The sequence below is a fragment of the Carassius carassius genome, chromosome 39, assembly GCF_963082965.1.
Source record: "Carassius carassius chromosome 39, fCarCar2.1, whole genome shotgun sequence".
NCBI lineage: Eukaryota > Metazoa > Chordata > Actinopteri > Cypriniformes > Cyprinidae > Carassius > Carassius carassius.
This window is the reverse complement of record NC_081793.1, coordinates 26473479-26545567: the sequence shown is the minus strand read 5'-3', so window position 1 is coordinate 26545567 and position 72089 is coordinate 26473479. Positions and strand designations below refer to the sequence as shown.

The 72089-nt window shown below is 36.1% G+C and overlaps 2 long non-coding RNA genes across 3 annotated transcripts; one reads left to right on the top strand and one right to left on the bottom strand.

The window, feature by feature from the left end:
* Positions 1-14039: 14039 nt before the first annotated feature.
* On the bottom strand, positions 14040-41948 carry LOC132121107 (uncharacterized). Of its 2 annotated transcripts, none has more exons than XR_009426237.1 (3): positions 41883-41948; positions 19997-20204; positions 14040-14425 (listed from the first exon to the last, which is right to left on the bottom strand). It is a non-coding gene; the product is annotated as an uncharacterized LOC132121107 (long non-coding RNA). The 2 variants fall into 2 exon arrangements; XR_009426238.1 differs by lacking the exon at positions 41883-41948 and adding an exon at positions 20308-20339.
* Positions 41949-54466: 12518 nt separating this feature from the next.
* Positions 54467-64176, top strand: LOC132121108 (uncharacterized). The gene is made up of 4 exons (XR_009426239.1): positions 54467-54815; positions 57049-57204; positions 60608-60667; positions 63666-64176. It is a non-coding gene; the product is annotated as an uncharacterized LOC132121108 (long non-coding RNA).
* Positions 64177-72089: the final 7913 nt, after the last annotated feature.

Below are 72089 nucleotides of genomic sequence, written 5' to 3'. Positions count from 1 at the left end.
AACGGCCGTCTATTTATTAAATCGCCCTCAAAGGAGTTTGCACTTTCCTGCTGGATTTTCCTTATGTGCAGAACAGTGGAGTGCAACTCTGCAGTATATGCACACACACACACACACATACACACACACACATACACACACACACACACACACACACACACACACACACACACACACGTGCGTTCACACTTGCAGGGGGTCCCTGTGCTGCTCTTTGGACCCGGGCTTATTAGAATAGATTCTGCCAACTTCAATGGCGGATCATTGGGAGTGCCGTCCGCTGCCAAGCGTTAATCAATGTGTTTTGTGACTCTGTTAAGGCACAGAGATATCGTGCCCCTAGGGTTAATACAGTCAAGCGCAGGAAATAAAACACTCCGGCCATGTCCACAACATGAGGCTCGGCATTATCTTTAAATGAGCTGGGTAGAGACCGCATACATATGGATTTCCACTTGCATAAATTGGGATTGATGTTGTCAGAAAAATAGGGCTTGCTTTCTTTTCTTTTCTTTTTTGCCGTCCAACAGTCAGTATTTCTTTCTATCTATTTTTTTGTGAATTGTTGTAAATTATGCAGACTGACAGGCACAGTGAGGAAGGGATTATTTCTGAATAAGTTCAAACACTTGACTGTTTTTTCCTTTCTTTTTGGTGTAAAGAGAGACGAAAGAAACTGCTGCTCAAAGACCGAGAAGCAGGTAATGAACTTGAATGAATGACCTTATTATTATCAGGAATGCTTTTGTTAAAGTATTATTAAAATAATTATTTAATACATTTAATCTAATATAAAACACACACATGCAGTATAATTATGTTTATACATTTCATATATTATTATTATTACTGTCATTTAAATTATATTATAATTAATTATAATGAAATCAAATATAAATATTAGAAAGCACGCTTCCTTGGCAAAAAAAAACCAAACAAACAAAAAAACAACTGAAGTAAAATAAGTTTAAGTTCAAGTACAAAAAACTGAACTTTAGAAAACAAATACTCATGCACAAAAAAATTACTACAACACTATATATTTAACAACACAACATGTAAATATACATATACATTTAAATATAAACAATGAACACACACACACACACACACACACACACATACACACACACACACACACACACACACACACACACACATACATATATATATAATATATACTTACTTATATATAAGTATGTGCTACTTCATTTATAACTAACATGAATGCTTAAGGCCAATCTTTTAAAAAGGTTGAAAAAAGATTTTCGCACATTCAGGAAACACTTTTGGCAGCGGGAATTTCCTGAGAGTGCATTAAGAGGAAGGCTGCGGCATACGCCGGCCCAGAATGCACCACAGGAAGTGTCTGCAAGACTCCAGAAGCAGAGGTCAAGGCCAGGGGTCAACGGGTGGCACGGCAGAGATTTACACAGAGAGAAAACCCAGCCTGTTCCCAGCCTTCATCCATTTCCTGGGGAAATTAGCCATAAAGTCGCCATTTTCATCTTTCAAGGTTTAGTCATAAACCGTCATCTTTCCCCATCTTTGATTTGAACGAAAAAAAAGGCACTAAAAGATAAAAAGAACAACAATAGACTAGAACAGATCCTACTGTATTCTTTTCATTTCAAGTTAACCTCTTGTTTTATCGTCCGTTGTTTCCGACAAGGACCACCCTATTGTTTAAAGATGCCTGTGTGGAAAAAAACAAAAAGAGTTTCACATTTTCTGAAATGTGCAGGGATGCTCTCTGAGGTCCATTTCATTTTAACCAAATGGGGGGGAAGCTTGTCTTTACTGCGGTGAGCAGATGGAACTATAAATCAAGGCAGCCGTTGCCGCCCTGTAGAGGGCCGACCACAGCTGCCACTCTCTGCGTTTCACTGAAAATCTTTTCAGGTCCATCGTCGAGCAATCTGGGCTTCTTTTTGTATATATATTCACCACACCTCCCCTCTCTGTACAGTCGTATCCATCAAAACGACACGTGGCCATCAACCTGCTGCCGCGATCGATTGGCACACTTATTTCCGTGCATAGCCAATGCCCCGCTCTGGAGGTAAACCCCACGACAGGCCCCTCATTTTGGCTCTTTAGCCCCCAGCAACCACTGTGACTCTGGCAGCAGCAGGCCAGGCCTCCTCCATTAAACTTGCATTATGATGGATATCAAGGCATCCAAGCCCTGAGTGTTTTAAACGATAGGTGACAGGAAACGCAACACAGGCTATTGTTTTTCACTCCATCCTTAACAGCCTCCCACCACTCCTGAATATCCTTCGGTGATTTTAACACACTGGCTGTTTTGCTAAGTAAACAGACTCAATAATCTGTGCAGGACCTAGAAGAAAAGGTTGGCGTGGTCGCAGTGCCGCTGCTGGCCAGATGGTGGCGCTCTAATGCCACAGATAGCATCAGCACTACTGAGTGGAGAGCTCCAGACAAAGACTAAGAAGAGAAATGTTCAAATGGAGCAACTACAATCAGTTATTCACATAAAATCACATACTTTTTACTGTTTCAGCAATGATTTCCCTCAAACACACATCAGTGTCGTGACAGCAGTTTAACTCAAAGTAAACACTCTCAAATTAGGTTCTGAGGTTAATCGCTGATAGCACATTATCTGGTTAAGAGATATCTAATCATTGGACTTGTTTTAATTAGGTTTATTATTCAAGACCGAGCTGATCTCTGAAGATCTGTCCAGATTTATTTTTGAGTTGCATGTCATTTTTAAGCTCTTTTTATTTTTTATTTTTTTATTGACACTTTATTTCAGCCCTAATATTTTATATATTATTTTATTTGATCATATAAACTTCAAGAGATTTGCTATATGACAATGGCCAGTCATTATCATCAGTAAACAATCAATCAATCAATCAATCAGTATTTTAATACTTTAATATGCATATGTCTTAAACATTCATTCAAATTCTGCTCTTAAACTTAGTTATGCCTTGGATGATTTAGATTTTTAAAATAAGATAGATTGCATTTTTGCATTCTTGCATTTTTGCAAGGTCTCTACTTCAGAAAAAAAAACTAAAAAATTATAATAAAATAAAATCAATAATTGGGAAAAGTCTTGCATAATCACATTACCTCTGTTTCTCCCTTGCAAAAATTCAAAAATCATACTAAAAAACATGTCAAAATTAATGTGCAATTAAAACATCAGCAGTCAAATGACACCGTAAAAGAAAATTAATATTAGCTAAAATGACTTTTCTAAAATCAAGTTTTCCTTCTAGAGCTGGGAAAAGCTCGGGATGATGGAACATGATTTGTGCATGAGATGGGACACCGCTGGTCATTCATTATCCGAAGAGAGAAAGAAAAAAGGGAAAGAAATGAAAGTGAAAATGACAAAGACAGACAGAGCTGGATGTCATCTTCGTTACATGTTTCAAAGGATGTTAGATTCAGCCATTTAAAAGAGGCGCACATGCTTAAAATGTAAATTATTTCTATTTAAAATAGTCTTCTAATAGATGCTCGTGTTTGAATTGTGCTATGGCTGAACAAATCTCTGTTGTGAAGTGATTCTGTGAACTTGGATATAAATCCACCACTAGAGATGGACTAGTCAAACATTGCTGCTCTACAGTGCTCTTTCTCTTTAAAGAAGTTTAATTTCCTTTACGCTTCGTCATTGTCAATGAAACTAGATACATGTTTTAAAACACCAGATATTCAGAGTTTTCCTTTGACATCTTTAAATTGTATAACCGTTTATCATTTCTGAATCAGTTCAATTTATATAAGGACATTTCCAAACCTAACGTTTTAAAATTGTACTGGTGTTAAAAACACAAATAATAAATTACATAAAGAACAAGAAATACAATTGTAAATAAAAGATAAATGTAAATGTAAAAAGTCGAATACTAATAATAATTACATTAATGTGAATTAAATTAAATAAATAATAATAATAAAAAAAACACTGTACATTATATTACACTATGGAGGAGTCAATAACATGATCACCAGTAGTAATGCAACAAAAATCCTCAGAAAGGGAAAATATCCCAGCATTCTTTGAGGCAGAGATGAGACTCCATGAGTTATTGCTTAAATTGGTGAGAAACAGTTTAACGCTCCGGTAAGCAGCTCTTCACCTGTACGACGCCAGAGCTTGTAAATGCACATAAAACCTGAGCGGAGGAAAACAGAGCTATGACTGTCGGCCTCTCCGGACTCCTGCACCTCTCGCCATCAAAGTTTCCAGGCTCTGGTGAATGGCAGAGAGACTCTGAACAAAAAACTAAACTTGTCAGCTGTACAGGTGACACTACTGGGTTTCCCACAAACAAGGAAATCACAAACCAGGGAAGTGTTGCATTTCATTTCAACAACAATGTGACATATCAGTGTGTAACAATACGGGGAAAAAAGAAAGAAAGAAAAAAAGAGAGAGTCAGGGAAAAAAAGAGGGAGGAAAGACATGACACTTTTTGAAATTTCAAAAGATTCCTCGACTGCTCTTGGGACTGAGCTACTGCCATGAAGCACGAAGGTCACCGTCTTTGCTTTTTCTCTTTCTCTCTTTCTGCTTCAGTCTTTGGCAGCTTGTGTTTGTGCCTCTCTATGTGTCTGTGTGTGTGTGTGTGTGTGTGTTTAGAGCCGCAGGGGTGGTGAGGAGGATGTTGTCGCTGACTTCTGAAGTGTCTGACAGGGCGAGCGAGAGGAGGAGTGAAACTGATCCCGACACTGACAAACTGAGACCTCTGGGGTCATAGGTCACGGCCCTGGTAACTCAAAGGTAAAATTACCTATTCATGTGTCATGTGCGCTGGGGTGGCCAGCGGGTAGAGCTATAGCCTGTCAGATGGATGGTCACCACAGTACATCCACTGTCAAGTTCAACATCTTTCCACAAATCTTCGATTCCATCCAAACATTGTGTCTGATAAAGGGAAGTCACGAATGAGCTTTATTTAACTGGATGTTCCTCCTAGAAAATAGTCAGGTTACACAAAGAGCAAACTGAGTTTGCGGAAAGTTCAAACAAGTCTAATCTTAATATGAACTCAAGCATTTCTTATCCAATTTTCTCCAACCCAAATGATTAGAGCTATGCCATGCACACTAATGTTAAAAAGGTGTTTTTTTTTTCTTTTAAATACTTGTATTCAGCTAAGATGCATTGAATTGATTAAAATTGACAGTAAAATAGTATATATTTTTTTCTTTTTCAAATAAATGCTATTCTTCTAAACTTTATTTATCAAATGATACAGAAAAATATGCATCATGGTTTCCACAAATTTTTTAGCAGCAATAAGAATAATTAGAAATATTTCTTGAGCAGGATATATTCATATTTATTTATTTATTTATTTTTTGGTGTTTTACGTATTTGTTTCAATATATATATATATATATATATATATATATATATATATATATATATATATATATATATATATATATATATATATATATATATATATACAATTGTCTCATTTTTATTTCTTCTAAGGAATTTAAGGATAAACTAATATGAGCAATATCATTTTTCTTTCTTGGCTCCTGATCCTTAATTAAGTTTTTGAGATTTTTTCGGAGACACATTGACTTTCCATTTTATTTTGGTAATGTCTAGGAGAACTACAAAGAGTAAACTTAAAGATCTCACTTGTGATTTTCTTTCAGGTTACTCTTCATGTCCTTTCTTCTGAAGTAACTCTTTGGGAAGTCAGGAGCTCTGGTCTGGCTGTGAGTTTGTGTGTGATCACAGCGACCACATTCACTTAATTAGCACAGAGCAGATGAGAGCGCGTGGTCCAGCGGGCCGCAGCAGGCAGGAGCCGTGTGGCGCTGGTCAATATTAGCGAGCGGGGAGCGATTACATGGCAGGGAGGCAGATGACACCTTCATCTCCTCTCAGCATGATTCGCTGACCGGCCCCAAACATTCACAAACTGTCACTCTTCTGTGACTCTCTCTTTTCTTTACAGCAGGACGGATGGGAGCAGAGAGGAAGAGCATGGAAACCTTTTGATTACGTGACATCAAACTTACCTTGACAGGTACAGATGGCCCGGGACGAGCTGTATGTGACCGACTCTCACTGGCAGTGAGCTGAAGTCAGCATCACACCAAGTGAGAGAAGACATCACATGGTTCATTTCTAATGCTTCTAATGTTTGTGCGGTGGTTTTTCCCACCAAAATGATGTCATTTCCTGGACGATGATGGCATCGGGATGTGGCTTTTATCAGTTTTGCACAAGACAGGATGGAAAGTGATACTGAGGACAAAAATTTGTTTAAATAACAAACGTGTTCCCAGTCACTGTAAACAATATTCTTAAGAAAACATGGTTTGATTGAGAAAGAAATGAAAATAAATATCATCATATTTTTATAATATAATTTGTAACACTTTACAGTATAACTCTTTTCATATCATGAATGGCATCCTTTTTTTTTTACAATTTATAACTCTATGCAAATGTTATTTAAATTCAATTAAGTTAAATTTAATATTGTTCAGTTTTAATTGTTTTTTTGTTCACAATACATTAAAGTTAATTTAAACTATACAGAATGTAAAAAAAATAGTTATGTATATATGTGTATAAATGAACTAACTTAATATAAATAATAATAAAGACACGTGTTGTTTAGTCATTTAATGCATGTTAATGTATTAAACCTTACTGTAAAGCATTGGTTGTTAATTTGTAACTGAAGAACACAGTAAGACTTTACAATAATGTGGTTAATCATTATTAGAGCTGTCAATAGATTCATTTTTAAAATCGAATTAATCACACACTTCCTGAAATTAGGCATAGACCATTTATCTTGTTTCAAATGTTTGTCATTGTTTGCTATATCATTGTTTGCTATATCCAGCAAAGTAAACCAAAAGATGGGTGATTCTCAAAAATCTGTATTTTTTAGTTAAATTTAGATGTTTTTTTTTTTTTTTTTTTAATGACACTTAGAAAATCCAAAAGGATACCAAAGAACCAATTCATATAAAACAAAAAAAAAATTCTGATTTGTATAGTAGGCCTATGTGTACAGTGCAACAGCAAAGAGCTTGCGATATCAAGTTGCGATACCGAACAAGACCAGATGCCAAAAAATCCCTAAACCAACTGCCTGCCGACTGCATAACTAGTGTATTACACAGATCCATTCAGAATAACTGAACACAGCGACTCAAAACATCATTGTGAATATGTGTGGAAACTACGTGAATGTATGGAAATTTCTGTGCATAAATACAAAGTGCGATTAGTGCATCAAGAGCACTCATACACATAGGCGCCGATACCGTGGGTGCTCCGGGGCTCGAGCACCCACGGAAAATACCGAGCACCCACGGAAAATGAGCACCCACGTGTGCCAGTGCCAGACTGCCAGTAGGCTACATTTATTTAAAATTAAACATTGCAGTTGGCGCTATGAAGCGTCTGCCACACTGTGATTGGTTATGTTGTTGTCAGTGACAGTGACATAACCAGTCGCATGCATGTTCCATATCCTATCCACCAATCACAGCGTTTCTGAAAACGTCCCATCCCCCACTATACAGTGCCGTGCGAGTATGTAATCATTTACTGCTTTCCGTAATCACTAATCATTAATCAGACTAAAATGGACAGATTTGTTATAAAAAAAAAGCCAAACCTATTAATATTGATATATCGACATCCACCACAAGTGCCCTCTCAGATAATAAGCTATGTGCTTTGATCTTGATGTGTTGTCTATGTTATTCGTTCGCTATGAGACCTTGAGTAACAGCTGGTAGTACAGAGGGAAGAGAACGCAGGTCAGTATATCGCGATATACACTGTACATATTGTATAGACACACTAGGTAAAAAGTGAGCGCCACACATTGTATTTCTGTTTTTGTTAGACAGTTTAGTTAAGGTGCCGGATGCACTGAAGATTTCGGTTTATTTTCTACATTTTGCTTTGGTTAGATTAGGTTTAGATTAAGGATTGTTTTCTTATATTTTGTTCTTTCCTTTGGCGCCGCTTTCGTTTTTTTCCCATCTTATTGTTTGTTTGTTTACATTTTCACCTTGTACATAGCGCACATTATTATTGTTATTTTACTGGATCTAGTGGCTTTGGCTTTTTGTGAATAAACGTCCAGTATTGTTTCTCTTTCAAAGTTTTGTCTGTCATGTTCTTCCACCTCATTTCATACCCAGCAGTACGTTAATATGTAGATGTTACGGTACATTCCCTAGACTCCTTAAAGTTCGTAACAGGGTTTAAATGGGAACATTTTTCTGCTCAAGTATAGGTCTATATACGGTTTAAAAGAGGAAAAACTAATGGACACAAAAGTAGCCTACTTTTGGACAGAATACGAGTTCTTTGTTAAATACATAAAATAAAATATTTTTTTTTTAGCCTATATGAATAATGGATTCGAAACCTCAAAGAAAAGCCAAGCCACTATCAAAAGAAACCTCGAAACATAAATGAGGTAGACATTCCCAGAAACTCATTATTTTAGTCGCAACAATCGGTTAATGGAAACGCTGTCCTTTCGCAATAGTTTTTAATCAATATTTACAAAACATTAATTTCCCAAGAAGCAGAACGCTTAGCGGTTACGTGTCAGTTAAACTTTTCATCTCCAATCCTGTTTGTATTTTTGAGAAGTGACGCTGTTGTGTTTGTTTGTATCGGCCGCTGTCCATTAGCATAAGGTTCTGAAATGCAATATTTTTTTGAATAGCCTAGTCTATTTTTTTATTTTTTAAATGGCGTGCGCCCTTGAGCACCCACGGAGAAAAACATAAATCGGCGCCTATGCTCATACACGCATTGAATCAATGCAACACAATACAAGCATTGGAGTTTAGAGGCTTAAAATGACACGATTGCAAACAGAGAAGCAAAATTGGTTTAAAGGCTCAAATTAGTAATTTTGCTTTAATTGTGTTAAATTATTTTGACACGTTAAGGATTGTAAAAGTAAGTGCACAAACACACAACAGTTTAAATGATGATTCAGAAATGCAGTTTTAGCTGTTTCTTTTTTTTTAAAGTGCTTTTAAAAAGCACTATTGTACCGCTCCATCCATCCTAAATTGGATTAGCTCTTAATCTATGGAAACAATAGTCTCTTCCATTTATTATGTTATGTCTGGAAGAGCCACAGAAATGCATGCTGGTATGAAATAAATGATGAGAGTGTGTGTGTGATTGAAGTACACTGAATGTTTCTGGCACAACCTGAGCTTCAGAAAGCTTCAGTCGAGGGTCCCAGTCTGATTGACGGAGAGTCGCTCCATGTGTCCTATACAAACAGGACCAGAATTATCCTTTATCAGCAATCCCATGCAGTACCAGTGGGCCGGCTTCACATCCAGAGTCAAGCACGTCTGATTGGGATTAAAGATGGACATGCCGCCTCCATGCTCCAGCGGCCTGAAATCCATAACCGGATTGGATGTGTTGCGCCATTAGAATTAAACCCAGCATCAAAGACAGGATGTTGGAAAGAGAAGCAAAACATCTCTTAGAGCTCGCTCACTGTCCAAACCTGCTTAATCTCGGCCCTTCCCAAACGAAGAGAGCAGGGACGTTGGGTTGAACTGGGTTGCATTCAGGTATTGGATGTGGTGAGATGATGGCCACTTATACCCAAAGCTAGAATGCCAAACACATTTCCAGAGGATTGTGGGGAATCCGGCTTAATGCGGTTGTGGTATGCCGTCCACTCGCTGTACAAAACATCACCATGGGAGCAGAAAAAGGAACAAACAGAGAACAATAAATAAATGACAATAGAGAAAAGGACAAAAATGTTAAGGGGGAAAAAGGTAGGTAAAAAAAAGTTTGATAAAAAAGGAAAGATACAAAATCAAGTGGTACTAAAATTTGGTATTAAAACATTTATTTTTTTAACCTTTCTTGGGTAACCTAATGTTGCCATGTAAATTAATTTATATTAAATTTTATGAGGAAAATAACTCAAAATGTGCTTCATATAGTAGTTTTGGTTTTCAAAAAAAAAAAAAAAAAAAAAAAAAAAAAAAAATATATATATATATATATAGTTGAAAACCAGTTTTTACTATTTGAGGCACATTTTGAGTTCCTTTTCTTATATTTTTGATTATTTTATAATATAAAATATTTATATAAAATATATTTAAATTATAATTGTTTTTATTAAAATACATATTTTAAATTCCAATTTACACAGTAAAAACAAAAAGGTCCTGAAAAAGTTTACTCTCAGAAGTTGCTTGTAAATTCATGAAACATTTACAAATAAATGGCAAGTAACACATTGAATTAATCTTGGTTTCTACTTCTTATTTTTTTTTTTTTTTTTATACAGTATACCAATGGTCAGTTTAACAATGACATTCTCATAAACCAAACACTTGTTTTATTTTTTATTTTTATTTTTTGTACAGGCTCTTACTGAAAAAGCCTAATATTTCAATATTATGTTCTCTGGGTTTAACAATGCTTTAGTTTTTGTTTGTAAAAACATACAAAACGCCTTCAGACCTATCAGAAGTGTCAAAATGAATGCCGGAAGTGTGTTTTTATCTGTGTGTGCGATGTAGCTTTGTCATCGCCATCCGCAGAGCTAGAATTATCCTGTAATTATTCAGAGGTAAACTACTGCATTGTCTCAAACAGGAGAATTTAACAGTGTAATCTGACAGATGATCGGTCGGTCGTCACACTGTCAGCGATGAAATGTTTACAGGAGGAGTGCTGATGTTTGATGACAGTAATCTGAATAAAAATGAATTTACCGCTACATTTACATTTAATCATTTCAGGTTATACTTGTATATGACAGATGCACATCTGCTATTGTCTCATTCGCAGCAAATCTTGCATGCAACAGACACGGTGTGAATCCTCTATCTGTGCACATGACTCATGCAGACAGATTGTTGATGTCACTCATGACCTCTTTAACTTACATTGTGAAGAAAAGTTTTTATCAAATAACCTATTTTTAGAAACAAAGCCACAAAAGCCACAAGAGAGAGAGCGACAGAGGCTATACATCCCACCTCATTGATCTAGCTGAAGGATAGACGTGGTGTCAACCTGGCTTGTTTAATTAACCCAAGCCGGAGGTGCAGATTGAAATTCAGACACTACACTGTATGAAAATGACGAATTAGCAAGTAAAAAAAATTATTATAATAAGCAAAGGAACTGTTCTTAGTAATCCATGACCTGAAGATCTGAATTAACACTTCAGTTTAGGGTTAGTAAACCTCTCAAGAGGATCATTTGATCATCAGATATCTGACAAGTGCATCTGTCATATACAAGTATAACCTGAAAAAAATGCAAGGATTGTGGGGTCCAAAAGTCTGAGACCATATTAACACATTTTAACCTAGAAGTTAGCAGAATGAAATTTGCTTTTGAAAACTGTAAATCAAAGTTTAAGATGATTTCACATCATATAACATAAAAGTTCATGCTTATCAGTGTTGATATATTAAATATTGCCATTATATACAGTTTTTACATTTATTCATTTAGCTGACGCTTTTATCCAAAGCAACTTACAATTGCTATATATGTCAGAGGTCACACACCTCTGGAGCAACTAGGGGTTAAGTGTCTTGCTCAGGGACACATTGGTGTTTGAGTGGATTCGAACCCGGGTCTCTCACACCAAAGACGTGTCTTATCCACTGCGACAACACCACCCCATATTTTACAAATCAATGGCAAGCAAATCAAAGTCTATAGAATGTAATTCATTCTCACCCATATTTATGCATGTCAGCTCCAGTACTGATGTAAATATATATAAATGTAATCTTTTTTTATTCAAATCACTATGCTGCAAACACAAGTTCTAATGAAAACTGTGTATATTTATAACAATAAATAAAAACGTATTCATTTAAAAAGATAAATGGACGAACAATTCATATATATCTATACATATACATGAAAAATAACAGCATTTTTTGAAATGATAAGTTTTGCTTTCACAATTTGTGCCAGGCTCACTTATAGAAGTGCATTAGTTTGATAAATGGCATGCAATGAAGCAAAACTCACATGAATGCTGAAATGGAAGGTGAGAATTCTTGTCATATGGAATGTGATGTAGGCTGTATTCAGCAAACTGGTAATTTGAAGAGAAAAAAATAGATTGCATTTCAGGCTTTTAATCAGAGAGGCATTAGTTAATTTATCAAGCACTGTATAATTTGTCTTTGAGTGTTCCTGTATTTCTCTCAGTAATAGCATATCCAGTTTGGGTCTCTTGGGTCGTTTTCAGCTAATTAACGTGCGGCTGAATCCTACTGCATTATCACGATGGAACCTACTGTACACAACACTGACTGCAATAATGTTGAGGGAATAAAAAAAAGGCATGCATACATAGGGTGAAGTAATTCTAGGTCAACAGTGATTTCCTGAAACTTCACAATAAATTTAGCAAACAATTTATAGAGCATGCTTTTTTAAAACAAAAATGAAAGCATGACGCTGATTAAACACTAGAATTTTAAGTCCATGTAACCCTTTTCACATTCTCAGTTATTCATTTCCAATAAAAAGCCCTTCTGAGCATTATGTCTTGGTTAATTTACAATATAACATAACCTTGTTAGAAAATCTGTACCAATACGGTCTGTTCAGAGCTTTGGGTTTCCCCAACCAGCATTCGATAAGTGGGTCAGGAACGATGCAATTAATCAAGACTTGAGAAACAACAGTTTGCATAATCCATTGGAATAAAACAATTTGTACGTTGCGAATTGATCATAGCATTGATTAACCCGTCAGCTCCGGTTCAAGCGCAGAGTGTTAAGGCAGTCCAAAGCCGAGGGCTTCCCTTCATCCGGATGTGATTGGATGGTTCAGCACCTCTCAAGAGCCTGATGAATATTCAAAGATCCGGGGTAGAGGAGATGCCAACGTGACTTTTTTTTTTCTTTTTTAGAGGGAGGGTGCATTTATCAACGGCAGATTTAAAGGTCAATGCCTGTGGATGCAAACATGGTTTCATAAATTATAATCCTGGAAACCCTATGGTCAATTATTGACAATTTATCATGCATCTTCAAGAAATGCCATTTAAAGTGTGGTGTGTGTCAGAATCGGGGCATTTTTAGCAAGCATTTTACTATGACCTTTTTTTTGTGTGTGTGAAGTAGCACAGCCTAATTGTGAAGTGCAAGCTGCTCATGCCAGGCAAAGCGAGAGAGACATTAGAAGAATGAGCGCAGCACCATCTGTGGGCAGGAAGTGATGAGGCGAAGCCTGCCGAAAACGTGACGCGAGTCTGCTCTTCATTACATTTCTAAATGTTGTTGAACTGCTCTGACTCGAGGATGTCAAAATAGTTTGGTGTCACTTACTGCAGATATTTCTGTTTACTTGGTCTTTAAAGCCTAGAGGCCAAACATGACTAATAATTGTTGTTTCCAGCATCGTAAGTTAAGAAAGGAATTTTCAATAAGAATTAAACTTATTCATCCTAAATTGAACAAAGGCGTACATATTCAAACACTACTGTTCAACAGTTTGGGGTCTTTTTTTTTTCTTTTGAGAAATTAATACTTTAATTCATTAAAGGATGCATTCAATAGAAGACATATAATATTACAAAAGTTTTTGATTTTAATTAAATATTGATCTTTTGAACTTTCAATTAATCCAAAAAAAAAAAACTGTACAGTTCCACCAAAGTATTAAGCAGCACAACTGTTTTCAACACAGATAATAATAAATGTTTCTTGAACAGCGAATCAGAATATTAGAATGATTTCTGAAGATCATGTGAAGACTGGAGTAATGATGCTGAAAATACAGCTTTGATCAAAGGAATAAATTACATTTTAAAATGTACTCAAATATATATATTTTTTTAAATTGTTAAAAAATTTTTTTGATCAAATAAATGTAGCTTTGGTGAGCAGCATTGTTTTTTTTCTTTAAAAAAAATAAAATAATAAAAAATTAAAAAATTAAACCAGCTGCAAACATTTCAATAAAAATGTCCATATTAAAGAGTCAGTTCTGACTCACTTATAATTAAGGCCATTTTAAGTATGCTTGATGACCTGGCTAAATATTTCAACCAAAATGCAAAACCTTTTTTTCTTGGCTTTTGCGACAAAACACATTGCCTGCTCTCATCCTACCATACGGTCTCTGAGCATGAGTGTCTATCTTTCTCCAACTCCTGAAAACAACAGGTGCAGCGGCTCCAGTGGAGGATCCAGACTCATCTCTGGTGTGTGTGGGCCATGGAGGACTCATCTGGATGAGGGAAGACTTCTCTCGTTGGGCCTCTCGCACGCTTATTAACTTCAATCCAGCAGCTCGGCTGCAGCAAACTCATGCCAAATCACTCAAAACATTTGCAGTGCCTTTGTGTTCTTCGTCATCACTCCCTTGTCTGTTTTGTCTTGTTTTCTGTTTTGTAAAAAATAAATAAATAAAATAAACATTGTCAAAAAAACGAGGAAACAATTTAAGCACTCATTACTTCATTGAAGAGCAAGTTCCACATAAACAGGCATTTGAAATTCATTTTAGTTCCATATTGTGGTGTATTTCCAAGTGAAATAGGAAATAATAATAATAATTAAAAAAAAAAACAATAGGACTTATCTGGGAACTTATTGGATAGTGAAAAGTGGTCTCTCAATAACAAGTGCTTGAAAAACAAGAGTATAGAAAAGGAATAACACTAGTCAATCATGCATAAAAAGGATTGTGCATTAAAAAAATTCATTTTTGATTTCCATGAAACAACAAAAATAAGAATTAAGAAAGACTATTTTTGCATTTTGCACACGTTACATTCTCAGATATGCATTTCCTGATGATTTGAACGTGACCATCAGTGCGGTGGGATTTTGGAGCGCCTTCTCGCCTCCAGCTCCCTGATGAATATTCAGGAGTCCAGTGCCTTTTCACAGCCATCGCTGGCCTGCCTTTGGGGGGAAGACTCGACGAGTAGCAGATTATTTCAACCTGTGTGTGAAAGAGGCTCGTTCAGTCTTAAGCCACCTTACAAAGGATGAAATCTGACTTGCAAAACTCCTGTTGCTGCCCCAGAGCAGCGATTGAGATGGCTTACAGGTGGACCAAACCCCTGCAGCCCTCCATCATCATCATCATCATCGTCATCCTCAACTCCCAAATTGTCCTGGAAAGCAGGAGCAAGCTGGATCCGTCTTGGGCTGTTTTGTCCAAACTGGCGGCACAGATGGGATAATGACTTTTACAAACAGCATTCTGATGAAAGGAGGGGAAAAGGAGCAGTATGTAAAATGCACAAAGGCCTCCATAAGCACATCGGGCTCTGCATCTGGAACAAACTAATAAGATGTTTAATAATTTAGAAGCAAGCAGGCAGGCCTGCTGCAGCTGTTGTGTGCAGACGAGCATGAAAGGCGTCTATGTGGCAGCTGGCTCGTGCCTCTCCCCTGGTTTCGGTGTGGTGAGGAGACGGCAGATTTGGGATTAGTCAATCCCTGATACTCCTGCCCATCTGCCACGCTAACTCGCTCCGACAAAAGAGAGAGAAGAGAGGCAGTGCACCGTAACCTAAATTAGAAAATGGAGAGTCCAAGTCCTGAGTGCTGATTGGTCAGTACAGAGCTCCAGCATGCAAAATTACACAATATAGTAACAGTTGTGATGCAAAACACCTGTTTACTATCACTGTGTGGTTCCCATAGTGGTATTTGTAGCATTAATACTTTTTTTTTTTCAAAAAAATGTCTTTAATATTTTTTATACATATTACATTACATATATTTAAGTCTCTTTATGCTCACCAAGATCATGTAAAAATTACAATACTGTGAAATATTATTAAATTCTTCCGAAATCTTTTTACTATGCTAATTTGCTGATCAAAAACATTTATTATTAATATCAATGTAGAAAACAGTTTTTGCTGCTTAATATCTATTTATTGATTTATTTGAAATCATTACACACTACCATTTACAAGGTGTGGGTTAGTAAGGTAATTTATGTATGTATTTTTTTTTTTACAATTGTATCAACCTGTCCCCATTTGACAAGTCTTACATTTTTGAATATTTATTCAAATGTATTCCCAATTCAGCAGTATTACGTTAAATTGATAAAAACTGCCAGTAAAGACATTTATAATGTTACAAAATTTAAAACAAACACTGCTCTTTTGAAATTGAAAAACATATATTTCCACCAAAAATTTAAGAAGCAAAAACTCTTTTTAACATTGATCATAATAACATATTAGAATGATTTCTGAAGGATCACATGAGACTGGTGTCTGGAGTAATTATGCTGAAAATTCATCTTTAAATCAAATGAATAAATTACATTTGACTGTATATTCAAATAGAAATTGGATCTATTAAATTGTAATAATATTTCACAATATTACCATTTCAAAAATAAAATAAAAAAATACAGCCAGAGCATAAGAGACATCATTCAAATATATTAAAAATCACAAATTATTCATAAATTACAGTATAGACAGGTAGTTTATATTGTGAAAATCACAGGAAGCAAAAGCACATATTCAAGTGTACTCTCTCTCTCTCTCTCTCTCTCTCTCTCTCTCTCTCTCTCTCTCTCTCTCTCTCTCACACACACACACACACACACACCATAAAACAAGACTGGCCCTTCACCCCTGTGTGTGTTTTGTTGACATGTGGCTGGAGCTGTGGCACTATCATCCCGTTGCTCCAGGGCACGTTTTGCACTCCACACATTTTCACGAATACAAAATGTCGCTGGCCACAAACAATGCTCAGGTCTAATTGGCCGAATTAACCAAGTCTTGTCTCTCGTCCCCATACTGATTAGCAAAGCTCAGCTGGGACGGTGGGAGGGGTTGGGGAGCCAGAGGGGGGGTTGTGGGATTTGTAATGGGGGGGTGGGTGTGTGCCCAGGAAAGAGACCCAATCCTGGGTAGAGTCCCAGCTGGGCCGCCTGTCTCAGTACGAGGAACATCACAGTTAGCAGTGAGGGGGATTTGTTGCATTTTGCGCCTCTTTTGAAAATGGAATGGAATATAGATTCTTGGATCTGCTTTGTCCTAAAACACACAAGAAAAAACTTTTATAAAAATAATGTGGTATATATATATAACAGTATTGTTAAATTCAACATATTTTTAGATTGGCTGTATTAAATGTTACACTGCAAAATCAGTGCACACTGTTATAAGCAATGCCACATATGTAGGTAAAATAATGAAATTCTGGGAAAGCAGTAATGCCACAGTATTACACAGTGAACTCAGAATACCTTCACTACAGCATAGCAACACCCTGGCAACAGCTCACAACAGCCATTGTTGTTGAATAGGAGAGAGTCATTCATGTTATCTTCAGAAATCTAGTATATATATAATATAGAAATAAAAAAAAAAAAAAAAAATTAATGCAAGTAAAAAAAAAAAGTAAAATAAAGATATGCAAAACATTTTATGATGTATATTTATTTTATTTATTTGATTATTTTATTTGTTTTGTAAAAATATTGCTGTACTGGTTCATTTTCCTACAGAAATAACGCCTTAAATTATAAGCTTACCTAAAACAGTATTTACGATGCTCGGAATTACCTTCAGAAAATGCTAATCTAGTTTAGAGTTAGCACTTTCTTAACATCCTACTAGATTGATACGAAAAAAAAAAAAAATAATAATAATAATTCTATGCTCATCGTGAATCTAAAATTAATATAAAAGAATGTGTAGGACACTTCTAAATTTGTCATATCAATTTTAAGAACAATTTCAAGCCAATAAATCAAATCTAAACTACATAAAAGTTATCTGGAAGGTTCAGATCTCTATTTAGGTTTTTAATTTTATTTTTTATTTTTTGCTGATCATGTGGTGTATTTTTGGGAAGCCTTTTAACCTGCTGGTACTCCGGGGAGATATAAAAAAATTAGTCTCTAGTATCGGGTAGTAGATTAAACCTCAACTCCGACAAAACGAGGAATGGAGAACAAATCTTTCCCTCTATAATTTTTTCCGGGTGACTTTACCAAGGGGATGTGTGTTCAAGGTTGTGGGACAAGGTCCTGATAGTGACAAAGCACAAAGACGGGAGTTTATTCCACCTCAATATGGTGTGTGATCTCAGAGGAGATCTCACAGCTGTCCAATAGCTTGCCGTTGACTCCTTTACAGGAGTCCCATGTTACGCTCGTGAGATCAATCTCGTTATCTCTTCCTCTTTTAAGGCACGACTATAGCCAACAGTCGGAAGCACATTAAGTATTTTCCTCTCCACCGTGCTCCCATAAGGCCGCAAACAACAAACTCCCAGAGTTGGGATATGTTCGGGGAGGAGGCAGATATTCCAGCTGTACTCAAGTGCTGGTAGTTAATTCTTCACTCGCCCAGAGCCATCCGACTACCCTGCCAACCACGCTCCTGATGTACTTTTGCACGATTAAAACACATTTCCGATACAGTTAAGTTTCAGACGGCTGTCATTAATTATATTTTACTTAATTCCCAAGCCTTCTCCCTCTGTTCCTTTTCATTTATACTCTTTTTTTTTTTTTTTTCTCGCTTAACCCGCCTTGTGTTTTGGGAGCGTCCAATGCCGTCCTACTTAGCTTCCCTTTGTCTTGTGTGTGATCTTCAAATGGGAAGCATCACCGCTGATCAATCGTCCACATTTCTCGCAGCACCTCTGTTTAAACCTGGGAAATCACTCGATACTGGTGGAAAAAAGTATTCTATTCCCTGTAGAGCGGCTCGGTGCGTCTGTCTGGAGAAGTGGCGTTGGGAAAACTGATCTGATGGTGTTCTGATCTACTCTGCTTCTCGGAGGTTTTTACCCATTTTGTTTTGTTTCTCAACTGCACAAATAGATGCAAAGTGTAACTTATATTACTTGTACTTTATCATAACTTTGCAATTTTTTTCTTTCTTTCTTTTTTTTTATCCTGTATTATTCCTTGAGAATAAGTTTCATGCTAAGGCATTCTCATGCAAATGTTTCATGCAAACTTTTTAAAATATTTTTTTTATGCACTGTCAATAATACCAAATAAAATTATGATTGCTGTAATTTTTATCGCTATATTTTAGGAATTAGCACACTAACATTTAAATTGCTGTCCTTATTTATCCTGTCAACTACATAGTGAACTATATTGAAAAATTGTATATAGGTTTTGAACAGCATGCACACAACACATTTTTATGATCAGTGGTTTTTGTTTTGTTTTTTTTTTTGCAAAAGCAATATGCTATATCCTTATTCCTTGGGTATAAGTTTCAAGCTGACCACTGGTGCATTGTCAAATGTAAATAAATAAGTAATAATACATAAATGTGCATTAATAATTTTGAGTCATGGTAAACACTGCTTTTTACCTACACTGTTCATAATAATTAGAATAGTGATAATGATATAGTGACATAATAAATAGTGATTGTGAAGTTTTAAGGCCTCAAAAAGGATGAACTAAATAATAAAAGTAGTCCATATGACAATCATTCTTTGGAATTTCAATAACAATTCTCACTATTAACTAGTTGTTTATTACCATGCATATATATATTCATAGCATATTGGCTGTTTATTAGTACTTATGAATTACATATCAATGCTTAATTCTGCATGACCATATTCTACATCCCTTAAATCTGCCCAATACCTAAAGCTAGCAACTACCTTAACATTTATAAGCAGAAAAATAAGAGTTTATTGAGGCAAAAGTCATAGTTATTAGTTAGCTAATAGTGAGAATTGGCACTAAACTAAACAAGTTAATACATTCAGTGAACCGTATCAATGCTCCTGAAGCAGAGTGTAAGAACTTTCTGGAAGGTTATACAGGTTTTGAACATTAACAACAACAAAATTTAGATGCAAAATATAACTTCACAAATTGAGTTTTTTCCTCACAGACCACCACCTCTGCCTATCTCTCTCACTCTTTCACACACACACACACACACACACACACACACACACACACACACACACACACACACACCTCTTGTGCCCTGGAGCCTCATGGTCTGACTAAAATGACACGGGGGGGCTGCAGTGTTGCCGCGGGATACACAGGGCTCAAGGTGACCAGTGGGTTCTTTCATCAGCATCACGGATCGATACGGATTCGAACAGAGAGTCCTTCCGTGTCCCCGAGGACCAGTCTAGAGCGTCCAGCTGGGGGCGAGCCCTGAGCCAGGCAGCTTACACTGGAATCACACATACAGAGAGGATAATCAGACACAACCAGACAACCAGTATGATGACCATCACTATTAAAGCAATAATTCACTTGAAGATTAAATCATTTACCATTGCAAATATGCATGCTGTTCATACTATTTTCCATACAGTTCATAGTGATATCTGGAGGGCCAAAAAAAAAAAAAAAAACATTAAATCATAAAAGTCATTTATATGAGTCACATGATTGAAACATATATATATATATATATATATATATATATATATATATATATATATATATATATATATATATATATATATAAACATCACACAATAACCTCACAATTGCAATTAAGATCGCAATTACTAGCAGAAATAAATAAATAAATAAAATGGGTAATTGTGACTTTTTATCGAAAATATTCTTAATTTATATCGTCCAATCTGAATTAATAGATGAAAAGTATATAATCATTATATAATCACAATACGCTTCCATATATTAATAGATTAGAGGGAAAACAATGGTGAAAAATTACTTATTGTGACCACTATGAAATGTGTTTTTTATTTTTTTTATTTTTGACTATTCGTTTAAACTAAATGATTAAACATTAAGATTAAACTTGCATATTAATATTTGAGGTTGGACATTATGTGACCGGATCACGGTTACAGGTATCCCACCACTGCAGACATTTTTATTCTTGGCGTCCCATAATCCCAGACCAGGATGTTCCTGTGAAAGATTTCCAGCTGTGCAGATGATGATCGTACATTTATAAATGCAGATCCTAATTAGTGATGGGTTGCCGTCTGCGCTAAAGATGTTGCTGTTAAGAGCAACAGAGTTTTCCCTTAAATTGATCACTTGAGGAAATCAGGCTCAAACCCCCTTCCCTGTGCCATCCACACCCCGTTGCCCCCCTGAATCCCACCCTTTCACTTTCCGTTTGCATACAAGGCAATTACGGCATCATTGTGCGACGTGGCGTTCGGGTTGCAGCTGGACAGATATTTGAAACAAGTCAGTGTTTAATTAGGTTACACAGTCATTTCCTGCTCTGCAAATTAAAGCCCCAGAACCTCACACAATTAATCTGCGTCTGCAGGTCCCATGCGGTTCCCCTGGAGAACCCGCTCCGGTTCTTTAGATCTGACCCTCTGGGCCCTTGCTGCCACGGGGAGAAAAGCAATTATAAAAACAGCCCTCACTCTAATCGGCACAAACTCTTGCACACACATGGTTATTGATATTCCAGAAAAAAAGGCAAGTTAATTTAGCTCCTGACTTTTAATTGCTAAAACAGTTTTGTTATGTGCTACAGTACCAAATACAACCTTGATAACATAATACTCTTGTGTATTTAACAGCGTTTAGGGGGATATACTGTAAAGTTAGAGATATCATGCACAAATCACTCTGCACAAAACATTTGTATGTGAGCAAAAAACAAAAATAGTAATTAAAAATGTCCTTCACATGTTAAACAGTCATAGCCCACTTTCGAAACTCCCAAAGCAGCCGTTTGCACCCCGGACACCAAAAGCTGTGACTGCCCATAAAAGATATAACCAAATCAGCAATGTTGTACAGTAGCAGCCTTAGTGTAATTAAATTCCACATACTGAGTAATACTGTTTTGTGCAGAAGCCTGTAATGGAACTACATTTTTACTGCAATTTTAATTAGCGATGTTTACTAAGGCGAACATCACTATAGTTAGGGATGGGCAATATATCTAATGATATGATCATGCGCATCTAGTCAGTAAATCTGGTATCATGATTGCCGCTAAATCACCATCACCTGCTTTTAAATGGAGCGGCATTTAATAGACAGAGCCATAGATCATAAGGAGAACTATTTATTTGCAACAACTGATGCAGTGCAGCGTTATCAATGTAACATTTGGTTAGTCATTCTCTATGCTAAGGAAGTTCCAAACGCTTATACGAGACACTAGTGGATTTCATGCTGAGAGGCTTGATATGGTGCTCAGGTGGGATGCTTTTCCTTCTTTTTTTTTTTAAAACAAAGTTATGTGTGACAAAGTGGTACAGAAGAAGAACACAGAAAGAGAACAAGGAAAAGCCATTTGACCACACGCCATGCCCATGGCCTATTTCTGTAGATAATTTCCCCTAGAGTCAAATTTAATTGCTGCTTGAGTGTCCTCAATCTTTAAACATTCTCCATCATTCTCTGCGTCATTTATTTTTCAGGATGACAAAGGAACGGCTAAAAAAGGCAAGCAAACAGAAAATACCTAACCTTTAACAAATGACCCGGCGTGACAGGAAACTTAAAGAGCTGTTTAAGAAGGCCTGTCCTCATTGGTTTTTGCACACTAAAAGCCAGCTTAGGGCAGCAGAAGGGGGATTTGCATTCTCTTCAGAAGCTGACTTTGCAAGTGTGTTTGTCTACAAAGCAGTTTAAATTGAAGCTATGATTCATGTTTGCTGCTTTCAAGTTGCTCCTCGCTCAAGAACAGGACTTCACATTACTGTAGGCTAATTATTTGAAGCTGACTTGGGCAGGAGAAGACAGGTTGTCTGGGATGGAAAACATGCAGAAGTGGAGGGAAAACTAAATAAGAATACAGCAGACAACCAGCAAAGGTAAAACATGCTGGGAAACAAATCTGTATTTGTTTTACTTGTTTTAGTTATGTATGTATTCACTTTTAGTTATATAAGGTCACACTGAAAATGTATTGGAAGCTTACATTACTTATACTGTATTAACTTTTAATAGATTGACCTTGTCCCAGACACAAACTTTCAGTCTTAAACTATTCACCAACATACAAATAATACATTTTAAAGTATTATTAACTTTAATACAATAATCTAAAACATCTAAAGAAAGAGTGATATTTATACTTAATACTTAAACTTTCTTGCATTTCTAGTTTCCTGCATTTGCATGAATTCAAATTCGAAGAAATAGATTTAACAATACAACGCAATAATAATAATAATGCATTCACTGAATAACACAGACAAGAGAGGATTCAGTCACGCCGATAACTGTGACAGCTTTTTATTGGTGCTGAGAAAAAGTACCATGATTTTCTGTCCAAAATATTGTAACATAACTTTTTTAAAGATGCAATCTATGCAATCATCTCAGGGTAGCTTTGCGTCCATGCTAGACTACATCTGGATCACAGGTGCTACAGAAATCACACAATGGTTGGGGAATATCTGTCATTTGCCTCCATCAAAGTGCCTGAGTTTCACAGTGTCACACTGGATGCTCGGATTTTGCTCATCACTTTGATTGTTTTCCTCGGACCACGTGGGATTTCAGAGACGCTCCAGCTGAAGTTGGCTTTGAGACGCAGGAAACATCTGAGCAGCAAAGCCTCGTCCTTGCTGAGCAAATTAAAAATGTATTGGCACCCCTCCTCCCCGCTGACTTTCAATCGAACATGCCCACGTCTCACTGAAAATAATAATAATAAATATATATGTATATGTTTGATAGTCATTAAAAGACTTTTCTTACTTGCTCATCAAGTGGAAAAATACATCAGCGGCGTGTCCCGTCCTTGTTTTGATGTGCCGTCACCTTTGTTCTTGAGATGATGAGGTTAAGTTTTGGTGAGGAACTCTCCACGCTCTGCCTTCAGTCTTTCCATTTGTCTTTCATTTTGATTTTGTGACAGAACGGCGCACTGAGGGCATTGTTAGGGTACAGGGGATTCTCAGAAAGGAACTAAATATATTTTTTTGTTTTCATAATTAATTTAAAGTTTCGATGCAAGTTTGTCATGAACAAAGGAGAAGAAACGGCAAAGAGATTTCGGGTTTTTTAGAGTGAACGCTAGAAAACGAAAGCTTTGTGGTGGAGGGGTCTGAATAATTCATGCTCTGACAAGACAATGACATTATATTGTCCCACATTTCTTTTAAAGGAGCAAAACTGTATGCATGTGAAACAGCCTTAGCTCAATACATCTTTCATTGGAGACAAAATCACGCAGAAGACTAAGGCCTGCTGCTTCCCTCACAAAGCCACTACAACACGAGTCAAGGTCACAGAGTCAGAAGGATTGATTAAAAATCTAAAATATATAATATGTACATGTGTGTGTGTGTGTTTTACGTATGTTACATATGTTATACACTTATATGTACTGTACTTCAATATATTTATTGTAAGATATGCAACATAATGCAATTTTTTAATTAAATTATTGTAACAGATATAAACAAGTATTATTTTATTATACTTGAAATATAATTATAGTTTTTATTAATACAGATGTCTACTGATTAAATTATTTATTAAAGGTGCATAACAAAAAATAAATGACTAACGTTTCGATGTGGTTACATCTTCATCAGAGTCCTTGGAGAGAATGAGCAATGAAGCCATTAATAAGGATCATCAACAGGTGTGATTAAGGGGGCGTTGGCCACCCAAAACAAATACATCCCTCTGAACCAAGGTGTCACACTCATAAAACAATCATTAAAGGGCAAGTGCCCACATTATTACAAAGATCACAATACAATGGGAGTAAAAATATATTAATCTTAAACACTGTATTTTAATATGCTTAGGTGTTTAAAGGAAGCATGTTAAACTCAATTCATCATTTAGACCTAGAGGTTCTCGAGTGTTAAGTGTATGTATCCAAAACGCTTCCCTGCATAGAAGTTTATTAATAATGTCACCACCTCTGGGTGAAGGTAAGATTTTCTCAATTCCCCAATTGGTTGCCAATCAGCCAATCATGGTTCCCCTGCTTCTTTGAAGTTTTGGGGAATTGAGAAAATCTTACCTTCACCCAGAGGTGGTGACATTATTAATAAACTTCTATGCAGGGAAGCGTTTTGGATACATACACTTAACACTCGAGAACCTCTAGGTCTAAATGATGAATTGAGTTTAACATGCTTCCTTTAAACACCTAAGCATATTAAAATACAGTGTTTAAGATTAATATATTTTTACTCCCATTGTATTGTGATCTTTGTAATAATGTGGGCACTTGCCCTTTAATGATTGTTTTATGAGTGTGACACCTTGGTTCAGAGGGATGTATTTGTTTTGGGTGGCCAACGCCCCCTTAATCACACCTGTTGATGATCCTTATTAATGGCTTCATTGCTCATTCTCTCCAAGGACTCTGATGAAGATGTAACCACATCGAAACGTTAGTCATTTATTTTTTGTTATGCACCTTTAATAAATAATTTAATCAGTAGACATCTGTGCTGCACCGGCGATTCCTTTTGTTTGAATTGTTTTGTCCTGCCCTGGTTGCACCAGTTTGTCTGTGGATTACAGAAGCGCAGAGAACTCTCTTTTCTATCGACTACTACCAAGGCCAATAGGACAGGCCTCCACGTTCCCTGTTGCACGCTGTGAAAGAAAACAAGATGACCAGCTTTGAATCTATTAATGCAAGTACAAATGCACGATCAGAGACATTATCTTTTACTGATGAACAAGGTGCTAACATTATTGTGTCACACTCTTTATTCAAAGACACGTTTATGCCTCCAGTGCCTAATATACTGTCACTGACTAGAGAATTAGAAGATTTGAAAAAATCAGAGTCCAGATTTCTTTGGCATTCCATAACTTTATCAGAATATTGGAAAGCCAAGCGTATCCCTCGAGGTTTACGCATGAACAAAATCCCGTCATTTGGTCTGGATGATCAACCCTTCATGCAAAAATGGGAACACATTCTAAATAAATGCTCCCTTGATCTTATGCTCTTGATAATTGAGAAGACCAAATCTGAACAAGACAAAATAAAAACTGAAGTGAAACGGGTAGAAGATGAAATGAAGAGCAAAGTTAATGCAGAAAAGTTTGCTGAGGCTGCTGAAAAAATCTCTTCTACTCTATCTGGCTTTGTGAAGGACTTACAGAACTATAAGATAAGGAAATATGAACGGGACACTAAAGACTATGCAGACGGGACAGTATATGATTGGCAAGGAAGCAGAAGGAGGTTTCTTAGGAACAACCGTCCACCCATGCCTAAATCTAATAGGTACACGCCTCTTTCTACAGCGAGTGAGAGAGACTCCTCTGAAGATCTGAGTGACGTCGGAGGCGGCGCTTCACCATATCCCAACTCCACTTCTTTTTTGGATCGAGGTTACAAACGCGAAAGACAAAGACGAGGCGGGGCTCAAGGGGGAAGAAGAAGAGAAGCCCCACCACCCACGCGCTGGTCCCCGCGGAACCTCCAGAGGAGACTGTAATCAATATTTCGGACATTGACCTCACGGATACAGAGAAAGTAGTGCTTCGCAAAGGACTTTCCTTTGCCCCGTCGAATCAAAGTGACTCTTTCTCTCTTAAAGTGGACTCATTCAAATTCTTTAGACAGCTTCACCTTAAACATTTCTTTTCTAGGTCCAATGTCTTATCCAATGGTCATACTGTATGTAGAAATTATGATTCTAATACTAAGGAGACCCCTAGAGAAATGACTCCCTTTAAAAAGAAATCAAGGTTCTTACCCTCTTCTAATTTAAATCCTACCATTGTCACTTTTAGTCAGCTAGTTGAGCAAGACATGGCTAAAATAAGTAGGCCCTTTCCTCCCAAAAATAAAAATATGGAAAAAAGTGAACTGGATGCGCTACGCTCTTTGGAATCTAGACATGACATTATTATTCGTCCAGCTGACAAGGGAGGCGCTGTTGTGGTTATGGGCTTAAAGAACTACGATTGTGGTATATTTAAATTATTAAATGATGAAAAACATTATCAGCTCCTTCCTCATAATCCTACTTCCAGCACAAAAAATATGATTAATGAATTTATTGATACATCTCATAAAAAAGGCTGGATTACTGATAAAGAAAAGGCTTTTCTACTTATTGACCACCCTCGATGTCCAGTATTCTATGGTTTACCTAAAATTCACAAACGACTTGAAGACCCTCCTTTGCGCCCCATTGTATCTAGTATAGGCAGCCTAACCGAACCTCTCTCTCAATTTGTTGATTTTTTTTTTAAGACAATATGTTCACAGTTTACCATCATACCTTGGGGATACAACTGATGTGTTAAATTTGATTGACAATTGGAAGTGTGAAAGCAATGATGTCCTTGTATCGTTGGATGTACAAAGTCTCTATACATGCATACCCCACCATATAGGCCTACAAGCCATATTGTATTACCTTACCAAACGCCCCATTGATGTTTTGCCTCCTTCAGAATTCCTTGTTAATCTTGCCGAGATCATTTTATCTAATAACTTTTTCAAATACTATGATAAATTCTATTTACAACTTCAGGGGACTGCAATGGGGTCCTCGTTTGCACCCTCATATGCTTGTTTGGTGATGGGCCTATGGGAAGAAAAATATATAGAGAACATTGAAAATAACCCGTTCCATTCCAAAATATCACTTTGGCGCAGATATATAGATGATATTCTATTAATATGGAAGGGCACACTTAGTGAGTTAAATAATTTTCTGACTTATGTAAATTCTACTACAGATTATTTGTCTTTTACTATGGAGTTTAACAAGCAGTCCATTGATTTCTTAGACCTTACCATTTCTAAGGATGTAAATAATATCTTACAATCTACTATCTACCGTAAACCTCTTAGCAGGAATACCCTGTTAAGAGCAGACAGTAATCACTCACCTCACTTGATTCGTAATATACCAGTGGGCCAGTTCTTACGAGTCAGAAGAAATTGTAGTACCACAAGTGAATTTATGTCAAAAGCAGCCCACCTAGCGCGTCTTTTTGATCAAAGAGGTTATGATAAATCTGATATTTCTAAAGCTTGGGATAGGGCTTTTAACACAGACCGTGCCTCATTATTAAAGAAAAAACCTAAGCCTCATACGACATCTAAAGTATTTTTTTCAACTAGCTACACTCCAGCAGCAGGAAGAATAAAGAACATCATTCGCAAACATTGGCACGTTCTTAATAGTGACCCGACACTCAAAGACATCTGCGCTGAGCCGCCCAGGTTCATTTTTAGACGTGCCCGTAACATTCGTGACCGATTGGTTCATTCAGATATGAGTATCCCACCTTCTACTACTTGGCTTCCTAGCCCACCTCTGGGTTTCTATAAATGTGGCAATTGTGCGCAATGCTCCAACTCGACCAATGCGAAAGATTTTTCACATCCCCGTACTGGTAAGAAATATTCTATTTCTTCATTTATTAACTGTAACAGTACTCATGTAGTATACCTTCTGAAGTGTCCCTGTGGACTGGTGTACATAGGTCAAACAAAACGTCAACTTAAACTGAGGATAGCTGAACACAAAACAGCAATTCGTACTCAGAACTTAACATATGCCATGGCGAGGCACTATAAGCAGGCCAATCATGGTTCCCCTGCTTCTTTGAAGTTTTGGGGAATTGAGAAAATCTTACCTTCACCCAGAGGTGGTGACATTATTAATAAACTTCTATGCAGGGAAGCGTTTTGGATACATACACTTAACACTCGAGAACCTCTAGGTCTAAATGATGAATTGAGTTTAACATGCTTCCTTTAAACACCTAAGCATATTAAAATACAGTGTTTAAGATTAATATATTTTTACTCCCATTGTATTGTGATCTTTGTAATAATGTGGGCACTTGCCCTTTAATGATTGTTTTATGAGTGTGACACCTTGGTTCAGAGGGATGTATTTGTTTTGGGTGGCCAACGCCCCCTTAATCACACCTGTTGATGATCCTTATTAATGGCTTCATTGCTCATTCTCTCCAAGGACTCTGATGAAGATGTAACCACATCGAAACGTTAGTCATTTATTTTTTGTTATGCACCTTTAATAAATAATTTAATCAGTAGACATCTGTGCTGCACCGGCGATTCCTTTTGTTTGAATTGTTTTGTCCTGCCCTGGTTGCACCAGTTTGTCTGTGGATTACAGAAGCGCAGAGAACTCTCTTTTCTATCAGTTTTTATTAATATTTTGAATCCATTTTTATTTTAATATTTTACATTTTCATCTTCATTATAAAGTTTTAGTAATTTAGTTGTGCATTTTGGTCATTTTAGTAGTTTTTTGTTTATTTTTATTTCAGTTTTAGTTATTTTAGTGCAAGTTAAAATTAAATTATACATTACATTAACTTAAAATAAGAAATGCTGCCTTGGCAATTGGCTAAAATAAAAAAGCTAAAAATGTATATATTAATTCATTTAATGATTGTGTTAAGTAATGCAAATAGATTTACTATTCATTTTGGTTTTAGGCTGTAGCAGTTTTTGGAAACATAAGCAGCAAACGGCATGTTTCCAAAGTGTATTTGCGATCAAGTGTGCCATTGAGCATGTAGTTGTTGAGGCCATGTTCAGTATGCACATCCTGGTGGTGAGGAGGGCATTTGTGCCCTGTGGACAGACTAAGAAGTGATTGTACACGAGGGAATAAGACAAGGACACCAGACTGGCAACTTCGACTCAGCAGTGACAAGAGCTCAGCGGTGTCAAACATCCATCAGCTATGTGGCCACACTTTGATTTAAGACTGTAGCTGCCTTAGCAGGTTGGGATGGGCAGTGTGTGTTTGTGTGATGGAGTTATCACACTCTCACATGATAAAGCATGTAGATGAGGCAAGAGGGCACCTGGAAGCCCAGAGTATCGCCCTCATCACATCTTTACCTCTGTTTGTTAAGAGTTTTAAGCAAAAGTCCAGGCTTGTAAAGTCCAGACCCACTTGGAAGAGCCCCCGAGACCCTTTGGATGCAGAAAGACCACAACGCATATATATATATATATATATATAACTCAAATGCAGATTATAAAATACATAGTTCTCTAGATTCTACTTGAGCCATCTATCTATCGACCTATCTAAATATCAATGCATTTGATATGTTATGGCAGTAGTAGATAAACTAGAATTTTAAAGTGACAAATGTATTGTATAATTGTTTATACATTATTAATATATATATATATATATATATATATATATATGATTATATATATATATATATATATATATATATATATATATATATATATATATATATATATATGATTATATATATATATATATATATATATATATATATATATATATATATATATGATTATATAAATGCAACTATTTATTAATGGTTGGTTTATTTTACCATTGCTTTTGCCGTTGTTTTATAAAATTAATGACTTCTGAAATCTTTACATAAATAATATTTAAATAATAAATTTTTACTTTTAATGTCCAAAGCTACAAATTCTGTCACTATGGTGGTACCTTTTTAAAAGAACTTTAGTAATAATGTGCTTTTGAACTTTATGAACCCCTAAAAGATGCTTACATATTAGTACCTTTTGAAAGCATACTGTCCCAGTGACAGATTTTATACCCTTTATCTAAGCATTTAGGTTCTTTCTAAATCAGTCTGTTGGATTTGAGATGTCATGGCTGTGTTGTATCAAACACACATGCTCACTGCCCGCCAGTGTCCCCCAGCTAAGCTCATTCTAGTCTAATTAATTTGCTCTTATTAGCTAAATATGCTTCTGAAGGGCCAGTCTCTGTGATGTGACACTATTTGCCCAGTGGAGCTCCTGTAATAAAGTGTACAAATTCACCAGATAATTGTGCGCTGATACTGGTGGTGCCCCTCAAGTGCGTACACTTGAACCCATGGTGCTCCAGGCCCTGCTGTGCGTGTGTGTGTGTGTGTGTGCGTGTGTGTGTGTGAGAGAGATGGGGGTTGGTCGGACTGCATTATTCATCTCTACTGCTGAGTTTGAGGGTGGCGTTGGGGAAACGGCTTCCCTCCCAACTCTGTCTGAGCTCAAGGAGAGGCAGAACGTTAACAGGCCAGACCTGTTCACATGAACTAATAGCTCAAAGCCACTCTCAAAGACAGATAAATAGATATTTAAATTGCATTTACTTTGGAAATTCAACTGAGATAGTTTTCATTAGACATGTAATCACTGGCTGAATGCAAACGGAGTAATGTCGCCTTACTTAAGATGAAAGAAATTAAACCAGATTCCTACTTTGCTCTTAAGACTAATGACACGTTCCTGCCATACTGGTGTTGCTATTAAAATGATAATTTAAGGTGACAGGTTTAAGCAATAATCAAATCTGCACTCAGATATAAAATGAAAGCTGTCATTTAGGAAAAGAACACAGCAGATAAACCTGGAAAAATATCCTTATTAACCTGAAACACTTACAGGGGTCAAAAACACTATTTCTTTTTTCCCATATCTTACTTTTCACTTCATATTACAGATGTTCCATAATTGGTGTGTCTTTGATCAAGGGAACTAGTATTTCCATCTATCCATCCATCCATCCATCCATCCATCTATCTCATAAAATAAATAAATAAATGTTGCAAAAATATAAACAGAAACAGAAACGTAAAGAAACTTGTTTGTCAAAAACAGAAGGCGAAGCAAAACTCGTCACATAGAGTAACAGGTCCCAATGGCAGAAGAATCTCCCTCCCCTTTTGATTCATCCCTTGCAGTTTTTGTGTATCGGTATGCCCGCGCCACTCGCAACTGGTCCGCATTCTTCCCACCCCGCGGGAGCTTGCACTGTCCATCTGAAATTCTGCTGGAATAAAAATTTCATTGGCATTCTCCTTCATACTCCAATAAAAGAAGATACATGGACTTATTGGAGGTCGGGAGATTCCATCCAGCATAAAGCCTTGCCTGCTAGAATCATTCTTAGGGGCCATAAAAAGTGTGCATGTCAAACGAGCCCCAGGGACGGCCCCTCAGCTGAGGTGATCTGCAGGTTTAGCAAAGCGAATTGACTGGACACGTCAGTTAATTAGGCATTTCAATACACCATTTCTCAGACAGGCTTTTCTAGGCGAGTGTGGGTAACTGAATATATTTCTTCCCTTTCAAGCTTTACAGCCGAGCTCTATATCTAAAGCTTTGCGCAGCTGAAAGATGGGGATGCTGTCTTTAACTAGGATTGACAGAGGCTCGCTCCTGAAACACATCACCAGAATTGGAGAATAGGTAAATTTGTCAGGAGACAAAGGCCTGCCAGAGTTTGAGGCAATACGTGCTGTATATTTTTCAGATAATAAGGCATTAAATAGATCTGAACAGCTCAAAGAGGGATCTGGGCGGTTATTGCAGAAGCGCGGCAGGCAGAAATCCCTGACAATACCCTGTTCAGACAGTTTTACATTGTTTCAACGCACATTTATCATCTTTCTACGTCCAAATGTGATCACTCACTGCACTCTACAGTACATCATATATTACATTATTCCAGGAGGGCAAAGATTCTCGTGACTGCTGAGAAATAGACCCCGGCACACGCTCTCTCTCCTCCTCTCCATAAATGACGGCGCTGTCTTACTGCCTTCTGCCAATTTAAACTAACAGTCTATAAATCTCAGCGGCTATGCTACACATGGTGCTTTACGAAAGCTTTAACTCAAATAATGTGTTTTACAACTAGATTTTTACATTGTCTGAGCCTGAGGGCTGCTTGCACATGCACAACTGTTTCAGGTGGTTGTCAAGGTGTTGCTATGTGGTTGCTTACTAGTTTAAGTCAAAAGAATCCATCCCCAGGATCATCCACGGTTTCTTGCAGTGCATATGATTTGTCCATTTGTCAGGAGTGTTGCTAAGATGTTCTGATGGTTTTTAGTACAATTCTTTGTGGTTGTTAAACAGCCTAAGGCTTCCTCAAGACTCTACAAATAGGATGCATGGAAAATGCAAGGAACTTTTTCCAAATGCTGGGAAAAAAAATTGGGAAGTCTGACTGTCTCTCTTCAACATGCACAAATGTTGTGGGATGAGGTAATAGCCAAAATGTTTCTTGAGCAATAATAACAATGATGCTTTGCCTTTGCAAATGCTACTAACTTGTACAAAAACAAGAAAAATAAGTCCAGGTAGTTGATGAACAAATCAATGTTGAATTGGTCAAAGTGTGACCCGCCACAATTCTTCTATCAAGTCAAATAAAGCATATCAGAGTTTGCTAATGAAAGAAAGCAATATGAACTTGTATAGTGTATGTTGAAATTAAATGGAAATAAAATTTGAATCAAAATGTACTAACTAGTATTTTGGTGAAATTAACTTCTTTCTGGTGAAGTCTCCCGAACTTCTCAAAGCATTAACTTTGCTTAAACCCATCTCTTTAACGTCAGCCTCAAGCTTGTATTCAGATCGGCCTCCATCCACACAGCAACCTAAAGAAAGATGCAGCACCAATGTATGTCACAATATGGAAGAAAAGATCTGACACTACTTTCATTACTTTGCAACTTCACTATGAAATGCCATGTTGACCTTGAGGCCCAAAAACCCATTTTACATACACAATCAAGTAAAACTGGGTGATAAGAAAAAAGTAGGGCACTTGACTTTATCAAATGGTAACTAATTGGATCCTAAAAGTGGACGTTACATAGCTGAATCGAGGCATGTAGCTGAAGTGGATTGGTTGGAAAGTGTAGGGATTTGTAAAAAATTACTGCCAAGAACACTGCCAAAATTATCCACAAATAACGCAACAAGGTGGGTGAAAATACTAAAAGCTACAAAAATGATCCACTATTTTTGGGAAGTTGTTATTCCCTGTGTAGACAAAGTCATAAAGTTTTAGTCAAAATGACTAGAACACAAAATAAGGCTTCAATTTGGAATAAACTGCAATGCTGAATCACAATATGACCAGGGATGCAAACACGGTTCATTTCCTTTCTGTTGACCTAAATCTCTGCTTGTCAGCAACAACCAGCGTCGAGAAGAAATAACCATCGCACAGACACAGCAATTCATCTCAGTCATCTCTGCTCCTGCTCATTTACTGACAGTGACGGAGGTATCCTGGACCAAAAGAACACCAGCGCAGAGTGACGGAGGGAAATCAGAAGACTGTCAACAACACAAGGGGAGGAAGTGGCCTCGACACGGCCCTGTTTGGCTCCACGTCACGGCTGTTTGACTCAGACAGAGATGGATATGGTAATGTTTGTTGAGTCAGGTGAGTTTGTGTTTATTTCTATCTTAACAAGCTGCGAGAGGGAGTACGAGCACGTGCTCGCGTAACTTTTGGCAGCGGTGTCGTGAGATGGGGGTTGGTTGACAGGGCTTCCCGATAGAGGCTTTCAGGTCTCTTTACACTGGCTTCTGAGGACTTTTCATGTTCTTATGGAAAATATCCCTTTGAAATCCCTGCGCTGCACATTTTAATCTCATTTGTGGGGCAGAGTGATGCTGAGACAGGCCTGGGGAGAGCGCAAGTGTTTCTCTAGCTCTCGCTCTCCCTCCTTTTTCTTAGCATAATGTCATTCGTTAGAAGAATCCCTAGGCTGACATCGCTGGAGTGATTTAATTGATTTTAATCATCCACCTGAGAGAGGGAATTTGCGTCCTCTGTCCTGGAAGATAATGCTGCCGTCTTTGAGGATATATCTCACTCCTCATTAATGCTCTGCCATCTCCTGTCACATTGTAAAAGGAAACTTTTGGAAATCACAGCTAGGCATTTGCATAACTAATTGCGACAATGTGTGTCGTTTCCCTTTTACTCTCTGTGTGGATGCAATTCAGTGTGAATTAGTTTGAGCAGCACCATCAAAACGTACTGTATAGTCCTTTAACATCGATTTTGATTTCCCATTTAGATGAATGGGAACGCTTAAAAAAAAGTTCCCTCTATGAATATTATTCCTTCCTGGATGCCACTGGTTAATTTTCCTTTGCAAAACAAAACAAATATATAAAAAAGATCACATCCCCAAAATTTAAAGACATTTTTAACAAAATATAAATTACACTTAATGCTACTTTAGTGAATATCATAGCATTACCATGATTTTCATTGGCATATTTTAGAAGTAACATCATACTTTGTGTAATAAGAAATGCACAATAAAAATAAACATTGTAAGTTGACATTACAATAAAACCCCATTTTTTTATAAGTTAAGTTTTCATTCTTATTTGAACTGATCTGAATCACAAAAAAACATAATTACTGCCGCCTCACCTATTCACCTGTGAGACAACCGCTTTTGTTTTCTGTCTCTCTGTAGATTTGGTCAGACAGTATCTTGCCCCTGTAATGAGCAGACGTCTGGTGAAGTCTGGTGTCTATCAAAGCCGCTGATAATAACTAATGCATAGAATTGATTTGAAAGTTCACCTCGTATCCACAAATTCCCTTGTGCTGATAATCAGCTAACGTGCTTTCACACTGACGCTGCTGAGACCTTCCCTCTCTCTCTCTCTCTCTCTCTCTCTCTCTCAGAGTTTCACCTCCTTCACATTTGGAAGCAACATATTGTCCCTTCAGGATTCACATAAACTAGTCTATATTTTCACTCCAGGAAAGAAGCATATAGGTTTATTTGTAGTATTTGGACTTTATATTTAATCATTGATGCATGATTGAAACCTGTCAAGACCATGTTCAGGTCATATTTCATTCCAAAATAAAATAAAGAATTTGGAAATGAAGTATTTTTACAAAATGATAGTATTACAATACTGCATTTTGTTTCTCTCTCTCTCAAAACTAACAACTTTATTATTATTATTGCTTTTTTTTTCATTGCCAATTTTTTATTTGAGGATAAAATATTATTTACTTTGGAATAAATTTCACTCACAATTTGGCAAGAAATACAGAAACTGCAAGTAATACAATTAATTAAACATTACATTTTGAAATAGAAAAATTGAAATAGTATTTTCTTGTAAAATACTAGAATAATATTTGTTTGATTTATTTGTTTGTATGTATGTGTAATTGACAATTACAGTAATTTAACTATAAAATTACAAAAGGTGAAATAGTACTTCCTGTGAAATAGTATATATATATATATATATATTTTTTTTTTTTTGTAAAATGTACTAGAACAATCTTTGTTTTATTTAGAACATATCTATTTATTTGTTTGTTTAATTGATAATTAAATTAATTAAAATTGTAAATTTTACAAAAGGCTCATATATGACTGTGACAAATATAGATTGATATTCAATTTAAAAAGTCTGCGAGACAATTGATGCGCACAAACGACTTTCATTTGCGAGAAATTTTTTTTTAAGGACAAAAACCATTATCTTTCAAATGAGTGTAAATGTTTGGCCTAAAACGTCCCTTCTCAGTGAAATGATTTGCCCCTATTTGCATGAACCATTTTATGAGCTTAGAAAGTTATTAATAATTTCTCAATGATTCCAATATATCTAATTAAAGATGAAGTTTGTTTACATTTATAAATTATAAATGTGTTTTAGCTACTGTAAATCCTATAATGGTCTGTAGCTTTAAGGAAATGATATGAATGAATGCTTAAACCAAATATAAATATTTTTGAGACAAATAATTATTCACTTTTGAGATTAAAAATGCATAACCACATTGAAATCAAAGAGAAATTTGAGGTGGAAATCACTGGTTTTCTCCTCTCATATCAGTCGTGTGTGCAGACGGCTATGTGCCTCAATAAACACTAAAATTATTCCTTATAGCTTAAGGGTGAATTTTCGTGAAATGACGTGTTCCTCCGAAAGTTTTAATTTCCTTTCTCTTCTCCCTTTAGAGTTCCAGTACAATTTGTTTTATAAAGAAATCTGGAGGAAAAGCAAATGGATTGCAAAACAGAGCTGTAACAAACCATTAGTTTGAAAATGGGATGGTGAATATTATAGTACACAAGAATAGCAAAACATGCTGGAGAAAAAAAAAATCCTGCCTGGGGAAGGAATTTAAATATGTAGTTTACTAATATTTAATTTATTGGCTTCGCAGGGGAACTGAGCATTTAGCAGCCGCATTTTTAGATCAGAGACAGAAAAATACAGTGATTAATGTTTCCTCAGACTGACCACAAAATATCTTGAATGCTCTAAAGCCAAATTCAACCACAACTCCCAGAAAAAATATACCACTTTCCTTAGCCAACACTCAGATTTCATTTGACATCCATGTTGTGCAACTGTTTAAAATATAATAGTCATCCATTTTAAAGGAAAATAATCAATCTTCTCAATCTTTTATCAAAATTGTATATTTTACTCCTATTTTCAACTGAGATTATGTATCCTTTCTTCATCTCCGACCACCTCCATTCTGGTGCATAACATCCACTTTGCATGTTTCATGCTGTTTAATGTAGACTCAAGCTAAATAAAAAGCATTAATTTTGCTGTGATTTGGTGAGAAGCACCATCTAAATGGATCTACATTTGTGCTCAAGTCTAAAGACCTCAACTGGATGCTCACCTGGGTTAAATTTACTTTCCTTGACATGTTCACACCTCCATCCATGGTGATATTCTCACAGTGCCCAGCTGTTTAACTGCCATTGCTTTAGATCTATCAGATCCATCAGATCCATCTATCTGGAGGAAACATCTTAGTAACACTAACTTTGCATTATGCATCTGCACTGGGGAAAGAGTGGTCCTCTTCCCCTGAAGATCTTTTTCTCACCATCTCTCTCTCTCGCTTCATACCGGGCATCTTGCTTCACGCTGCTTCGTATTAGAGCAAATTAGCTTTGTAAATACTTTTTTTTATTCTCTCATATGAAAATTTGCTGGTGTGTGTTACTTGCTGTGCTGAGTAAACAGCAAATGTTGCTTTGTTTTGATTTTCGAGTGCAATCTTAATTGCAAAAACACAATCAGCTGTTTGTAGGGAGGGTGTTTAATCTTTGAGTTTAATGATTTGAGGGAGTGCATGCCAGAGGAATCTTTTTATTGCTTCCCAAAGGGCGTTTCTTTTTCTTCCTCTTCTTTCTTCTCTTCAGCTCACTTCAACATTATACTGCAATTTCTAAGGGGCTGTTAACAAATGATGAGTCGTTGTAATATATATATATATATATATATATATATATCCATTTATAAATGCTCACGCACTGATGCGCGGATTACACACTCCTCCATCTCACACAGAAACAGAGAGAGCGCGCACATATAGCTCTATTGTTTGTGTTTTAACAGCTTAAAATCAGTTGTTTTAAACTGCAGTGCTTACAAACACATGCAAACAAAGTTTTCGTGAGCACGCGCACACTATTCATGTTTCTGCCTGCATCCCTGTGCGTGTAATGCATGTGAGACTGCATTCATTCAGGTGATGAAAAAGTACTGCCGTAAAGGATGCATTTTGCGGCACTACGAAATAAATGATATGCATAATATGAAATGATATCGTCCATCCGTTATATATCGTCATATTGCCCAGCCCTAGTGAGAACTATAGATGTCTACACAGAGAGTTCCAAGTATGGGTGTCTTGAAGGAACAACAGTTTGAATCTTTATTAGCACGTTAAAATTGACAAAATTTATAGTTTGATACCTGAATAAAAACATATCCATCTAATTACACACGCTTGCAATGAATTGGCCAAGCATTTGCATTTGTGTTTACATACAAACTTGAAGGCCTTAGAAGTCAGTTGCCTATGTCAAACACAAGCTCAAAGCTATTATCTTTTTTACAGTGTTTTTTTACGGTTGAACATACCACTAGTTGTCTCGATCCTGAATCCTCCTCACTGTCCCAAATATCCCACAAGCATGTTAAACTGCACAGCGCTAGGGCTTGTAATTCAGCAAATTCAAATTCGGATCACTCTCGCCCTCTCTCCTATACAGCTACTTTTACAGAGCTTCATTAATCTTTGTTGAATACAATGACATACATCTTTAATGTGCTTGCTGTCAAGTCGCATTTCAGTTAGAGTGCAGCAAAGTGAATGACAGAAAGCAATATTAATAAATTTAACATGGACTGTATACATTTTTAACAGAACAAGAATGGGAGGCCGAGCTCATCTACCCCTCCCTCCCTCCCTCTGTTTTCAAACCGACGGATTTTACCAGCGAACGGGACAGGCGCATTTTCTCAAAGTTGAGGCCCTCAATATAAATAGATTTACATGTCATTAATAAGTAAATTAGGAAAACGCCTTTCAAGTGAAGACAAGTACATAAGCATAATCTCCATATTAAAGGAGTATCCTTTGAAAAGCCACAGAGGAATTTGAGGAGTCAGGCGATATGTCATGCCGCTCTCGTCTGCTTTCTCTACACCTTTAATTACGGAGGAGTTTTATTATGGATCCAGCGTCTCTCTACCAGGAAACGAGCTGTATGCAGAGCCACCTATGATCATTTTTTACACACCGAGGCCTGATTTTCCAAGTTGAGTTAGTGACAGCTCTCCTCGTACTTGTTTCTTACTGCTGTATTAATATTAAAATATTAAGATTAATTCCATCAAAGCTCACTCGAAGAAGAAAAAACGAATCCAAAAATGACGATTAAGGATGCTATTTCAAATTAAAAAAAAATTACTGCTGTGATTTTTGGCTTTCGCTCCAGGTCCCAGCAGAGATAATTTGCTGTACGTTTAAACCCGATGAGAACCCTGTCTGTCTGTGTTAAATAAGAAAGTTACGCTTGATATGAGACATGTTTTCGCAGTAGCTTTAGCGATTATAGGAAATCATATGCAAAGCCGGAGTCCTGATCCGAAGTTAATTTATAATTGTGTAGAAGTTATTAATTAGCCTTCAAGTTATTAGAAGATCATGCACTACAAAGGATTTCTTTTACACACAACAACGCGGGATGGAAGCACTTCCATAGTCCCTTTTTTCTCTCTCCCTTTCTCCCAGGATGTTTATTTATTTATTTATTTGGATAAAACCTTTCAAGAGGAACACAAGTTTGAACCCCTGCCAGGATAGGTGTTTGTTCAAAGCCACCATGTGCTTCCAAGGTTATGACTGTTGTTTTTATAAAGAGAAGTCTATGTTTGCTAATTGCATGGTTGAAATCTATTTCATAATATGAATGCATGTAGAAAATGATTTGCTACGTGTTTTAAAGAAATTTAATCCGTGTGACCCAAATATCTGAAGTCTGTCTCACCCTCCAGTGAATGCCACATTGAAACACCCTGGAAATACCATATTGGATCCAATTTTCCATCACAGGCTGGCTGCCAAACTAATTAATTTAGTGTGGAATGGGCAGTTAGCTCGCACTGTGCCGACAGCAGAACACATAAATAAAGATCATGACGATAGCACGTATCCCGATGAGCAGATTGGACACATATGCACACTTACTGTCAATCACAGTTACGTCCACGATGGGCTGCCTGCCTCTCCGCAATATGGTGCAGTTAGCGGCGCATGCTGCGGAGGCAGATATTCAGCACGAGCGAGTCACATTTGCCTGATACACGCATGATAGCATCACTAAAGAATATGCCGATGAATTAGCGTCAGATGCTCATTTGCTAAAAGAAAAGGGGAGCTTTGAAAGCTTCAAGCTACTCAGAAACTGAGAGACAATTCTAAAAATGCAGTCTGCTATGCTACAAGCAAACTAACAATATCTTATTATATAACTATCAGATGAAGTATTGAATTTTCACATTAATATTTATCTGGCACAAAAATCTCAAATACAGTGATGGCAACTGATGCATTTACACAAACTGCAACTAAAAACACTACAAGTCTCATTAATGTAAACTCATTTGTATTACTGAGTTGAAAATAGTGGTGAACAGTGGCATTAACTCGCTAAAAAGAAATGGGATGACTGCTTAGTGACACAAATAATTCATCCAAATGAGCCAATTCACTAAAATGAATGAGATTTTTCGATTTGACATGAGACAGTCTTTGTAGGAAAGCAAAAAGTAACAGTGTTGCTACACTGAAAAAAAAAAAAAGAATCTAATAATAATAATTAAGTAGAATTTAATTTAAAAAAGATACGAAACAATTTTTACTCAGTAATTGCTAGTAGATTTAAAAAAAGAATTACAATTTTTTGTTTCATTTACAGATTCGAAATGTTTAAAGTGCAGATTTTCCTGAAACCAGCTGAGCTATTTTTACAATACTGAAAAATCTTATTAGTATCAATACTTTTAGCTAGTGATAATTTTCAAAATAATATAGCTAATATTTCTTTTAAACAACACTGCATTGCTCAAAATTGCAACATTAGCTAAACAACTATTGTTACAGTTAAAATGTTGCCAGTTTACCATAGACTGATATCAAATCAAAAAGGTAAAAAGGTCTCGAGTTCACTTTTAATCGGCTGATTCTGGTCAGTATGCATATGTGTACTGTGGCTTAAATTATTGTGGAGTGGTCCATGTACCAGAAAAACACTTTGGATATGCTCAAAAGGAGCCCCATCTCAAAGGAAGTATATCCTCAAAGAAATGGAGTATATCTGAAATTCTTTTTAATGTCTGGATAGGCTGCAGAGTGAAGCTGCGGCCTACTGGTGACTCTACCATTAACGAATGGCCTAGATTCATACGACCCCATCTCTCTCTCTCTCTCTCTCTCTCTCTCTCTCTCTCTTTCACACTGATGCAACGTATCTGCTTATTAGAGGTGCAAAACTATAAAACTACATACAAGTACACATATGGGTCATTCCTGTTACGCAGAACCTGTAAAAAGAAGAGAATTTAAAATGTGGACTTTATTTTAAAGGAAATGTGTAAAAAATAAAATGGTATACAGCTAATAAACAGCAAAAGTTTTTCTTTTTCTTTGCATTATTATATTTTTGATATTATTAAATTTATTTCTAAAATTTTAATCAAACTGGATAGTGTTTGAGGGTGACCTACTATTACCACAGGGAAAAAAAATAATAATCAAATCCATTGCTAATGCTTACTGACCTTGGTGCTGTTGTTTTCCCTCCAAAGTGATGTCACTTCCTGGAATGTGATGTCATTAAGTAACTAGAACAAGGAATATCAGGAAAACAACAGGATGAAAAGTGATACTGAAAATACAAGGAAATCTTATAAATTTATAATTAAAGAAATATTATATTATTATTATATTATTATATTAAAGAAATTAATTGAGTAGAAACCATTTTCACTCATAAATTGATACATTAATTGTAAAAATCAGCAAGTAACACATTGCATTATAATCTTTTGAAGAAGAAGAAATACTGAAATCATAATTCCTTGTAAAAAAAATACCCCAATAATATTATATATATTATTGGGGTATTTATATATATATATATATATATATATATATATATATATATATATATATATATATATATATATATATTACCAATAAAAAAAAAACAATGTATGTTCAAGCCAAATAGTTAGATTTTCCATCATTTTTTTTTCTAATGTATTATGGAGACTTGAATGTACTACACAGAAGGAGTGACTCTCAAAGCATATCACAAAATAACACAGGCCAAGGGTTTGTATGGGTCAGCGTTTGATCATTATCAGTGAAAATATCCACAGCTTGATAGTTTTAACACTGTACATAGCATCTGACATATCAGTCTACTCTATGACACGAGTTTGACATATTTCCAAAGACTTACAAAGTCTACACTTCTAATTGCGTACAAAACTAGGATCGCAATCCACTGCATAGTTCACAGCCCTGAAGCCAAATGGCCCGCTGTCTGAAATGAGTTTCTGTTAGCATTAGCACAGAGCGCTAAACCCGTGACCTTTCAAACCTCAGCCAAGTGACTCCTCATGTCCAAGTTCTCTCTTTCCTCCCTCCCATTAGCTCCCTTTGCTCTCCAGGCTACGACAGTTTATCAGCCAGCCAGATAAAATTGGTCTTGGGATAAAGCTCACAATCTTTTCGCGTAATCCTATTTTTCCAGTGCTACCATGTATAATGGGCTGATAGACTGGAACTCTCCAATGAGGAAATCTGAACCTGACAATTGGGAGACACAGACAGGAAACGCCTCGCAGGCTTGTTTGAAGTCTTATTTTGAGGTGTCAGAAAATGATCCATGACACAAAGCTTCATAATGTGAAGAAAATTGTTTTTCACAGATGGAATGGAGTGCTTTTGGACGTTTACCAAAGCATTGTTTCAGATGAAATGTGATATTTACAGACCCCATCCCCCTATAAAACAAGAATAAATGAACAAAGTGATGCAATAAACATGAATAATCACCCTGGAATAACAATGATTTAATAAATTATCGTTTTGTGGCTTTCCAGTTTAAATTATGTTCAGTCATATTTACTGCACAACAAAAAACAGCCTTTTCTTATTGTGTGTTTTGTCTTGTTTTCCTTGTATTTCTTTAACCATCTTTAAAGATAAATTAGTAAGACTTTATAATAAGGTCAAATTAGTTAACAACAGTTATCTGCATTAGTAAACACTAACTAATAATGCAAAATACTTATAAAACAAAAAAAATTCAAATGTTGTTCATTCTAACATTTACTACTACATTACTATAACCAAAAGTTATATCTGCAAACATTATTTAAAGGAAGTCAGTAAACATAAACTAACAATGAACAGTGAATGAACAATGAATCTATCTATCTATCTATCTATCTATCTATCTATCTATCTATCTATCTATCTATCTATCTATCTATCTATCTATCTATCTATCTGTCTGTCTGTCTGTCTGTCTGTCTGTCTGTCTGTCTGTATATTTTTGTTTGGGACAAAAACAAAACAATAATAATAATAAATACCAGCTGAGCATGAAACAATTTTACTTTTACTTTTTTATATTTATTTATAAAAATTTTAAGTGACTTTAAAATGTGAAATAATTGGCAAAAGAGTAAGAAATAATACATATATTCTCTGAAAAATTAAGTTTTATTATTTTCAAATACTTTTGCTTAAATTTATTTAAATTAAAATGTATTTATAAAAAATAAAAATAAAAAAATAATTAACAAATGAGTAAGAATATATATATATATATATATATTATTTTGCCAATTTAGTAAGAAAGTATTTATTAATACTTTTATTATATACATTTTATTTAAATTTATTTATAAAAATTAAAAGTGATTCATATTGTTTAGGAAAGCAATATATACACAGGTTATATACTGGTGTTTCTAGGATATTTCTGAAAAAAAAGGGTAAAAATACCAATTAAGAAAATTATTCTTTGGCGGTGTGAGCAAAAAATCTGCATGAAAAAAAAAGTCTACAGTAAATTTCATAGCAGACTTTGTATGGGTCAAAAATAGGGTTTTATTGAGTTTGGAGCCCAAGGTCATTAGTCTCACTTTTCTGTCTGCTTCTTTAGTCTCAGGTGGCACATGTACCTCTTCGCCTCACCCATCTCTTAAAAACATGTCGGACCGTGCCTGTGCAGGGATGGCAAAGGCATGTTTCACTGTCACCAAATTCCCTGTAAATAACCTCAGCGGGAGCCAATGAATGTCACCGGCCCTCTCAAGAGATGACACAATAATGGCGAGTCCCAATAAACTTCAGCTCAGCTTCTGAGGGGCTGGTGGGCCGATCAGCGCTTTGGAAACAAGAGGAAATCATTGCTTTCTTTCCTCATCCCGCCCCCCTCTGCAGATCAACATCTATTTAAAGATTTCTCACACTACTTGAGTGTGATGATGAATGTTGTTTGGTAACAATACGACATTCATTCATCATTAGATGATGAGGCATGAGAGCGAGAACAGAGGGGCAGACATGTCAGGTGCCTTTCTGCTTTCCGCTATCGTTTGGCTTTAATTCATGTCAGGCTGAGAGAAAAAACTGTTTTAAGTTTCTTTATGCCAAATTAAGCACTTCTAAACAGGGCGTTCTGGGGGCCATTAGTTCTGTTAAGCACACCAGCAATCAAAGGTAGTTTTTGATCTTTTGTCACTGATGGAGCTGGAATCCATAATGACACATAAATGTTGAGTGTCTTTATTCCATTCCTCACATACCCAAAGTCTTAAATGAATAGCATTCCAGGAAAAGATAAATTATGTCAACTGGGCTTAAACATAGTCATTAGTCATGTTAATATGCAATGACATCATGCCATTATGATGTCAAGGGAAATGTGAAAAGTTCAGTTTTTTTTACAGTTCAAATCTTGACATCCGCAAAAAATGGCATATTACTTGCTGAATTACCTGCATATTGTAGAGTTGCATCCAAAAATTTACTTCACTAGACATTAAAACTTACTCTGGCTTACAATGAAGGCCACCTCTAGAATATTATAGAGGCTTGGAAGGTTTTTTTTTTTTTTTATTAGCAAGCACCAAGCAACCATCAAGCAATCACCTAGTAAACACAATAAATCACCTAGCAACCATGAGAAATAACCTTGCAAGAATGAATAATCACTTAGCAACCACCTAACAACCACTGAGCAATTATGAGGAACCACCAAATAACCATGAGCAATCACCTAGCAACTACAAACAATCACCTAGCAAATACAGAATAAAACTCACTCAAAACATTTTAGAAACCATATATCAACAACCTGGTAAACATTCAGAATTATTACACTGCTCTGTGGAATACTTAATTCTGATTGGTCAAAAAAAACGCAACATTCTGAGGTATGTTATCCCACGATAACAACCGGTAAAAACTAAAAATTCAAGTTCATCCAGATAACTGAAGTCAGCACTATACTCTTGCGATCAACTGTTTTTTTTTTCATGGTGGAAGCTTTTCATTTAATAAAATTGTAAAACTCGATTCAAAATTGTGTACAATTATTTAATTATGTCGTCCTTGTATCATGGACTCACTCTCTCATTTCAGCTGCTGCCATTTTGCTATGATTGTTTTGTACACTGTAATGGATTATAATATATTTATCAAAACTGGTAAGACTTTAAAACATTTCAGTCTTAAATCTTTTATCGCCATAATTATTTAATAAGTGGTGTGACTGTACCATTTCCCTTAAATATCTGTCGAGTTTGAACTTGCCGCTTGCAACTGCTGTGTTCACAGAAGCTTTGCGTTCCAATATTTAAACTCAAATCAATATTTTATCTAACTGTTTACTCATGTGGCAAGTAGCCGTGTAGTAAGTGGGATAATGTACCTTCAGGGTGATACAAGACCTCTCTGTTTCTCGTCGGTGATAACAACTGGCTGGATGTACATTATACCTAACTTAACACACACCCATGGCAGCTTATGACTATTTTACTTTATGTTTGGCGCAATGGTGGCTAATTCGTGTGAATTTGCACATTGTCATTTGTATGTTTTCATACAATATGTTTGGCGCAATGGTGGCTAATTCGTGAATTTGCACATTGTCATTTTTATGTTTTCATACAATATGCCCTGATGGTTAGGTTTAGGGGTGGGCCTTCATGCTTCTTTGCTAAAAATCATATGTTGATTTTTACAAATCTTACAAATTTGTAAGAAATAACCAGTTTGTAATAGTACCATTTTGTGATGAAATCTAGTTGCTCAAAACATCAAAAGAATGCATAAAATATGAGAAAATATATAAATTTGTAGATATTTGTAGATTTTATGCCAAAGCCTAAAACAACCCTAATCGCACTTAAACGTTAACACTGTTCTTTTGCTTCTAGCAAGTGCTGGTATTTCCTTCAGGAAATCTAGTTTTTACCCTATTATACTATGATTGCTGTTTCCTGTACGTCAAAATCCATTCCTGCAATGCAGATTTAACTGCTTAGCCATAAAGAGAAATATCACCTCACTTAATTATTCCACGTGTGGCCGAAATACTATAAACTACACCTGTGCTGCTTTATAGAAAACCTGTTATGTGATACAGTGTCACAGCTCAAAGCCACATAATGAAGTTACTATGCTTTTACATACTTTTAAATTACCTCCAGATCCAAAGTTACTCTGTAGATCAAATTACTCACACGTTTCCTCCAAATGATACAGTAATACAGCTAGGAGAGTTTCATACTGATTTTGGCTGCACGGCTTCACTGTAGAAAATGGAACATTTTAGTCAGGGTAACCAATCCTCTTGAAGTTTGACGCTCGCCATTCGAAAGATCAACTTTTCTGAGAACTAACTTTTGAAGCGCACTCATAAAGGTCACGGAGAGAGAAGTTTAACTAGGTGCCATAATGTGGCAAGAGAATAAAAAATAATGGGTGAGATAAATTATCATTAGATGGGCCAGGCCTTGATTTATCGTGATATTCTACAAATTTTGAAGGTATTGAGAGTGCCCTAAAAGACCACATTAACAAGTCACATAAAAAGGTGAATTAAAAGTCCTCACTCTTTATGTGAGAGAGGTAAAGAGTCGTGCAAGAGATACAGTAAATCGTCCAAAAACGTTAGTGTTTAACTTTCTCTCTCTGATGATATGGCTCGATGGGTGGTTCCCATTTAAGTTTTGCCACACCGGGTCATTTTTGGAAGCTCATTAAAGACACTTGCTAACAGGCCTCATAAAATATGAACTGAAATTAGTGGTCGTAATTTGACAGAAGAACTAAGGCAACAATAATGACGGGAAATAAGGTGACAGAGGCATGATAACACTAATGCCTCCCTCCATTAAAGCTCTGCCAGAGCAAATGTCATTCATATTTTAGTGAGCGAACTCTGCTAATTGGCTCATGCTTTAGTCTCCTGAATTAAATCTCTCTCACCTTTAAAGCCAAATCATTTGAATTCAAAAGAAAGCGCAAGTGACAGGGAATGAGTGTGGGAGAGGGGAGGATTGACGAGGGGTTGGGGGGGTGGAGTGGAGAAACGTCTCTTTTTAATGAGATAAAAATCTTGCTTCTCCCCATTTCCCAGCAATAATTGCTGATTATGTTGTCATAGACTCTCAACTTCTCCGTCTTTCTTCTGGATCAGGATGATTTGGGGTGGCGTGACAAGGCTTCAAAGGCAGCCGCCAGCTCACCAAGGCTCATTTGGGCTCCCTTACGCCAGCCACAGGTAGAGGAGAAAGGTAAACACTGCTTGCTTATAGGTAATTACCCCCTCGGCCCGAGTATCTGATCAGTGCTAGCTGACCCCTCTCGTAATAACCCTTAAGGGCAAATTGTATTTCTTTTGACAGTTTAATTAGATATTCAGCAGTAGGGGCACAAAGCAAGCTAGGCCATGAATATTTAAATAGAGTGACACCTAAAGAGGGTGAAAAAAATCATGAAAAAAGCCTTGGCATACTGAATGACAGACAAGGGGATATTAAGCAAGTGATTCTAATCAATAATCTCTTGATCTCCTACATATTAATACACTGCCTGCTGGTGTTAGGCTCATGACAAGAGAGGTAGCAGGGCAGGAGGAATGGGGCGAGGACAGGCTGAAAGTAGGAAATGGAGACTGAAGTGTTGCTCTGTTGGGGCGCCACTGCCATCCCGAGCATCCCGGAGGGGCACGTTAACCAACCAGAACAAGCCAACCCTCAGCCCTCTTCGATCTAATCCAATCTGTAAGATTGGCAGCTCTGGGCGTCTCCAGACTAGACTGTTATCTGATCAGACAATGTGGAGACATTTGCATGCAAATGAGGGACACGGACCACCCAGGGCCAATCAGGGCTGAGACAGGGTGGGCATCTACCAATCAGATCTCCCCGGGATCTCTAGACATATCACTCACTTGTGGAGCAAACTTTACTAGTTCCCAGTCAACAGGGGTCACAGGCAGCCAATAAGGGGATAAACACCGTAGCATTAATGTCAGAGAAGAGATGCGCTAAACTATAAACATAAATCATTTACCATAGCGAGGATTCCGGAGTGAAGATGCTCATGTGTATTAAAAAGCATGAGGGGAAGGAGAGATGATAGATTAATTAAGGCTTAATCCACTGGAGTTGGTTTGCTCTGCTGTACCGAGGGACACAGCATCCAGTTCATTTATAAAACCTGTGGCAGTGGCACCTTATTAGAGCTGATGGGTCTACATTCTGCCACTGTTTGTTATAAGGGGCAGGACATGTTTTCTGAATTAATGTTTCTCATGTTCGCCTACAGTCCTGTAGACATGCCAGGGTTTTTATAACCCCGTTCGGAGCTTCACATCTGCGTAATGAGATGTGCGAGAGGAGAAACTGAAATCCAGTTGAAATCCAGCTACTGTAGGAGAGGGGTCAGCATCCCTTCCTCCTTGGGAACTGCATCGTAAGACATAAGCACATATATACATATTCATACAGAAACTGCAAGGTCAACAGGCAACACTAATATTGCTGCATTCGTTTATAGCGTGCAACAGGAACTGACACTGAGACGCTAATGGAAAATGAGTCTAAGGACATATTAGTTTGCAGCTGTTGGTGTAATTGATATTAATTTAAACTTAAGCTCGTTCAAAAACCTAGTGAACATAATATGACAGCACTGCATATTTCCTTTATAAGAAACACAATCCCAGAATGCATTGCATAATTTTTTAAATAGTCATCTTAGACTAAGTCATCTTATTTAACCTTCACTTAGCCTATTTAATAATTTATGTATGTCCTGTGCAGTTCTTTGCAGTCCTGTGTTCTTTTTTTTATGTCTATGTAGCACCTATGCTGTCTCGTTTCACTGTATACGAACTGTATAGAGCTGGAATGACAATAAAGCTACTCTGACTCTGACTCAAACTACTGTATATAAAAATAAATCAATAAATGATTGTAATAAAAATAAATATAAACTTTAGGTAACATATAAATGTATTTAGAATAAATATAAAAAAACATAAATTAAAAGTAATCAATAAAACTACATCAATTTAATAAAAACATGGCACTACATGTATGTAATCCTTTATGAAGAACAAACCCAGAACAGAAAGTATATATAAAAAATAAATATAAAACATAAAATAATTCATTCTGTGTGTGTTTTGTGACCTTATTTCAGTGACTTCAACATTTTTTGTTTTTCTGTAACTATGCATAAATGTTGTTTTCTCAAAAGCACAATAATGTACATACATGTTATTTACATATTATTGTAGCCCAGTTTGTAATGAATGCAGTGTTTTCAGACTTTAGTTATGTATATGTTTATAAGCAACTGAAAAAAGCACAAAAGTCAGGGCATGTCAAAACTTCTCCATGCCCCCAAAACCCCCTTAGACCTCAGAGGGTTAAAAATAATTAATAAAACAATAATAAGTAATTCAATATTAAAAATAATTGTAATAAAAATAAATGTAAATAGTTTACCCCCCTCCCCATAACCATTGAACTATATAGATCTTAAAACATAATTCCTTAAAAAAAGAAGAAAAAAAGAAAAAAGGTTTTGGAAAAGAGCCTTCACAATAAATACATATCATGTTCAATTTAAGTAGGTTGGTATAATGAAACTAGATACTAATGCTGTCATTCCAATTTAAGCATTACTTATTAAATTGAAGATGTCAAAGTTGAAGTTACCAACATCCCATGACTATGCATGTCCAAATGTCCAAATAACAGAGCTCTCCTTCCCTCCATGGTGAGCTTTAATCCCACTCTACTCTCTCAGGCATGGTTAACATGAAAACAAATGACTGTGGTCGACCGGAGGATGTTTGACAAGCAGCAGTGAATAACCACAGCAAGGCTGGAGATATTCTTGGCCGCCAGCATCATGAGAAAATGTGGCTTAGCTCAGGAATATTCTGGGGGAAGACCAAAATCTGGAAGCAATTATGAAAGACCCAAAACAAGTAAATTCCATATTATCTCTGTGGACAATGTAGAAGGGTGGTTGGCGAGATGTATTTTGGTGAGGTTTACTTTCTGGACCTTAGCAACATAAATTTGTTGTCACCGATCTATGAAACACAACGGACACATGTTGGTGGAGTTCGAAGGAAAGGTGCATGAAACTAATCAACTGATAGCCTATCTAATAATATATGAAATGGGCCTGCTGTTGGACTTTAATATCCCCCGATGACACTCTGCTATCAATGGCCACCAACATCGCCAGTATGCATGGCGGCTTCTGCCAGAAACACAGGATTTATCCTCCTTCACATGGAGCCAGTGAGAGGAAATGCCTACAGACAGTGGGAATCCATAAAGGAGGGATGGGAGAGAGAAAAAATAAGATTAAGGGAATGAGAACAAGTGGAAATGGAAAAAGTCGTGGGAGGAAGGCACGGGATGAGATACAGGTATCCTCTGTGCTTTTAAAAACATAACTAACATCCTTCAGCTGCTGATAGAAGAGACAAAGGCTATCTGGGAATTTCCCTTCTCAACTTTGGACATGGAACGGTGTTTTAAAACCAGTTCAGATTTAAAACAATAACATGCACACCTGGTTAACACGTTAGCTGATACTTAACAGTTGTAAATCTGCAGTTTAATAGATACATGGCAAGGTTATTTACTACAATTTTCCATCAATATGAACAGCACAAAAGATATGAAACACTGTGTAAGTCTTCAGAAAAACCATATGTTCTCTCTTTTTTGTCCATTTCGAGAGAGTCTGAGAGAGTACTTGGTAACTTGATATTTCCTTATACCTATGGGACAGAAAAAAGGGAGACAAAAAGATCAAATGATGAATTTTCTTCTCTCTTTTTTGGCTTTATCGTTCAAGCTCTCCAAAGTTGCTCAGCTGTGGCTCATGTTTGAGCAATACATGCTCGTGGTTCTAATCCTACTCCAACATAAACACTGTGTACATTTACAATTGACTTGACCTTGAGCATTAGCTGCAATAAATCAGCAACCATATGCATACTGCAGCGCCAAACTCAGCATTGGCGTAGCAGAATAAAGCAAGCTTTGCGTTATGCATAACAACGTCTTTTAACCATGGAAAACCACTGTAACGTAAGGCCTCTTGTGGCATATTTGTAATGTGAAATGCCTGGAATGGCAATATGATATATACAAAAATAGTTACTACATTTGATTTATTTATTTTTTCTGATGAAAACTAGCATGAAACTTATCCATGGAAAAGTTTTCGTCGTAATGTAATGTTGTGCATTGCTATGCAGTTGCTACAGCTGCTGCTTTCTGGAAGAGCACATGCATATTTTTTTCAACTGTTTAATCTGTATTTTACAATATTACTGTTTTTAATAATTTTTTTAATTGAATAAATGCAGACTTGGTGAGCAAATCCAATTCAGATCTGTTTTGTAAGAACTCATGATTGTCTGAAAGTCTGTTGTTTCGATGTAGATCACTATTTCTCTGCGTAAAGAAATGGAAATGCAACTAAAATCGGCAGCAACCACATGAGGCCGTTTCAATGCATGTTTACCATTGTTAAGTCTGTAATCAGCAAGCGAATAGCTGTAAAGCGCGTTAGTGCGAGTGTGATAGTCAGTGATCAGCACTTGTTGCTGAGCATTTCACGCCAAGTGCCACAGCAATATGGCTGACAATTCTCTTGACAGAGGGAATGAGGGGATGCGTGACACATGTAAATATGAGTATCGCTCTCACACGCACATTACACCAAACACACGAGTCCCCCGGGAGTGCATAATAACCGGGGACGTTTATTCTTCAGATTTTTCTTCTACACCCCATTGCTGCCTTATCAGAGACTCCAGTTCTCCCGTAATATGACAGTTTGAAAAGAGACTGAGAGCAGGGAAGTGGGGAGGGGGGGACATAAATAAAAGACATATAGTGTAGTTCTGTTTGTCAATCATCACCCAGACATCAAAGTAAGGTTCAGCTGGAAGCAAATCCGAATTGACAACAAGTATTAATAATAATAAAATAAATAAATAAATAACATAACCATTTAGATTATTGAAGTGGAAACATATGGGGGCAAATGATTCACAGGAAGAAATGAAATCAATTAAGACAGCGAACCTGAATGACGTTTTTAATATAAATAAATGGGCCATCAGGGAACGCTTCCCCATTACGTGTCAGGAAAAGTTATATTAAGAGGGTTGTGTTGCACAAACGCGTGGAGGTTTTCCCGCTGATATCAGACTGTCTCGGGTGGAGCTGTTCCCTGAAGCGAGGTCTCCCCAGCAGGCTTCATACAGCCGCAGAAAGGCCCTCTGGCTGTGAGCTGCATTTTTAATGAGGATTATATACAAGACTGTGATATGCTGAAGAGCATTATGGAGTTTAGTATTTCTCTCACATTCCACTGAAGGTCTGACCGGTTGTTTGAGCTGGGAAATATACGTGTAAATGTTTTTGCACTTTAATGTCCCATAAGAGACAGTTTCATGGAGATGTATATTTCATGCATCTGCTTAAATTAGTCAACTTCAAACTAACTAAAAGTCTAACTTCAAATCATAAACATGAAATTCATGCACAAAAAAGTCAAACCGTGACATCACGTGACACAACATACAGATGGCTGAATACTGTTAACCAATGGACCGATAACTATTTAGCAAATTCACAGTCACTTCTGGCTTTATTATGGCTACTTTTCATGATATAATAAATTTTAAACAGTCAAAGTGAACATATATTAAAATGCAGAAATAAAATTAATATGTTTAACACATAATATTAATTATTGTTAGGACATTTAATTATATATATATATATATATATATATATATATATATATATATATATATATATATATATATATATATATATATATATATACACATTAATTAAACTTAATTATAAGTGACATTTCAGATTGATAAAATGTAAATATTTATAGATTTTTTATTTATGATCAAATAATAATAATAATAATAATAATAATAAAATGTCACTGCACTTAAATATTATTGCTTTTCCTGGCTTGATTACTTCTATTGTTTTCATTTGTAAGTACCTTTGAATAAAAGTGTCTGCTAAATTATTAAATGTAAATGTAAATATGTTTGACCGATTTACTGTTCACATAGAATCTAAGGCATATGCCAAACCAACCATGACAACAATATTTGGCTCCCCAAATATTGTTACTTGATTTCAAGGTTAAAATAAAAAAAGAAATAAAAATGTTGTAAAGTGAAGCCAACATGATGCTGTAATCTTAAAAGTGTGCAATATATCACAAGAAAAAGAAAAGAAAAAATAAAGTTTTGATATCATACCTCATTAAGATATTATATGCTTCTCTTTTCCTCTTTTGTCTAATTACGTGTCGACGCTCGTGTGGTACCTGGGGATGAAGGCGAGCTACAGTTGTGGCAGCGCTGCGCACCCAACAGATGACCTCTTTTCTCATTAAGAGCCCGATCCTCACCATTTATCTTCCCCATCAGAGCTGCTTCACACAGACCGCACCGACATACACTGCTTCGTAATTATGCCAAATATAAATTTACAATGAATAATGAATACAGCTGCATTAACGGTGTCCTTACTGCTGTGAATCACACCTGCTAAAGGCAAGCTGCTTTCAGAGAGAGTTGCTTCTTTATTCCCAGAACTGTCTCACAACATCTCTCACACTGAGGTAAGGAAACCTTTATTGACAGCAGCGGTTCTCAACTGGTGCAAATACCAAAGTTAAAGGCACCCAAATGGTAAATACTACATTAAACAAAAAAATCGAAACACTAAACATTATTTGTGCTGAATATAATATTGTTGTTGATTGAATTATTGGCTTCTGAGGACATGAAACCATTGCAGTTCAGTAGACATTTAGGTTTCAGGTTTATAATTTGTACAGTATATTATTACCATGGATAAGGATATATATTTTTTAAACTGTTAAATGACAAACTACACCGCATCACTGCTTAGAATGTAACATTGCCTAAGGCATCATTTTCCACTCTTCCTGTTTTTCTCTCAGGCCCAGAGGCTGTGGGAGACCACGCTCCTCACAGGTTCAGGAGTTCACAGCAGGGTCTGTAGGAAGAGGAACAGGCCGTCTGCCAGTCCTGGCATGTGCGGCTCTAATTGCACATCATTGACATAATGGTATGCAGAAGCATGCTGACTCGAGATGTACAGGAAATACACACACTCTCATACAAACAATTAGCAGGGTTTTGCATCCATGCTAAATATGCATTGAATATAATTCACAGGTGCACATTCATATTCAGGTTTAACATTGCCGGAATAATACATTTTATGAAAAGCAGGTGGGTGTCTTTCAAACACACAATACTTTATTTGATTGTACTACTAATAATGTCCAATAGTGTATTTATATGCATCACAGGAGAATGTTGTCATTCATGAACAAATATCATATATATAAAATATCAAATATGGACAATATCAAATATCATACACTGGGACTGCAGTTGAAAAACACTCAGGTATAAATTGCTAAAACACATCCAGATCATGTAACTTATTCTTCAGTGAGAAAAGTGATTTGTAAGTAAAATTTTCAAGCACTCCAGTCAAACGTCTTTTACTTTTCCTTCTTCATTCTAGCATGATATGCCTTAATAATAACATTTCAACTCTGCTCGAGTTGAAAATCATATTATCAATTACGAATGTCACTGCGGGATGGAATGGCGGCCCGGCTAAGAGGTGCGTGTGCGCAGTGAAAATTAGCTTCAGTGCTTCCTCTCTGCTTGGAGGTGCGGAGCGGGGGATTATCTATAATCCCCGAACCTCCTCTCACTTACCCACATCACTCCCTCTACAGCCAGGGCAAATTGTTTTCACGCTCCAGCCCCACGCTCGCTGCTAAAGACATGCCTTTTCATCCAATAACATCAAAACAAAAGGCGGAGGAAAGGCTAGCATCTGCCATTAGAGGCAAATTGTCTCCAGCATTTCTTTGTCTTTCATTTTCCTTCTCCCCCTCTGATAGAAGTTACGTGCCACTTTTTAGTCTTGAAAGAAAAGGAGGGAGGAAAACAGCAGATTATTGATTCGCCTCTGACGAGGAGACCAACCTAAAAGCCCCAATGAATTGTCACTCATTATTGAAATTACTGAACACTAATTAAACTGGCAGCTGAACTCCCAGCAGGCCTGGCTCATCTGAAGCTAGAATTCAGCTCTGTGGACAGAGAGAGAAAGCGTTTGCCGCTACAGGGATGTTAATGAGCTCGACTCGCTCCCCCCAACAGTCGTTCTCCTTGAATCACTCCCTCTTTATATGCACTCAAGTGTGCATTTGTAAGCTTGAAGTAAAGGTAGCGGCGCTTTTTGAACGGACCTTTGCGTTCAGAGAGAATGTGCGCATTAGAATCACCTTTCAAAGGCTGCCATTGACCTTCTTCATCAGCGAGGCACAATAAAGCAGGGTGTGGAGTTGGAAGCAATATGTGACATGACAGTGCATGCCGTTTTAACGCGCACAATTGTGGAGTGTGAAAAGTAGAGCAGAAATCTGATTGGTAGGTGTGTGCCGTGGACCTACGCCTATAGCGTTTAACACACAGAAGACATGAGAACTCCCACACTACTAATGCTGTAATGGATACAGGTGGGAAATTTAAATCACTTCGCAGCTCTAACAAATGGATGCATGAACTAGGTGGTTTACCTGATGCTGCTGACTCGTGTGTTAAAAAGAGAACATTTTAAACCCTGAAATGCATAAAAAATTAAGCCTATTTTAATTGTTTTTTTGCCTAATTACATTATTTTCATGTCAATTAGTCCTATAACTATATATCAGATTCAGTTGTTGTTGATTTTTTTTGTAATTCTCATTATTGCCACTTACAGTATGATTATCTTTATTAAACTTTTGATTGACTTCACCAATGAAATAATAATAATAATATGTAATATAAAAATATAGAAATATGAATAATAAATAATATTGTATTATATATATATATATATATATATATATATATATATATATATATATATATATATATATATATATATATAAATAATGGCAAAATGACATTTAATATTTAATTAAACAAACGTTAATATTAGTTATCTGACAGCCTGTAAATCTTATTTTGTAAGATTTTGGTTTCAGCATCCCCTTAGAGTCCCCTGGTTTAGATCATATGAAGCCGTAGAGTTATTCATGTGCAGACAAGAGCTGAAATGCCTTCAGAACCCTTGCTGAAAAGAATAAGATGAAGAAAATGTGAGCAGATCATCTGTGATCCAGGGCAAGAATGAACCACATACAACAACTAAAATAACCAGCTAGTTCAGCTGTGTGAAAATGTCACCTGTGCTCTCTCTTTCTTTCTCCCGTTCCCCATTTTCCCAGGCCAAGATGATGTGGCTTTCCTCTGCATGCACACACATCACCTGCAGGAAAATGCCCTTTAGAATAAACGCATCCTTTATGCTGCTATTTGAAGATTGCTTTCCTGAGAGATTCCTTTCCAGCGCAATTCTCCAGAAATGTAGCTCCTTCACCCTGGTAAATAGCACTACACTCGAGCTCTCTGGCAGGAGTCCATGTTTATTAGAAATTTTGACTTTTAGGGTGTTTTCTCAGCCTTTTTTCCCTTTTTTGAAAAGCAAGCCTTGTTTTGAAATGCAACAAACAGAAATCTGGCAATGTGTGCTTAATTTTTATCAAATGGTACACAGCTTGGTAATGGTCTCCCCTGACGATTCCAGCTAATCTATGCTGATGACCACAGGGACGGCGATGATTGTCATGTTAGTAGAAAAAAAAAAAATCAGAACAATCATGTTGCGTCAGTTCTACCATTAAAAGACTTGCTTCTCTGCAAATTTCTGCACACAGTAATTAATACTCTGGGGCTTGCCTTCACCAGACTGGTACTCCAGGCAACGAGATGCCACTCACCTGATAATTATTTTAGGAAACCATGCACAACTGAATGTGATTGACAAATGCAACATTGCTGTAATTGCCTGAAGCATACAGTGAGGGAGGAAGGAGGAGAGAGAGAGGAACAAGGAGTTAATGCCGCACTGTCAAATGAAAGGGAAACTAAAGAGGAAGTCCTACAGAGATCTTGTCATTCTCTACAACAAAGGTGGAAACTAACAGGTGTAAGGTCAGACGTATTTGCTGAGTGCCACTTCTGATTGCATCTGGCTCTGCTATCAGACGTGCATGGGAACCGGCGCTAGAAATTACTTTGAAACGGTAGGCTGCCAAGCTACAACGTGCATTACTACATTATTTGAAGTAGTTCAACTTGTAAAGCTACTGCTTAGGATGTGCTACACGTTTGTAATAAAAAGTAGCTGTTAAGGGGGTAGTATGTTTTGTAACCTTCTAATGCATGTTGGACAGATCATTAAATGGCATCCATACCACTGCTATATATAAACAATTTGCTTGTAATTTTCCCAGTTAATTACAATTACATCTATTGCAATTGTGTAAAAAAAAAAAAAAAAAAAAACTTAATATGCTACTGTCCATCACTATAGTGAACTAGAGTGAGAATATTGAGAAGAAAAAAAAAACCTGCACATGGCAAAATGAGCAAAACAAAATGAGTCACTTAAATGAAACTGAGAGAGTATGCTTGATCATAACTTCAGTTTGCTTAGATCGAAATGGTGTAATACCATACAAAAATACATTCATATGAATAAATGCATTCATTTATTTAAAATAATACATAAACAATTTATTTTTATTAGAAAGAAAGACAAAAACAACAACCTTGCTCTCTTTTGAAAACAGCTGTGCTCATGAAAAATGCAGTGAAGTCAGTAGCATCTCTACTTTTAGATTGTTTCTCCCCAACACTGATGGGAACACAGCGGTTTTATGTAAAGAGAATATATGTTTGAACTCATGGAGCTAGTCCCTGCATCTGAGAGTTTGAAGTCTGGCTTCAGACTCTTAACAAGCGAGGAACGCCAGACCAGTAGTGCCTCTTAATTTGGGACTGGATATCCCCAGGCCCCAGTCAATGTGGGCTTCAGAATTGGGAGCAGAGCGATTGAAATGTGGTAGAAGGGAAGCCTGGTCAACCCGCAGAATCTAAAACATCCAGGGCTGAGCCAGAGAACTGGGCTACCTACATCCAGTGCATCAGGGATCACATCCAATTCCAAAGTGCATAAATTCATTTTAATGACGGCTTTGCTGGGAAGTGAATTGATCATGAAATGCATATTTTGGAGGTAAAGGCACATGGCAGGAACCGGATTAAGTGAAAGCCTATTACAACAAAAGCAGCAAAGCAGATCGGAGGATATAAACATAACCTTCATAAAATATAATAAAGATGATTTAGACAAGTTATTTAACCTGTTGATCCCAAGAATAGGCCTGGGAATAGAACAATACTGATATTTTTGGAACACAGATAATTATTCATCTGAGAAATAAAACTTTCCTTCAGCTGCCTGTCTTACTCTTATTCACACACTCAGAATCATTTGTCTAATTTCTCCTTACCATTACATGGTGAGTTTAAAAGGTTAGGACTTCGAAAGCACAGAGGCAGGGGCCTGTCACTGCAGAGAGAATTAGCAAGGAAACTGAGAATTTGGAGGAGGAGAAATGTAACTGCCAGGTTTTACCTCCTTGAATTGCTAGCAAGTATCAGACGGAAGGTCTGGATGAAAAGAAGTCTTGTAATAAGTAATGCTGACATTCGGATGGTCCCTCATCTTTGTGATTATACACAGGCACAGGAGTGTGGAGAGAGAAGTGCTCATTAACTGACAAGTTTAAAGGGACACTCACCTCACACACACTAAAGCATGCAAAAGAAGTAGTAATGAGCAGCTCTTGATGAAATACAGCCAGGAACAAATCTTTAGCAGCCGTCGTGGGTGATATACCATTGCCACCCTCAGTTACCTTCATACGTCAACTATAGTTTGAAGTATGGCAAGTGCTATGACTACATGTTGACATAATCATGATTTGTGACTGTGATATAAAATTATGATGGCAGATTTTCATTATACTGCTCATTCCTGTTTGATACATTACTGAAAAAAGGCTCTCAAATATTAAATTTTTTTATTAGATTTTCTTGATTTTCAAATCATGTTCCTGTGATGAAGAACATTGCAAACTGTCTTTGTAACTTTTGAAATCGAATGCGCTCAAAAAAATTAGTTGTTCAATAAACTTAATAAAAAATAATTATGGTTCGTACAACAAGACTAGAACAAGTCCATTTAAACAAACTATATTTTCACCATGGAATAAATAATTCATTAATTCATTAAAATCTTGAAAATGGCAAGTTTAGACCTTTAAATTAGTTTTTTGTTTTTGTTTCTCCCCACCATGCAATGAAGAAAAAAATAAATAATAATAAATAAATAATATATTGAATATATATATTCAAAGTTCTGAGTGTATTACATTTCTGAAGTCTGAAAAAAGTCAGAATTGTGTGATAAAATTAATCACAATTATCTTTTTATTTTTATTGTTGTATTCCTTGGCGGAAATACGTTTCCAATTTAAATAATTTGCATAAAAATAAACCTACTGAAGTAAATCAATTTGAACTCTTTCAGCTAACTATGTGAATTTTTTTTTTATTATTAAATATAACATATTGGATGAGCAAGTAAAACAATGTATCACTGCACTGCTGTTAGCAAAGATATTGTTCATTGTGTGAGAAATCACTTAATTCATCACAATCACAACCTTCGCACAACAGTTACCACAAAACTCAAACAAAACACAAAATCTACCAAAACTTGCATACCTTCACTGCAATGTAGCATTGGGTAAATGCAAAGTACTGTCAGCAAAACAAATTGTCGTGTTGTAATTTAAGGAAGCATTTTTATAGAAGTGTTTACCAGATTTGTCCTGATTAAACTGAATAATTTTCATTTTTAATATGTCTTTACAGTTTACACATAACAAGAAATTTCCGTTGCTCAGTGAGGGATTCACAGCCAGCTAACATGAGGTAAAAACTGACAATGTCCAATTGATTTCTATTATTTTAACAAACAGGATGAAATGCTTCAGAGACAAACCAATTAACACCACAAAACAAAACATCACAATTCAAACAATTCACTGCTACTACTCACTTATGTCTTTGCTGCTGTTGTCCTTCCAAAAGTGATGTCACTTCCTGGATGATGATGATGATGTCACCAAGAAGTGGCCTTTGTAATTTAAAGGGACAACACAAAAGAAAACATGAAAAACCTTTTAAATGTTCACTCATTAAAACAATATATATATATAAAAAAAAACATAATAATAAAATACCCTGAAATATTTCTTAATGAATGGACATATTTACACTTTACAAAAAGTGCAAAATGCACTGCATGTGACAACATCTAAATTAACTGTTTGTATTCATGTCATTGTTATTTTATCACTGATATACTATCATGGTTATTATTGATATTTTGAATCAGTAATTAAAATGAATTTCATTATTCAAGTGAAATTTCAAGTATTGCTGTTTATTATATTCAGCTATTTTTAATGGGTCTAAATAGTAAACTAAATTAAAAGGGAAATGTTGCTGAAATGTTTTCTTTATTATTATTATTATTATTTTACTGAAGGTTACCAATTTTTTTTTCAGGTAACAAAAATGTTAAATGTTTATTTATTCAATTTTAGTTTCAGTTTTAGTTGCCGTGACAAGTCAAAATGATTATTTAATGTGACCGAATCAACCTGACTACAGTGCATTGTAAAACAATAAAATAAATAAATGCAAATTTAATATTATTTATTAAGTATTGAGTTATTAATTAAATTAATTATTTATTAAATTATATGACACATATTATATTAAATACAATGTATATTCATAATATTAATATTTGGAATTATATTAATACAATAAAATACTATTTCAGGTGTTTCTAAATCTAAATTTCACGTTTAATTTAATGTGTTAGTTACCAAATATTTGTGAAACTTATTACCAGTTTCTGAGAGAAAATAGTCTCCACACCATTTTTTTCCCTCATACATTAGGTTCAATAAAAGGTCCAGATCATGTAGGAATGGCTTCAGAAGTTAACAACAGTACATGTTTAATCAGCATGATCTCACAATCAAAACGTACATATTTAGACGTAAATTAAAACTGTCCAATACGTATGTGCCTTTACGTATTTACAGTGTCATTTACGTATTATCTGGACGTAATAACAGGTTCCATACGTATCTAAATTTACGTAAAAACAACCTCAAATACGTACAGATAGAACGTGTTCTCTGACCAGTCAGTTATCCATAGAAATTTGCTCATGAAGCTGTTTTTAAATGAGTATCTGATTATTATTTTTTTTATTATTTATGTTTATTTTCCCTTTTTATAATTTTTTTGATAAATGTAAGATCCCTATACCCCACCCGAACCTAAACCTACAAATTTTATACAGAATGTTCAAAGAATAAAACATAATAAAACACAAATTTAGTAAAAATGTAACATTAAAACGTTATTTTGAGCCACTAACGTTAATCCTACACCTAGCCCTAAACCTACCCATAACCATTTCTTAAAACTACATAACGTTACTGTTATAAATAAACAAATAACAGACAAACAAATGTAACATTAATCATTTATTTTTTGCGAAAATATCAAAAGTGGTACCAAAAGTAGTTCAAATGATAATGAGTTCCAGTCTTAGTCCTCTCTGGATGTAATAGTTTTTATAGCGTACAGAGCAGAATTTAATTTATTAATCCGTGAAATTATGTATCTGTCTTCTCTCCGTGAAGGCGCACTGGTGCAGTACTGATTTCAAATGTCTATCAACTGAAACACAACATGTCGCAATCTGTGACGAAATAGGTGAGAACCAATGAGCGTTCGATAACAGTGCCGTAAACCATGTCGTAACGTGGTTGCGCACTGGCGCTATTTTCAAATTCAAATCATAACGAGCGCGGGCTTTGACTGTGACGGACGCTGTTGCTGAGAATGAAGATGAAGATCGATTGATAAAGGGCTGAATCTGGATTCTAAAGATATGGATTACAGCAAACAAATAAAATGGATGTGATTTGTAATTTTATGCTGTGTTTTTGTGTATCTATGGTTGTATGGTCAGTCATTGGATAGGAGAAAATCACAAAATGGTTAAACAATTAGCGTTACATGAATTGTATTCATTTTAAGGTTTCAAAGTGTAGTCTCGTTTAACATTATGTAATCCCCCGAAATGAGTTTGCAGCATGCACAGAAATGTTATTTCCTATTAAGTAGATGAGTAAACTGCTTTCAATAAATTCAATAAAAACATGTATTGATATGACAATTAAATATAACAGATTTAAATAATTAAAGCCACGATTTTAATATTAATACATGGGAATTCATATACATTCACACTTTACGTTAGATTATTTACGTTTTTTTTAGCTGCTAACACGTACGTATTTGTACGTTTTACTGACAGAAATACGTCTAAGTTGTATGTTTTTATGTGCATGAAAACGTAAGTAAATGTACGTGTGGTAGAACCACATTTAACGTAAAAATACACACGTATTCTCATGAGATCACGTTGGTTTAATGCATGCAGTGCACATGGAACCAAAATGGCAAATGAAAGTGATTTAGGAAAAACTCAACATATCATGTTCCTCCACTAGCCTCCATTTAGCTGAAATAGAGATGGGAGTTGTGGTATCATGTTAATTCTGCACTCAATATAAAACCGCTTGCTTTTTGACTTCACTGCAGATTTGAGTTATCCATCAGGCCTCAGAAAGGCACAAACTCCCTGTCACAACACTTCCCAATGAGGGACTCTGACCGCTGTGGTCAGGTTTTTTTCTGTGACGTGCTGAGTTATGATTGTTCTCAACAAGCCATTTTTCTCTGCTGCATTCCCTGCAACCATCACAAACTACCCGCCGCGTCACAGTCGACAACAAAGCTCAGAGAAGGAATGATGTGTAGCTATTTGTTTTGCAAGGAAATGAAATATTTATCGTCAGCGAACACCTACCAGGAACAGAGAGCGGACGGGCAAAGGCTCATCTCTAGACCCTGTGGCAGTACGTCTCCTCTGGGGCAGATAGATGGGCCGTGTTCCTGCTGGGATCCACTTCCACTTTGAGTCTGGATTTCAAAGCCTCCGAAAACTGCAAAGGAAAGGTTCTGATGTCCCGGGAAAAAAAATAGAAAGAGACGCAGGGGTCAGCTCAGTGGTTCTGGTGTTGAGTCAATTACCATCTTGACCGAACGGATGATCAACACCTAACATCAGCCAGCATCCAGCTCATGGGTTCTAGAGCCATGTGCTGTGACCCATATTCAGCCATGCATTGCCAATTTTTTTATTGCATGCAGGGATTTAGCAATTCTAATACTTTAATGATTATTGTAGTACGTTTGAAGGAGTCATTGGTCGTATTTATAGATATATAGACTATATAAAAAAGTATAGGGTTGGAAATTATCTTGTTTTTGAATGAAAAAGTATCTTCTGTAAACTGTAAAAACAGTGATATTGTGAAATATTACTATTTAAAATAGCAGTTTTCTATTTAAATATGTTTTAAAATGTAATTTATTCCTGTGTTTTGCAATACTGAATTTTTAGCATCACTACTCTGGTCTCCAGCGTCACATGATCCTTCAGAAATCAATTCAATATGCTGTTATTATCAATGTTGAAATCAGTAGTGCTGTCTTATATTTTTGCTTATTTTATTTATTATTTTTTAGGACACACACACACACACGCACACACAACCGGTCAAAAATCTAGGATCAGAATGATTTTTAATGGTTTTGCAGGAGTTAAAGAAGGAGGAGAGGGTTTCCTGTGAGGGTTAAGTTTAGGGGTAGGGTTGGTGAAGGTCGATAGAATATACAGTTTTTACAGTATAAAAACCATTACACCTATGGGATGTCCCCACTTTTCACAAAAACAAACGTGTGTGTGTGTGTGTGATTTTTTTACATAAAGAAGATATGCCTTCTGCTCTTATAACCTGAGGGAATGGGCTTCAAATATTTAAAAACATTTTATTTTAAAAAAGGAAAAAGGAAAGGCAAGACTGACGTGGCATATGAAAACTATAGTGAATATCTCAAGGAGAGAAGATGAACTGGAGTATTTTGAATTTGACATGAGGAAACCACAAACACGCTTTTGTGGATTTACTGACGGATTCTGAGATGCTCCTGTGATAGTCTGCAGAAGCAAACATGAATCTTTTAAAACCATCTACAGAGAATGATCCAAGGTAAAGAGACCATTATTAATGTTTAAGGCTGTCACCGGATTGATCTTTCAGTATGACTTGCAAGCATTAGTGTAGATACGGCCTTCAAAAAATACAGCATTAATTCACATTTAGATTTGGTTTTGGGCTCTCAGAAGGTCTGGGTCGGGCCAATGTAAGCAGCTCTGGGTAAATCTGTATGTCAGAGCGGCCATGTAAGTCCAAGGCCACAGAACTGACATTTGACGTACGTTTAGAGATTTGTATGGGCTTCTGGGCCGTGGAGGTATGGCCTGACCTGCTGCTCTGCCTGCTGTTAAGACATGAACCAGAGTTTGGGGTCTGGGCCCCCGAGTGTCAGACCAACTCCCCAACGCCTCAGCGCTTACACACACACACACACACCTCAGGAGGAAAGTGTGTTAGCATACTAATAAATCATTCAGAATATCAATCTCGAGGTGTTGAATACGAGAATTTCAACTTTCCTCCTATGTAAATGATGACCTTAGAATAGACTATCTGAAATACATATGCGGCTCATTTCTACATAATACTTTTATATCATTGTGTAACATTGATCGGTATATTAAAATATATTAGAAAGGTATATAAGTAAATAATAAAAATATAATAATGAATAATACCATTAATAATAATATGTATAAATCTAATTTAATTTGACAAAAAATATACAAATAAATGTAAAATCTTTTTTAATTATGAAATAATTTATTATTATTTTTTTATAGGACTTTTCAGGACCTCAAGGTGACTTTATAAAGAATGGTAAAGAAATACTGAAAAAAAGATTTTATGTTTTTACTCTTTAGGTGCAGTATTTGTAAAAAGAAAAAAGAAAAATGAAAATTTTTTAAAAAGACGTTACAGAGCGACACATTGCAGTGTATGATTAAATTTGGCTGTGGCCAAATATATATATGTTTCGACCATGCCGTTGTCCCCGCATTAACGGTCAGTGTTTCAATGAGGCATCTAGAGCTGTGGCGAGCAGCAACGGGACGTCTGGTTCTGGTTAGCCAAATTCATTGTCCTGCGAGGATCATGAAAGTTATAGCAGAAGTGGGTGTCAGGTAAAAAGCAGCTGCTCTCCCCAGACCTACAGGAAACGTCTGTGGGTGTTAACCTTGTCAGAAAGTGTTGGCCTGCATGCCGTCTCTCCAACCTCTGTCAAACAGCAGGTAGAGGAGAGAGCTGTAAAAGTCATTCTGCTCTCAAAGATGGTCTCAGTGCCTCTAATAGGCCAGAATAAAACATAAGCACCTTATTAAGACCAGCTTCATTACATAGGCCTGCTTTTTATGGCTGGACTGATGTGATTGCAATTACTGCTAGATCCCGAGAACACCTGGAAGCGTCGGGTTGGAGGAGGGCGAAACAGCGGTTAGAGCTTTCAGAGGCTTGTTTAGTTTCAGTTTTATGGCTTTTAAAGAGAGCAGACCTGACGTTAACCTCTAGCAAGTACATGCTATTGATCTGAAGCAGCTTGGAGAAGCCACACAAGAAATGTGCGAAAACTCACATTTCTCGCTTTCCAAATGACCTCTTCCTCTCACAATTAGGTAATGCTTTCAGGACTAAACCTCATGTTTAAGTGTAAAACAAACAAAATGTAAGCTTTGCTAATTGATATCTTTTCACTTATCATTGCTTTTATGTTGAATGATCATGGTTTTAAGATGAGCACGCACAAGAATGTCATACTAGCTGTATAATAACAAAATAGCCAATAGCGAATTGATGTCAATTTTAAAATGCTTACAAACAACTCAATCTAGTTTTGCTATTGTTACTAAAACTAAAACTATTTAAAAACGTATAACTAAATTACTACAACAAACTAACATTACAATTATTTAAATTATTTAAAATAAAAATTTAATAAAAATTAATTATAAGTATAATAAAAGAAAGGAATAAATAATATTAAAATATAGTATTTAAATATTAATAAATAATATAAAACGAGAACACTGATTACAACCAATGACAATAAGTAATGGAAATTTGATTCATTTTAGTAAATTGGTTTGTTTGATTTAAAAAAAAGAAAATAAAAAAAAGAAAAGCGTTTCAACAAAATAATGCAGTATTTTTATATACTATTTTTTTTTTAAATAAAAAATATTTTTTATTTTTAAAATATAAAAATACAATAACAAATCACAAAAAACAAAAGGTGTATGTGCAAAAAGAATCAAATTCTTAGATGTCTAGAAAGTAAACTCCTTCGCTGTACAAGTTCAAGGTCAAAGAAACTACAAAAACGAATCATGATAAAGAGGTGTAGAGTGTGTGTTTGAGTAAAAATAGTAAATAAATAACATGCCTGTACTCTATTCCAACTGTTTAAGCCATTATAAAGCATGAATGCTAAACCCATTAGAGAAAGAGAGAGAGAGAAAGGGGCAGAGAAGAATAATTGTACTTCTATTCAGCCTGTGATGGTTCATCCCTTTCCAACATCAAAGTAATCATGATTGAGTCAGTCTCATCACTGTGTTTTTTCCCCTGTCGATAAATCTACCTGGAGAAATTCTTTTGAACGCATGTACATTTGATCTCGTATGCAGGTGACACATGTCACAGTAGGTTTCTCCCATAGTTCATAGTCTTTCATAGCCTGCCATGTGGGCAAAACTTGATTTCTTTTGGCACCAGGGCAAAACAGCTAGTGCAGATTTCAATAGTGGTGTATCTTAGCATGCAGCGTAGCTGCTGGAAACCCCATTTGTTTTTCAAGACAACTGTACAGTAATCCAAACAGACTCCCTCTCAGCACAATATGAGCAGTCGTCCCGCAGTGCTCAAAGCCCCGTCAAACCAACTCTGTTATGTGCAGGGTTTATTTTTTTACTTATTATTGTGTCAGATTTATTTGTCTTTGTATTTTTTTAATGACCTTCTGATGGCGTCAGAATAAAGACGTTCAATTAGAGTTCTCTAAGAATAAAAATAAAAGCATAATGTATTTTATTTTTATTTCTTGTTTTACATTACTTTAGAATGTTTTTACAAAATATTTACAGTACACATTAGTTTGTTCTGCTCATTGCTAACAAATTAAAATTATTCATATATTGCTTATTTTGTATGCAATTATTGCACTATATTTGAAAATGCATTTAGATGAAGAAACAAACTCATGAGTTTGAGGGTGAGTACGTTTTTTTAGCAAATTTAAGTTTTGGGGTGAACTAGTCCTTTAATATTTGTTTATAGATTTGATCACACATGTCTGTATTTTGTAGTCATGTATAAATTCATTATGCTGCAGCGAGACTCTAAATCAAACCTTTATCACAATTCACTAAGGACAATAGCAGTCTGCTTATGTGGACTGTCACACAGGTGACAGCACGTCAGGATGGATTGACAGCTATAATTACACATATCACTCAAACCACAAATTAAGCTGACACTCAGTAATGGGCAATCTAGACCCGATGCTGTACTGACATCGTTTCGCTGCTGTGGCAGTTTTAACCAAAAGGGAAAAAATGGTTATTCAATGCAACACTAACAATAATCAAACATTCAGAATGGTTTTAAAGGAAAAATAACACATCATAAATGACAAATAATGTAAAATATCCTTATTTCTTGTTATAATACAAAAGTTTTTTTTTCTTTTTTTTTTTTTTATAAAGTGATTCTCTTATTCAGCAGAATGCATTAAATTGATCACAAGTAAAGTAAATACATTTAAACTCACTTGTATTTATTTTTATTTTTTTGTAAAATAAAATGTATCATGGTTTCCTGGGCATTAAATCAGCTTTCTGAAGGATCATGTGACACTGAAGACTGGAGTAATGATGCTGAAAGTTTGGCTTTGCATCACAGGAATACATTACATTTTAAGATAAATTAAAATAGAAAAACATTTAATTTAATAATATTTAACAATATCACTGTTTTACTGCATTTTGAATAAATAAATGCAGCTTTCTTCAGCATTTTTTTTCATTATATATATAAATATACATATATATATATATATATATATATATACTGTAGAAAAGTGTGCTCCAACCTCCCGTATAAGCGCCACATTCAGCTTTGCCATTTTAACAAATCAGATATATTTAAATATGTTAAAAAGGTCCCTAACAGGAACCTCCTAAAGATCAGTGTCCCTACTCAAGACAAAATATATAAGAAAAATTATTCAAGAAAGCCGGGGGATATTCAGGCAGACAGAATTGGGGTCGAGGGAAGCAAGGATAGCTGCAGTTTTGGGCTCAAGTTCTCTAAGCTCACTCTACTGCTGGGTATTAACCAATCAAATATCTTTTTTTTCTCTTCCTTTTCTGTCTCTCCTTATACACTTTTGGCCTGAAAAGGCTGCAGGCTTGAAAATAATCGTAATGAACAATTCAAAAAGAACAATAATGAGCCTTTTATATTCTCTGGCTAAAAAGATTGTAATAATCAGGATAATTATGTTATATTTCTCCAGGTCATCCCTCATTAAGATCAGAGGCGCGGGCTGTGAAACAGCTCGCTGTTAATTTGGTGTCCTCTTTGTAAGAACAAAGTCGTCCTGCGGTCAGGTTAGTCAGAGGACAATCAAACCTGGGCGATGATGTGGTGAAACCATCCCTGTAGGCGGACACCATCAGGAGCACATCGAATGAAAACGGCCGTGAAAATCAAGGGAAGAGCCCAGCGATCCATCAGAGAGGCAGCGCTAGAGACAACACAACATAATCACTCATGTCTTTACAACCAACAATGTCATGGCAGACGCTGCAACACGATTAGTAGTGACAGAGAAACGGTGGCAGTTATGCAATGCATTTTATGTACGATTACATTCTGATGGATTCACTAATCCAATTCCAGACAGTGAAACTAACTGCTGTAAAATTTTAAAAACCTCTGATGATAATGGACTGATTTTTTTTTGTCCTATTATTATTATTTTGAAGGATTATTCTGTGTTGTTGGCAAAGGCAAGCATTGCATTTACATTAGAGGAACCCAAACCAGGAGGAGACCAGAATATCATAGTGGAGAGGATAGACTCTTTCGCCAGTAAGCAACTAAACAACTACAAAGCCCTAGCAACCACACCTAATACCCTAGCATCAGCATATTTAAATGTTAAAAAGCACCTAGCGACTACATAGCAACTCCCTGACAACCTCTCAGAACACCCTAACCCACTTAGAAATCTCACTTGATATTCAGAACACTTTAACAGCCACATAGCAACACCCTGGCAACCACATAGCAACATGCTTAACATTCAGAACACTTTAGGACCCACAAAGCAACACCCTGCCATCATCCTAGAGCACCCTACCCCATTTAACAACACCCTAGCAACCACAGAGCAATGTGCTGAACATTCAGAACACTTTACCAACCGCATAGCAGCAAAATTATTAATTCTCTATCCAAAAACGTTGGAAACATGGAATGAACTCAATAAAGTGTGATTTTCCTACTTTTTTAATTATTATTTGAAAATACACACACTGACTAACTTAACTTTGAATCTGTTGTTTGTTCTAAAAGAAACATTTGAAAGCTAAAAAATGTTTACTCTTTACCCTCATATTGTTCCGAAAGCCAATCTTATAAGCAGCTCTTGCCATACAATGACAGTAACCATGGGTTTGTCATATATATATATATACATATATATATATATATATATATATATATATATATATATATATATATATATATATATGTATATATTTATGATGCCCCAAATCTTTTGTTTTATCTGCATGGGAAGGTTCAAGCTTTATTTAGGGAGGTCAGACTCCCTAAACCCCCAATAATTCACACCCTGGTCAAGAGAATGGATGGGGATTTTGTGAAAACATTGCAATTGAAAAGGCATGACGAAATTCATTGCTGAAGGCAGGAGCAAAAAAAGAGAGTGAGAACTGACCAACACTGACCTTTGTCAGGGCCTGGCAAGACTTCAACCTCTACCCGGCAGGGCTTCAGATACGGCTGACCCCTGAATTAATCTCTGTTCTCCCTCCATCACACGCACAGCACAACATCCTACTGACGCAATGAAAGCACTTTCTAATAATAAACTGCCTTCAAAAAGAAAAAAAGAAAAATACATTGAAGGGCTGTGAGTCTAGGCCTCAGATCGCAGACCTTTTGACCAGCAAAATACAAACCATCTGGAAATCACAACAAAGCCACAAGACAGTGGATGAGTGATGAGATACAAAGTGATTTGTTACCATGATCATTCTACAGATTGAGGATAATATTTTTTGTTTAGCATTTTGGGAATTCAGCCTCAGTTAGATAATTCTGAGAAAAATGTTTAAGTAATTTTGTTATTTGCTTTTGTCATATACAAAGTTTATATAAAGCATTCATTTATTTATTATTTTTAGTTTTGGACATTTTAGTCTAGAAATTATTATTATTATTATTATTATTATTATTATTATTATTATTATTATTATTATTATTATTATTATTATTATTTTCATGTGATATGGTTATTTTATTTTAACTTGATTTTTAAACCCCAAAACCTTTTTTTTATATAGTTTTAGTTAACAGTAACAACACAGTTTTATAAATTTTATACATCATATGCAAATTTAATCTCAAAATAAATATTAATTTCACATTTGCTGTACAAAATGTTCAGGGTCACAGCTTGCTGCCAAAAATGCTGCTTGCCAGGGCATTTTTAAGCAGTTGTTAAGGTATTCCGAATGATTTTAGCAGGGTGCTATGTGGTTTCTCACTCAAACGAGTCCCTCTCAAGTGTCTATTATATTCTGGTTGCTAGATATGTCTTGGTTCCCTCCTTCAGATATATTTTTGGCACATTTTATGAACAAAATTACATAAACACACAGAGAAGTAACGGCACACCACTCCTCAATAAACCAGTCAATTTTGGATATAATTTATGTCCGCAGCACTCATGCATTTAAAAGTTTGAAACTTATTGTTCAAATCCCTTACCCCAATAACGAACATTAGTAATTAGCTTATACTTTGTAATTGTGATTTCTAGAGGATTGCTCGGTAGTTCTATGTATGACTTTACCCCAAAAATCTTCTACTTAGGTGAAAAAATTGTGTGTGTGTGTGTGGGGGGGGGGTTGTACATTCTGTCCAAATTCATACACCCCTGCAGGTCT